General features: G+C 36.9%; 4 protein-coding genes across 7 annotated transcripts in view; 3 read left to right on the forward strand and 1 right to left on the reverse strand.

Moving 5' to 3' along the window:
• Positions 1-2,428: 2,428 nt before the first annotated feature.
• On the reverse strand, positions 2,429-9,092 carry LOC108988304 (pentatricopeptide repeat-containing protein At5g27270-like). Of its 3 annotated transcripts, none has more exons than XM_035684674.1 (8): positions 8,441-9,092; positions 6,588-7,992; positions 6,140-6,451; positions 5,094-5,210; positions 4,925-5,012; positions 4,696-4,817; positions 4,340-4,404; positions 2,429-3,771 (listed from the first exon to the last, which is right to left on the reverse strand). In XM_035684674.1, the coding sequence occupies exons 1-8, from the start codon at positions 8,969-8,971 to the stop codon at positions 3,214-3,216; spliced, it is 3,198 nt and encodes a 1,065-aa protein (XP_035540567.1). In that variant the 5' UTR covers positions 8,972-9,092; the 3' UTR covers positions 2,429-3,213. The 3 variants fall into 3 exon arrangements, with proteins under 3 accessions (XP_035540567.1, XP_035540568.1, XP_035540569.1); XM_035684675.1 differs by having other exon boundaries at positions 2,430-3,771; positions 5,094-5,198; XM_035684676.1 differs by having other exon boundaries at positions 2,431-3,771; positions 6,588-8,008.
• A 4,450-nt stretch (positions 9,093-13,542) lies between these two features.
• On the forward strand, positions 13,543-20,761 carry LOC108980577 (transcription factor-like protein DPB). Of its 2 annotated transcripts, none has more exons than XM_035684677.1 (10): positions 13,543-13,810; positions 13,995-14,255; positions 14,791-14,870; positions 15,816-15,859; positions 18,579-18,641; positions 18,756-18,902; positions 18,984-19,052; positions 19,473-19,571; positions 19,974-20,044; positions 20,140-20,761. In XM_035684677.1, the coding sequence occupies exons 2-10, from the start codon at positions 14,029-14,031 to the stop codon at positions 20,375-20,377; spliced, it is 1,038 nt and encodes a 345-aa protein (XP_035540570.1). In that variant the 5' UTR covers positions 13,543-13,810; positions 13,995-14,028; the 3' UTR covers positions 20,378-20,761. The 2 variants fall into 2 exon arrangements, with proteins under 2 accessions (XP_035540570.1, XP_035540571.1); XM_035684678.1 differs by having other exon boundaries at positions 14,794-14,870.
• Positions 20,762-47,896: 27,135 nt separating this feature from the next.
• Positions 47,897-50,524, forward strand: LOC108988354 (caffeic acid 3-O-methyltransferase-like). Its single transcript, XM_018961597.2, has 4 exons — positions 47,897-48,466; positions 48,823-49,133; positions 49,450-49,514; positions 49,964-50,524. The coding sequence occupies exons 1-4, from the start codon at positions 48,033-48,035 to the stop codon at positions 50,270-50,272; spliced, it is 1,119 nt and encodes a 372-aa protein (XP_018817142.1). The 5' UTR covers positions 47,897-48,032; the 3' UTR covers positions 50,273-50,524.
• Positions 50,525-70,669: 20,145 nt separating this feature from the next.
• LOC108988366 (F-box protein 7) overlaps positions 70,670-72,089 on the forward strand; it is a 4,477-nt gene continuing 3,057 nt past the window's right edge. Inside the window, exons 1-5 of the mRNA XM_018961613.2 lie at positions 70,670-70,840; positions 71,354-71,440; positions 71,564-71,676; positions 71,875-71,991; positions 72,083-72,089. The exon at positions 72,083-72,089 is cut by the window's right edge and continues 90 nt beyond it. Coding sequence (XP_018817158.1) covers positions 70,831-70,840; positions 71,354-71,440; positions 71,564-71,676; positions 71,875-71,991; positions 72,083-72,089 — 334 coding nt within the window. The 5' untranslated portion in view covers positions 70,670-70,830. The remainder of the gene's footprint in view (positions 70,841-71,353; positions 71,441-71,563; positions 71,677-71,874; positions 71,992-72,082) is intronic.

Consider the following 72,089-nt stretch of genomic DNA (forward strand, 5'->3'; position numbering starts at 1 on the left):
GAACGGTTGCGCCAAAACATTTTACGTTCCAACGTAAACAGACATAACGTTCGAACGTATATGTGACGTTCGAACGCATATTTCCCATACGTTCGAATGTAAAAAAATCTCATTCTATCTTTAGTGACAGTTTCCAAAAACTGTCACAGAAAATGCCTTTTAGTGACGGTCTAGGGACTGTCACAATTTCCCAACCGTCACTAAAAAGCAATTGTGTTGTAGTGTGTAAAGTGGTGATACATGAATGACTGGGATCACAATTTTCACATGCCATGGTAAAATCCTTTTTCAAATAACAAGCCATTCCAATTAATATAAAACAATAAAATCGACACCATTTGACGAGAAACTCATTATATATTACAACAAACAAGAGAACCTCTGAGACGTCCAGATCAAAGAATCCAGTTTTTTACAATTATAATGATAGGTCCCAATTCTAGAAGATACAGATAGTAAAGAAAAATACTCTCTTCGGGTGAGAATGAACCAAAGAGTTGAATAAACTTGCATAATAATCATTAATAATTCTTGGTTGCTTTAAATAGCAAATCCACGTACACTTCAATCCGAAATAAAAGGGAAACTTGCTGACTACTTAACTGACTACAACGCGTGTGAAACAGAGCATAAAACTAACGGAAAGAAAATGACGCCAAATGCGTAACTATTGAAGACCAATTCTTGCGTAAACTCCCAGAGGCCTTGACTCGGTCTTGTCTGCCTTCCTCGTTGCATGCATGCCACATGCACGAACCCTCACGTTCTTCATGTCCCGGCTTATCTCAAATATTTGGGATTTGGTTTACGGTACCTTAATGATTGACGTGGTCTATCTTATAACACTCCATAATTTTTAGCTTTAGCACATTCTCAACCGACCAACATATAACTTTGCGTACATAAATTTTAGGGGACTGGAAACGGAAATAAAAATGCACCTGCATCCATTTGGCGGTGTGGTTGCCGATTTCGCTTCTGACGAGACAAAGGTTTCTGGCTGTTGATTGAAAGTTCGACGATCTAATTAGGGTTTTGAACAGACTCGACGCCATTCCAAATTTGAGAGAGAGAGAGAACTACGAGTCGAGTAGGAGGAGGAAATGGCGGAGTTGAAAGCTAGGTGGGCTTGGCCTCACCACAGAGCCCAATAAAAACATAGGTCCAAGAGATGGACTATTATCACTCATTTGGATATAGGAATGAGATAATATAAGATGAGTCATGAATGATAGTGAGATAATTTATGAATAATAATAAAATAATTTGAGTTGAGATATTTTATAGAGTTCGGGAAAGGAGATAAAAATTGAATAAAATTATTATAAAATTAAAATATTGTTAGAATATAATTTTTTAATATAATCTTTATTTTAGAATTTGAAAAAATTTAATTATTGTTTGTGTTTGTTTGAAAGTTTATGTTTTATTTTTTATATTATTTTATTTTATTCTTATTAAACTAATTGAGTTGTTCTACTTATCATCTATATACCAAACACTTATTATGGAAAAAAAAAATGTGTGGAGTGTAATCGCGTTCGTTTGGGAAGTGAGATGAGATGGGATGATAATTTTGTGAATAGTATAAAGATAGTTTGTGAATAGTAGTGAAATAGTTTTAGTTGAGTATTTTTTAGGTTTTGGAAAATGAGAGAGATAAAGTTAAATAAAAAATATTATAAAGTTAAAAATATTGTTAGAATATAGTTTTATAATATTATTTTTATTGAAGAATTTGAAAAAATTGTAATGAGTAGTTTGAAAATTTTATATTTGAATTATGTTTGGAAAACTGATGGGATGATATAAGATGAAAATTTTGAGATAAAATCAATTTTCAAACAAGTGATCAAGTAGAATTATTCTTTGAATATTAAGATAATATGAAATAACATGAAATAGATAAGATGAGAATTTTGAGATGAAATCTATTTTCACATTTGACAAACAAATTGTTTTCATTGAACGTTTAAAAAGCTTTTTTTTTTTTTTGTCTTTTTTTTTTCTCCAATGAATTTAATTTAATTTTTTTTAAAAAAAAATATTGATAAATCTCTTTGGAGGACGCTAGGAAACCCGAGGTTTTATAAATTAAAAATTGTGGCCAAAATAAATATTTATAAATTAAAAAAGCTTACTGAAATTGTCTGACGTATTAACCTTACAAAGTTTTAAAAAAAATGATTTTTTTAATAATAAAAATGCTTAGCAATTATTTTTTAAAAAAATTACTTTAAAATTTTCTTTTGGTAAGTGTTTAAAACATAGCACTTTGTTTTTTTTTTTTTTGAGATAAAAAGGAGTGATTAAAATTTCATCTGCTTCTTCCGCTCCAACTCTTCATCACACAGTTTATGAACTCCGTCTAACCTATTAGTTCACTTCCTCACACAGATTTTCTAAGTATAACTTAGCTCCTTAATTGTTGAAAAATCACATCAAAGTTCCAATCAAAGAGCGTGATGACTATTCCCTTGTAGAATGGATTAATTGATACATTTTAGAATTAAGGAAGATTTGTGGGAAAAAAGAAGGATGCGTAGATGAGGATATATCTCAATAAATCAAGCTTTCCATTCAACTACTGTATCAGTATCAATCAGCTCTTGCTCATGCAACTGAACTCGATGATGGGCGTAAGTAAATCTGACTTCCAAAATCCTGCAAAACAAGAGGAAAAACAAAGAAAAAAGGGAAGAAACCGAAGCTTGGGGCAGCAATCAACAGGGGAGAAATCTGTATGTCATATCAATCCACCATCGCAAAACTGCCATTAGGAATCATGGCACATTTAAATACCATATCACAATATGGAGACTTCAGTAACGCAGATATAATGTGAAACTCCAATTCATTTGATGTTATCGACACAAGAAATCCCGGTGTGACGATGGCCTCCCAGCAAGATTGCCAAGTTTCCCCAGTCATTGATCATCACATTCCATTGTCAAAGGGTGTCTTCAAGCCACCACTTTTTAAGGGTCCGAACAACAGACAAGCAACAGTCGCAAAGCATGCAACCACATTACATTTGCTGCACAGACCCTTAGGTCAAAGTTGGCATCCTCTCAAATGAGTCTTGATAGACGAGGACCTCTTTGCTATTCCATTATGGCAGGGACTATTAGCAATAAACTACCTGAACCAATGGCACCATTCACGGCATTTCTTTCTAATAAGCCGCATTCCATTACCAAATAGTTAGTTGTGTTAGGAGGTTTTCAGCTTTATTCCAACTTCAAGGTCATTAAGGATCGGGATTCCTAAACTGTTCATGGAATTTAATACACCTTCAGCTTTGAGATCTCTTCCTGCAGACTTGTAAAAGAGCACAGCTGCACTCATAATAAACCTGTCAGCTTCCACAGACCCAAATATGCGTTCGAAAAACTTGATGCCTTCTTCCACATATCCATAGTTCATGTAACCTCTGAGCATGGTCCGATTGCATGCAAGGTCAGGATATAAACCAGCTGTGAGAAGCTTTTTGTAAACCCTTTCAGCTTCCACGATCAGGCCTGCTTTTGCAAGAGCAGAGAGTAAGAGGTTAAAATGTGCACAAGAAGGGGGAATGCCTCTTTTCTGCATAGAATCAATGGTTTCCTCAGCTTCTGTGTATTTCAAACCCTTAGTGTAACCCCGAACAAGGGAAAGGTAGGTAAAGGAGTCGGGTGAGCAACCATCTCTCTGCATGGCTTGAAAAAGTTCATCTACTTCACGATAAAGTCCTGCGGCAGCATATACATTGCTCATAATATTGTAGCTTACCTGCATTTTCCGGTAAAAGAAAAGAATCAAACACTTTATTGTGCACGTCTAATCTTCTCACAAATATAATGTGATGGCAACGATTTACCGTCTACAACATATTATGAACTGTAGTGCCCCATTAATCAATTAAATTGGGCAGTGCAAAACAGGAAAAGGGCATGGTACCATATGCAGACATCATTTTATACCGTCTAACAACTTATTAAAAAAAAGATTTTTAGTGTCTAACAGCATTGTATCCAACCAAAAATCATAAATGACAGCACAGGGTGTACAGTCATAGATAAATAAACTTGGATGTTGCCGTCTTTTAAATTTTAAAAAAAAATCATGCTTTCAATCAATATCAAGAAGTTTTTTTCTTTTATATAAGAATATCAAGAAGCTTTTTTGAAAAAAGTAAATTGAATTCATGGAATTAAGGGACATTATGACATCGCTCACCCTCCAAAACTATCTCCCACTAATATGCCTCTTTTTTTCCCTCTATCTACCATCAATGTGCTATTATTTCCTTCCATCGTAATCTTGTAAGTTTGGACAATATTTAAAAATGTGCGCATACCATCCCAGGTTTTATCCCTTCTTCCTGCATTTTGGTGAATAACTGGGAAGCTTCATGCCTCTTACCTACAAAATAGAATAACGCTGTGAGGTTTGGTAGACTATAACTTCATACCACCACATATAGATCAAAAAGTGGATATGGAGAAAAGAAGAGGGGGAAATAAATCTGCCATATATGATTCGAAATGAATCTGTCTCCTCTAAATTTCCTACCAAATAAACTGGAATCGCATTGCTTATTGATGTTCTTCCTCACCGAGAATGAAGCCAATATAACTATTGCAATTCAAGAGAAATTAAGTTTTCTTTTCATGCCTTCACTAATAATGACTGAGATGTTAAGTAAAACCATACCAGCCTTCCCATAATAGCTAATCAAATTCATGTATGCCTTCTCATCCAGAGTCAAACCCATGCTCTGAGCTGCATTGAACATCTCTACAGCCTTATCCAACTTCCGACCCCGGCCATACACACTATCAACACAAGTAACCAGCATGAAGAACACATCGTCACCAGGATGTGAACATGATTCTTTGAGTAACTTGACTTCAAATCGAACAGAATAACATTAAACCCTTACCTGATCATGGTGTTATATGTCTGAATTGATGGAGAAATTCCCAAGGAGAGCATGCGATCATAGATGCTGGAAGCAAAATGTAATTTACCTGCAAAAGGAAGTTTATGGGTTATTGTATGCATTAAGCATATACTAGCCTCAATAAATGGCTGAAATGCTTTATATCAACCTGCTACTAGCATTGCCTTGATAAAAGTATTGTACGCCACAGTATCAAGCTCTAAGCTGCCTTCAAAACTCTTACGGATGATATTTTCTGCCTCTTGGTGTTTGCCTGTGGACGTTACTGTTATTACCAATTGAAATTAGCACAAGAATTATTGCAGTGAGCCAAGCATGTGATGCAACTACCTCATGGGTCATAATTGTTTATTTTCAGTGTATGCCTTTGACCATAATGGTTGGAATATTTTTCATCCTTCATCTACCATTCTTTGAACCTTTGACCTTGGGGACACTAAGGTAACTTACTGCCAAATGACAAAGGTTATGATGGTGGGGATTTAATTCCAAATAAAAATGGGCAGTTTGAGAAAAAGATTATATGTCATGAAATCATATCCAGATGGGCATTCAGATGCATAACGTGATATAAGCTAATTTCTGAGGATTTTGATGTATAACATTATAAATTTCTGTAGACAACTAAAATTTTGAGGATTTTTTTTTTTTTTTCACTGGAAAAATGGCTCTTCAACTAAAGGTGCAATTTCTAAGAGCCTGATATATGCGAAGTTCTGCTTGAAGTATATTTCTTGTATATCTACATCTGCAAGCACAGGTTTTGCAAAAACAGGTATTTACAACTTGCACCTGATAGGTAAAATCATATTTATTAATGAGTAATACTAGATACAAGTCTCAAATAGACAATCCCCATACAAGCTCTTTGTAAAAAACTTAAAAAGAATAGTTTTTTTTTTTACACTTTTTTTAGGTGGGGTCTACTTTTTTACAAGGGCTTGTATGGGGCTTGTATATTTAGGGCATGTACAAATCATTTCTCTTTATTAATATACATTTTTTAGAATTAAAAAAAATTCAAAACCTATTTTATGACTTTGAACTCAAATAACATGCACAGTAGTTTCGAACCACATCATTCATAAAACAGACAAGTGCTTTGCACATTGCTTGACGCCATTACCATCTGATTACCACTGTAAATTGAGAAATGGAAAACTTTTGTTAGTCTGCTAAGTTTTCAGCTCATACCACTACTCGTCAAAGCGTTCACAACAATGCTTATGGCAACAGCATCCAGATCATGCCCTTTCTCAGCTACTTGTTTGTAAAGCGAGTACGCTTCCTCTGGTTTGCCACATTTGGCATATGCATCGATCATTGACTTGTATATTATTTTCTCATAAGTAGGGGAATCTAGAACAGCTGCAAAAACTTCCTGAGCTTTTTTCAACTTGTGTTGCTTTGCATATAAACTAATCAAAGAAGCAATTGTGGCAGCCTCCAGTCTACAGCCTAGCTTGATCAATTGACCTGTAAGAGTTTCTGCTTTAAGAGCATCACCTGTGTAGAAATCAATCTCAACCTTGGTTCATTTCAGCAGATATAGATTAAAAGTCAACAAGCTCTTACTCCTACGGACTTGCACAAAACAATTACATTTTTATCATTAAAAGAAACATTAATCAACCTTACTTGCCTTCTCTAATGAAGTTGTTAATAAGCTGGTTCACAATTGACAAGCCACCAGCAGTTGCAAGTAACAACTTCAGTATTTCTTCTGTTTTCTTGGAATTGACATCTGCCATGTACAAATTCAGTATCAGCACAAGGGCCATGGTGTCAGGATGGTCCAAGGCCAAATCTTTTTCATCAAGTTGCTCATCTACCCTGTTGTCACACACAGTCCTAAAACATGTTTGGAAAAACTGATTATCCTTGAACGATTTCTCAGTGCCCAACTTCTCTAATAGCTGTTCAGCCTCTCTTAGCATTCCCTCTTTGCAATATACTCTCATAACTGTCTTGTAAAGTTCTTCATCAAAATCTACTTTATCTTTCCTTATCTGAGCAACAAAATGCTTGGCCTTTTCCATCATGCCTAGTCTTACGTACAACTTGAGCATATCATTACAAGAGCCAGTATCAGGAAGTCCAGTTTTGGATAGAGCCTCAAAAGTGACTTCAGCAGAGTTCAAATCTTCCTTCATAGCATAACATTGCAACAAGACAATATAAGCAAACCTTGAGAACCAAATGTTTTTTGACTTCATTAGCTCAATAACTTTCAGGGCTTTCTCAACATGTCCTGAATTGAGATGGACTTGTGCCATTGTTAAATATGTTTTCTCATCACTTAGTAAGCCCAGCCGCTCAGTCTCTTCAAATGTCTTTTGGGCATCTTCATAAAGACCAAGTTTTCCGTATATTCTTATGAGCAAACCATAGATTACTTCATCAGCTACAATTTTTCTTCTTTCCATTTCCAGAAAGAGAGAAAGTGCTTTAGAATAATCCTGATTTTTGTAATACAAAGTCAGAAGTGAAGCACAAGTGTAGTTACTTGGAACTATTCTCTGAGATCTCATATCCTCGTACAATCTCAGTGCTTTATCTCGGCTACCACTTTTGGTACTCAAGCTAATAAGTAGGCTATAAGTAACCTCCTCCGGGACAAACCCAACATCCTTCATCTCAGTAAAAGTCCTAAAAGCCTCCTCATGAAGACCTTCTTTAACAAGTGAGCTTATGACTACTGTATAAGTAAAACTATTGGGTGCAACCCTTTTATCCACCATTTGCCTCCAAATTTCTACGACCTTTCCATGTAGTGATTTCTTCTGCAAGGAGGACATCATAAAATTGAAAACAGAAACGGAGAGTGTAATTCCCCTTTCTTGTACAGCAGAAAAAAATGACAACATAGCCTTATGACGTCCCCATCTGGCATACGTACAGAGCATGGTACCACAAGCAACTTCATCCGGTTCACATCCTGCTTCAAGCATCTCCAAGAAGGTCTCTTCAGCCAGCTTGATCTTTCCAACTTGCCCATATATGCGCAGGACAATTGTGTAGACAATAACACTGGGGCGATAGCTTAACTGTTCGAGCGGAAATCTATCATTACACTAAATTAATCTCCACGCTTTTGGAAGAAAAAAAAAATAATGAAACTTCGACTATCAGATATTCATGATGATAGCAAAGCACTCATTAAGAATATAAACATCATTGCTTTGGAACAAATACAAACTCGATTGATGAAATTATTAACACCAATAAAACTCGTATATAAGTTCAGCAAACGATATTAACACCAACACAGAATATGAGGACCAAAACGAAGCATATCAATAATAATTTTCCAGTACAACATACGAAAGACCCACTAACAAGAAACCCATAATAAACCCACCCATCTAGACTTTCTCCAAGAAAAAAATCGTAAATTAATTAAAAAAAAAACAGATATTTACAATTTCCAAAGACCTATATGAAATTCACCAAAATTAAAACTTCCGAAAAGACGCCAAGCAACCAAGTACCAACCTGAAGTTTCATCCAAGCAAAAAAGTCTCTGGCCTGCCTCCACCCCTTCTGTTCCTTCAACACTGCACACATTTCCCTATAACTCAGCTTCCCCACGAACGAGGCCATGACCTGCCTCATATCGTACCCACCCTCACCCTTCTCCGCCAATGCCCTCACGTGCCTTATCGCCGCCACGACGTGACTTCCGTAGAGGCGGCCGTTCCTGTCGTCCTGGAGGTACCGCACCATCTGCTCCGGGCTCCGCTTGATCCATCTGGGCGTCTGGACGCGGGGGCCCTGATTCTTGCGCAACTGGCTGAGGTACTTGGCCTTGGCCTTGATGATGCGGCGGGCGTTGTCGTCTGAGAGTGGATTCTTGGGATTCTTGGACCTGGGTTTGGGCTTGCTGGGGTCGTTTCCATCGCTGAGGGACCAGGGGTCCGGGGTGACAGAAGAGTGGATAGTGATTTTGTGTTTTGTTGAAGGTGGTTGTGGAGAAGGAAAAAGTGGGGTGATAGAGAGGAGGAAGGAGGACTTCAGAGAGTCCATTTCTTCTTCGTTGGTGCCGAGTCTGGTATATTTGCTCCGCGGGAAAGAAAATTGTCTTGCTTCGAAAGGGTTTAGCGGAGATGGTGAAGAACCAAAGAATTTACACTGCTCAGTTTTGAGCGAGCGGCGACTACCATTGGCCTGTAGATGGAGTGGATAATAAATATATATATTGCCATATTAATTTTTTTATAATATTACACATCATCTCAATTTTTATCATTATCTCATTATCTTATAATGTGACATTAGATAATGAGGGCTGCTACAGACACAAAGTGATCCCACGAACCGATGTGGCACACTCACAATGTGTCACGTCTCCCCACTTTTTTTTTCTTTTTTCCTCCCTTCGGCGTCTCCCCTCCCCTCCTCTCTCCGCTCATCTCCACCGTTCACGTCGCTGTCATAGTGGTCGGGGACCACCTCAGGGCCGACAGAAGCCGTTAGCGGTCCAAGCGGCAGCGTCTTCCACTCACGGTAGCACGTGAGCCCCTCCCCTCCTCCCATTTTCCCTCTCTGTCTCAGCCCGTCCCCACCATTCGCGTCGTCACCATGGGGGTCGGGGGCCACCTCAGGCCAGCAGAAGCTACCGGCGGTACAAGCGGCAACGTCTCCCACTCATGGCAGCGCGCGAGCCCCTCCCCTCCTCCCTCTTTCCCTCTCTGTCTCGGCCCGTCTCCACCATTCGCATCGCCTCCATGGTAGTCGGGGACCACCTCAGGGCCGACAGAAGCCACCGGAGGTCCAAGTGGCAGTGTCTCCCACTCATGGCATCACGCGAGCCCCTCCCTTCCTCCCCCTTTCCTCTTCTGTCTCGGCCCGTCTCCATTGTTCGCATTTGCCAACCCTGAGGTGGTCCCTAACCACCATGGCGGCAACGTGAACGGTGGAGACGGGCCGAGACAGAGAGGGAAAGGGGGAGGAGGGGAGGGGGCTTGCACGAGAGGAGAAAAAAAAAGCAAGGAAAAAAAAAGAAAGAAAGAGAGACGTGGCACACTGTGCCACGTCAGTATATGAGATCCTTTTGTGGGAGTCCTCTGTGTCTATAGTATTTTCTTTCTCTTTTCTTTTCCTTGCTTTTTTTTTCTCCTCTCGTGCAAGCCCCCTCCCATCCTCCCCCTTTCCCTCTCTGTCTCGGCCCGTCTCCACCGTTCACGTTGCCACCATGGTGGTTGGGGACCACCTCAGGATTGGCAAACGCGAACGATGGAGACGGCCCGAGATAGAAAAGGAAAGGGGGAGGAAGGGAGGGGCTCGCGTGCTGCCATGAGTGGGAGACGCTGCCGCTTGGACCGCCGGCCACTTCTGTCGGCCCTGAGGTGGTCCCCGACTACCATGGAGGCGACGCGAATGGTGGAGACGGGCCGAGACAGAGAGGGAAAGAGGGAGGAGGGGAGGGGCTCGCGCGCTGCCATGAGTGGGAGACGTTGCCGCTTGGACCGCCGGTAGCTTCTGTCGGCCCTGAGGTGGTCCCCGACCACTATGACAGCGACGCGAACGGTGGAGACAAGCGGAGAGAGGAGGGGAGGGGAGACGCGGAAGGGAGGAAAAAAGAAAAAAAAAAGTGGGGAGACTTGACACATTGTGAGTGTGCCACATCGGTTTGTGGGATCACTTTGTGTCTGTAGCAGCCCTCAAAAGAGAAACGTGACACACTGTGCCACGTCAGTGTGTGGGATCCTTTTGTGGGAGTCCTTTGTGTCTATAGTGTTTTCCTTAGATAATTAGATATTATTTATTATATTTTACTTGCAAATCTATAATCTAATATCACATTATGAGATGATGAAAAAATATATGATAAATAAAATTTTTCTTATTTTTTACAAATGTTATAGTTGATCACTTTGATCTTGAATTTTATTTATTTATTTATTTATTTATATTCTCAATAATTTTTAATTTAAACCACTGTAGCATTGATTCGATTGAAAAAATGAAGATATAAATAAAAAAATATTATTAGTATTCTTTTTGGGCAATTTATTCTTGAAATATCTTTATTTTTCTTTTAAGAGCGAGATCATTCATATTTTATCTTTTACTCATACATCTAAGGAGATTTCCCCCTCACTCATAAGCTTACTAGGCTCTTGGCCGAGGGTAATAGGTTTTGCCTTGATACCTAGCCTTAGGGCCCAAACTTGTCCACAAAACAACTTGCCTATAAGGAAAAGTAAGCAATGATGGATAATGGGATGGACAGACCTAATATTGCTCGGTCGCATCTCGCTCATGGGGACTCATATAGGACAGAATGAGAAAGACATAAAACCTTTAATATTCTAACAATGGAACATCAACGGACGGCCAACAGAGCTTGCAAAATAAAGCAATCAAGAAGCCACGCCGCATTAAAAGACTCTGATAAATGGAACGGTAGTGAAGATGTAGGTCCCACTGGGGCAGGCATGATCTGCCCCTCCCCCAAAACTCCTGGTATAAATAATAATCCTCAGGTACGAGAAAAACTCTCTCTAGACTTTCTCATTATTTACAAACTTTTAAAATATTCTACTGACTTTAGCATTGGAGACTCTCCAACCTCAAGGCCGCCATCTCCCAGCTTCTTTCTTTTTTGTTTTCACATGCCTAACTTTGAAGACCCGAGTTGCTAGAACTTAGTTTAATGACGTAAAAAATACGACATTAGTAGTGACACCGTCTGTGGGATCTTTGTAGATATTGAGTGTACTTCGTAAGCCCTTGCGACAGCCCGATCTAGACAACTCGAGTCTTCAAAGAACAATAGTGTTGACGAACATGGAAGCTCACCAACAAAGAAGCAAAGCTCCTAGAATTGGAGGAGGAGATGTTGCAGAAGAGAGGCAATAACATACCTTGGAAGAGGTGCCTCCAAGTGGCAGGGTGAACGCGGTATGCCTTATAGTGGATGATTGTACCTTACCATCGCCACTCGTTTGTGCCCCAGCAGAAGGCAAAATCTGAGACAAGCAGAGACTCAAAAAGATGGAACCAAACGAGTTGAAACGTACGAAACACGACATTAACAACAAGTGTTGAGATTGTAGAATTGTACAAAAAGAACAAAATTACTGTACTCCATTCTCTCTTATCGTACTCTTTTAATTTGAAATAAAATTATGTTGATTAAAGAAATTATAGTAAGAAGGGAAATAATACTCATACAACCATTTTCACAATAGGTTTTACAACTTTTTATACAACCTTATTTTAAATGAAGAGAATTTTTATAAAATAATTTATAAAACTAATATCATTATACAAAAATACTTTCAATTTAAAATATAGTTGTCTAAAAATTTTTTTGAATAAAATTGTATGTGTTTACTCTGTCAAAAATAAAATCTCTATCAAAAAGTCAATTGAGGTTAAAGTTTTCAATTTCCCTAGGATGGGTAAAATGCAAGTTTGGTTTATACCCATAATTTGTAATTGATATTGGTCAGATGAATCCCAGCTCTAACATTAATGTGCCAAAAGGTTGGGGCAGTTTTTCTCGTGGACATAATTGAAATCTAACCCTCATGTCAAACTTTGCATTATGGTGAGGGTTGTCCTTCGGTTGAAGTACAAACTTTTGGTACCATAAACCCTCTTTTTCCTTTAAGGTTTCTTGTTGCTGGGGGAAGCTTCCTCATCTAAATTCTATCTTCCATGCTTTTGTAAATCCGGGTTGTCAAAGACATCAAGAACCCAATACAGATGTGCCTCATCTCATGTCTCCAGCATTGGCATAGCAAAACCTGGCATCCTTTTGGTAACCATACACTTTCGGACAAAACATAGGAAATAACTACACTGTTTCGTGGTTTGTCTCAATAAATTAATGTTGAAAACCCAATTTGTTAACTATTCTACTTTATGGTCACTATTTTATGAATCTCTCCCAAAAGAAAAAGAGAAAGAGAGATAAAGGCAAGTATATAGGCATCTTATAACTTGACCCATAAAGTATTCTGCCAAAAAAATAAAAAAAAACTTGACCCATAAAAGGAAAAGTGAGAAGGGTTCATTTATACTCAATATTTGAGAATACGTGAAGTATTTTCATTACCTGAAGTATCCTCTCTCTCTCTCAATGTTATACTCGTTTATTAAAATATAAAGATCAAAGGGACATATATACAGAAGAGAAATGATAGTTACAGTCGCGAGTGTGCAAGCGCCATACAATTACTTAGAAAAAAGTAAATAAATATAGAACTTATATAAAAAAATAATATTTTTTTAATAGTAGATCCTATTATTTTTTAAAACGATTGCAAAGCGCTTACATATTCTACGACTGCATATAGCATTTCTCTATACCAAAATATATTCATGTGTGGATTTTCATTTATGTGAGAGAAATCTTTATATCGATTTAGAATATGTAATCTATATTAATATCCTAGACCGGAAAATCATAGATTTTGTTGTATTAATTATGTGATATTTTTGGGTTTAGTTGCCACAAAGTTTTTTTATTGAACCATTTTTTGACCAAAGTCCTAACTAATTTACTATTGTGAAAAATTTGTAACTACATGATATATCAAAACGAAACCCTCAAGCTATATTTATTTTCCCTCTTTCCCGTGCGCTTGAAGTTGAACCCTGGTGTTTTCTCTACCTCTTCTTCCGAGTTGGCTTCATCTCCTTCAACCTTTGACCTTTGTTCTTTGATAGCCACATTTACCTGCTCCCAATACCCACTACCTCCATCCTTTGCTGAATCCTTCGACGCAAAACCAAAACCCACTCAACAAACCTTCACTTTCTGTCCACACAAACACAAGGGCAGAGAGCCCCCTTTCTGTCTTTTCCTGGTGTCCATCCCTCTTACTTCTTCCAGACCCACTTCCCCTCGAGGTTGGCTCTTTTTTGGGTTTCACTCTGAACCCAACCACACTTCACAATTTCGCTGTTTTTTTCTCATTTAATCACTATATTTCTTAAATGTTGGGTTATGTGGCCAGTTTCTCATCTGGGTTTTCCTCCAAACCAATTATTTCTGCTTTTTCTGGCTAAATTAGTTTTTTTTGTTTAATTTTAGGGAGTAGGAACTATAATTACTGGAAAGAGCCGCCATGGGGACGAGGAACCAGCATTTGAGTCGAGAGGATGAGGAGGAGGATCCACCAGGTCGTGGCGCTGTCTCAATTTCGGGTCAATCGGTGTCCACCAGTCGGAGCATAGGGTCGCCATCGAGCCGGAGCGAGCAGACGATGGCTACACCTGCCAGTGACAGCACTTTGTTTAGACTAAACCATCTCGACATCCAAGGCGATGACGCAGGATCGCAAGGCGCTGTTGCGTGAGTCTAAATTATTTGACTTCAAATTTAATGACCTTTTTAGTTCTTCTGAATTTTAATGTGTGTTGGGGTTCTTTATGCTTGAGGGTCTAAGGTTTTATGTTTTTGATATGTTTGGATCCCAAATGTGTAATTTTTAAAATTCTTAACTTGTTTAGCATTCTTATTGAGAACGTCCACAAAAATCATGTTTTTCTTTAACCACAATTGTGTACATTATTAAGATGGATCATCTATTTGACATCATTTAGACTTGAACGAGCTTGATAATCTTTTAGAAAGCATAATCCAAGTACTTGGGAGGTGTACATGAGAGCCCCATTAAAGTGAGCTTGATAAAGCCAAAAATGTGGATGTGAATTTTTTCAATCTGTAGTTATAATCGATGATTAGTTGCTTGATGTTTCTTCAAAGATTTTGTTTAAATTTTTAATACTTCTTTTGATGAGTAAAAGCTTACTTTTAATTTTTTAAATAATGAAAAAAATGCAGCATCTTTTTTCAACTTTCTTACTGAGTATCAGTTTCTAAACAGTAGCAAGAAGAAAAAGAGAGGGCAACGCGCTGTTGGAGGTGATAAGAGTGGAAGAGGACTCCGCCAATTTAGCATGAAAGGTATCAGATTCATCTTCATATTTCCATTTTCATTGATCTTTTTGTCCTCGATAAATTGTTATAATCTTCTCAAGTTGTGGATTGTAGTTAGGTAAGAATTGCATAACACAGTCAAATACTTAATCTTAAGAGGCTAAATTGCACACTAATGCTTGGTATTCTGGGAGGGAGAAAGAGCGGAGGATAGGATCTGTTCTTAGGGAGATCGGCCTCGTTTGGTTACACAAACCATCTCATCTCATCTAATAATTACAACTTTTCCAAACTCTCACACAAAATACAATAAACAATTCTATTTTTTCAAATTTCAAAGCACAAATAATATTAAAAAATTATATTCTAACAATATTTTATCCAACTTTCAACTCTCATATCATCTCATGTGTGTAACCTAACAAGGCGGAAAAGATGGGGACTTCTTCTCCTGTTGTCTGGATGTTTAGAAGGGAAAGGTGATCTAAATAGTTATCTTATATTGTAGACAATGGTAAATAAAGGATATATATACATATATATATATTCGATTCTGTTCTTTTCTTTCTTTTACCTTTTTTCCCTTCTTCTGCTGTTGGTATTTTGGTGTTTGTGGAAAAATAACAGTTGGAACTTGTCCTTTTGGCCCAAATCCGCCCACTTTTAAGTGAAGAGCAAGATGGGTAAAATAATGCCTTAGGTGGTGTGGAGTTTTCCACTCTAGAAAATGCAGAGAATGAGTAGGATTGGTTCCTTTCCTGCATCCTCTCTGTTCCCTCCAAATATGCCAATCCGACAAGCTGTTAAGTTTATCGTGTGAAAGTATTCTCATTTGCTTGCTATCCCTTGGATGGGCTTTGTTTAAGATGAGTTAGGGGCAAGATTATTTTTTTAGTTCTCTTGATTAAAGAAAGAGTCACTGATGACAAAATCTGACTGATGTTGTGTGTAATTTTCATTGGTATTATTCAGTGTGTGAGAAAGTGGAAAGCAAGGGAAGGACTACTTACAATGAGGTTAGGTGATTTGTTTTAGTCGTTCTATTATTTTTTTTTCTTATCGTGTTTGGTGGAAGTTATAATCTTCATTGTATGAGTGCTTATTTGTATTAACAAACTATTTATGTATTTTATCCAAATGCTACTATGCTTGGAAGCAATTAAATGATTGAGCCGGTGATACCCCATTTTGATAAGTGATAGGTATTTAGATAAGTGGTAAGGGTAGGTAGTGTATGGGATCTCACATTGCTTGGAAATGGTTAACCCCTAGGAGTTGGCTCAAGTGGTAAAGGCCTTGGGCTTGGGGATATGCTCCTCCCAAGTCTAAGTTTCAAACCCCCTTTGGTGCATACAATCTCTAGGGGCCATCAGACTCGGGGATTTTACCCTTGAATTATCCGAGTTGCACCTGCGGGAAATTTTTTGCCGAGGGCCTGTGCACTCTTGGGATTAGTTGGAACACTATTCCCAGACACCCAATGCTGAGATTAAAAAAACTTTGCTCGGAAATGAGAAGTTCTTGCTCTTTATAAAGTTTCCATTGTGGCTCCAATTGTATCATTGATTAGTCATTTTGAAATACAAACCATATGACTTGGGCCTTCAATTGGGGTGTTATAAATGGTATTGTAGCCTATTCCAACTAGAAATGTGAGACTTGAGCAGTGTCACCTACAAAAGGTTGGCCCTACGAGGACGTCGAGAATATAAGTGAGGAGATTGTGATACCACATTGTTTGGGAATGAGAAGTTTTTGCACTTTATGATGTTCCATTGGAGCGTTACAGAGCCTGTTCATGTTGATGCACACCTGCTAAAGATGGAATTCTTTGGTAATTGGCAATCCTTTTATGTCACATCGGAAAAATAAGGAAATATCTATCCTGTGTCAGAAGACTTCATCAAGTTCTGATTGTCCCGGTTCCTGATGGAGGCTAATTTAAGCTTGGAATTATGAATTGAAATAGTCCTACTGTTCTACTGTTGTATTTGGTCCTACTGTTCTATTTGTTGTGTGGAGCTGGGAACTCTGGTTTTTGTCGGTGACTCACTTGTTAGTTCTTTCCTGCTATGTTGTATGTTTACTTTTTAAGGCAGTCTTCATTCCTTAACCTGTCAGTTGTAGTGGTAAAAGTACCATTTTGAGGGGTGTTTTAAAGCTCTCTGATTTAAACTCCGATAATCATAAGAAGCATTGTTCTGAAAAATAATGACTGCATACTATTACATGGTACTTTATTCACTGTCAGTAAATAGCCCACAATATAGGAAAGGGAAGCCATCTATAACAAGTTTAGAAATGTTGTTGCTGTTGTACCCAAAATTGTACCAGCCAGGTTATTTATGGCTGAAAGTCACTTTCTTTTTTGGCTGTGCATGGAAATGATTCAAATTCCACTTCCAAGGGTGAATAGATGAGGGAGTTTGGGTGTTTGAGTGCGTGAAAAATTTTCCTTATTCACAAAGACGTGATGGGCTAGTTGAATGTTGAAGCCTTCAGTACATCCTTGCAACTTTCTTTTTCCCCGTGATAATGCGCATAGACTTTGTAATTCCATATACTTTGATAACTATACTGTCCCAATATTAATAATGCATATGGACATCGTCTTCTTGAGGAGTAGTGTATTTCACATTTCATTTTCGCGCATTTAACTTCTATAGCATCAATGAAATCCCACAATGACTACTAAATTCTGATTGTACCTGTATAAGAATTTTGAGTGCTTGCAAGCCTTAAAATCGTGCATTTAATTTATGTGAACTTTCTGAAATTAAAATAAGATTCTCTTGCTCTCTCTCTCTCTCTCAATCTATCTCTATCGTATGCGTACACCCAGCAACTGGGGTGAACACTCCGCTGCCTTCAAATCTTCTCGCTCTTTTGTTTTGGACCTTTGGTTTGTGAAATTAGATCTTTGAAGCATACACATTGGAAATGCATTTGGCAATTCAATAATGAGGATTTTGTTTTTACTCCTTTCATTTACATTAATGTAATGCAATTGTCACTTAACCTTCTGCATAATGCTTACAATAGATCCTGAGTTAATGGCATTCAAGTTTGGGAAACAATGCTTAATGAAGCCAGATTGCTTTCTTTTTCTCACCTTCACAAACTGTCACAATTATTTTTCAGTTTAGCCTTTTAATTGGCAGGTGTCTGTGGTTGTTATTAAGAAACATTCTAAGTTGAGTAATCATTGATTTTCTAAAAGTCTTCAATTTTTCATTTTTATAAGTGAGAATATGTGAATTTGAAAATTAATTGTTTGGATGAGTTATTAACTACCAGGTTTTTATCTTGGGGTTGAGCATATTAATGTGCACCATGGCATCTTTCTTTTCACCTCTCCAGAAGGTGTCACTCTTCTATATGTCCCATGTACTTGGACTATGCCTATTATCATCAATAAAATTTTTATTTACTGATCGAAAAAAAGAAAGCTGTATTTCATTGCCAAGCAAAATTGTGGATGATCCAAATTTTTAGATCATTGGAATTTTCTTGAAATACCCATGAAGAGCATTCATTCGAAGTTTTTATACTCCCCATCTAGAAAGCCAGTTCTCCAGTCCACATTTAGTGAATTTTCATTATTACCTTCACATATATGCAATGGTTGTAATTCTCTTTACCATTTATCGACCACTAATCATGGAATCCATAAATCAGTTTTTTTTTTTTTATAAGAATCCATAAATCATTCTAAGATTGTAAAGTAATACCCAGGTAGCAGATGAACTTGTGGCAGAGTTTGCTGATCCTGGCAATAGTGTCACATCCCCAGATCAGGTTTGCTATTTTTTATCCATGCATATGTTTTCCATCTGTCCAATTGTACAAGGGTAAAAGTACAACTTAAGGATGCAACTTTTTTTTTTTGTAATTTGAACTTATATTTGACAGCAACAATATGATGAGAAAAACATTCGAAGAAGGGTGTATGATGCCCTGAATGTTCTCATGGCGATGGATATAATTTCTAAGGATAAAAAAGAGATACAATGGAAAGGTCTGCCTCGTACTAGCCTGAACGACATTGAAGAATTGAAGGTCTGACTGCAGTTTTTTTTTTCCTAATCACTATCCTAGATTCAATATGAGCTTACAACTCCTTAAATTTAATGGATGCAGACAGAGCGTCTGGGACTCAGGAACAGAATTGAAAAGAAAGCCGCATATTTGCAAGAACTGGAGGAACAAGTATGACTATCTGTTTATTCTCTATCAGTTATGCATATCATTACTTGGGCTTGAATTTGTTCATACCACATGCTTCAGTGAAAAGTTTTTTTTCTTATGGGCGGGGGCTAAAAATTTTCTTCTTTAAGTCATTGTTCTTATGGGCGGGGGCCATAGTTTGTACGGACCAAGTGTCCATGACCTTCTAGTTTCGATTGTAACCTCTAGCTAAGTGCTTCTCATGTATACTACCTGTGTATCTGGGCTTTTCCTATTTCTATGAATAAAATTTCTTGATTGGCTATAAAAAAAAAGTTTTTTTTCTTCTATCCTCTTTAGTTAACTTTGTTTAGTTCAGTAAAGTAACCAAAAAAAAGGGTAAGAACATGATAACAGCTACTTATTATGTCTGCTCGCTGGTTCTTATCTCCTTCCATCAAGTTCATAGGTCTTCAGAACCTGATACAGCGAAATGAGCAATTGTACAGCTCTGGGAATGCTCCAAGTGGAGGTGTGGCTTTACCTTTTATTCTTGTTCAGGTATACTTCTTCTCACCATTTACCTTGTACATAATTATCTCCATTCTGTGAAGTGATTAGAAAGTTGCTACTGTTTATTTATTTATTTATTTATTATTTATTTATTTATTTATTTTTAAATTTTGCTATGAATGCCTTCCCCAAATCTGTATAAGAAATCCTACTAAAGGTTTAGGAGTAGTTGGGCCAATTACTTCTTGCTCAAACCAATTACCTTCACACAGACACCTTCTCCATGCTTTTTAAGGATTTAGTTGTTATTCTTGAACAAATAGATTCGTTGCATGTATCATGAGTTGCAGTGTATTGTAAAATTGTTGACATTTATCTTTCCTGTCTTAGATATTCCAGTTACTTTCTCATGCCTTATTTATTTATTTTCCTGATATTTGAGAACTGTAGACACGACCTCATGCAACCGTCGAGGTTGAAATATCAGAGGATATGCAGCTGGTGCATTTTGACTTCAACAGGTAATGAGCCATCTGAGCATGCAATATTTCTTGCAATTTCAGCTCCCACTGACAATTAATGGTTACTAACTATTTCATTTTGTTTGGTCTTACAGCACCCCATTTGAGCTCCACGATGACAACTACGTTCTAAAGGCAATGAAATTTTGTGAAAGACCACAGGTTGATGATATGGTGCACAATTTCTCTGCAGATGGAGGCGAAGGTTCTAGCATGTCGGGTGTGCATCAAACACAGATTCCTCTTCCTTCAGCGTCAAACACTACGGTTAGGCCTCCCGCTTCGCCACCTCTTCCTGGAATACTAAAAGCACGGGTGAAGCATGAGCATTAGTCGGTAAGATCAAGTTGAACATCCTATCGTGAAAAATGCACTTTGCATGTCTATATTTTGCAAAGAAGTTCGCCAGAAGTGCATAGGCCCCTAATGAATATGCTCATCTCATTAGATTGCCAATGTTCTGGAAATATCTATTGCAAGCAGATGGGTCAACCTCTGGTCAAATCCTTTGCTTATATAATCTGTTATTGTAATTGTTTATCCTATTCTTTCGTTGCTTTTTAGCCTCCAATGTAGTAGAAATGGGAGTGTTAGACTGTAGAGGATTATCCAGCTCCATAGAAGTCATAATATCAGTTCAACAATTAGAGTTCCTGTATTTCGTATTGTATTTATGTCTTATCTTCAATGATGCTATTGCAATACCTTTATTTTCAATTGTCAACGGGGAAAGCTGAAGAGAGACGATGATCTATAGAAAGCCACCATTTCAGCTATAGCCTCCCACCTAATTAGGATGAGGGCATTAGAACATTTGTTTGTAATTGACATTTGGCTGGATGAATATATACTTATTTTACTTATAAAAAAATATATATATATATATATACCTCATGCTTGGAGTTAGGGTTGGTCAGGCATAAGCAACCTGGCGGCATGCCCCTCGAGTCAGTCTGTTGACAAGAGCTCCATAATGGTATCAGAGCCTTAATAGACTGCCGATCCTCTCACTCTCCCAGTTGGGTACGGAGGGGCTCTCCTGCGGCAGGTGCGTGCCTGTTAAATGCTAGGGCGCGTATGCTTTGGTAGGTACGGGTGTGGGCCATGACGGGGAAAGCCGTCCCTCATGCTTGGAGTTAGGGTTGGTCAGGCATAAGCAACCTGGCGGCATGCCCCTCGAGTCAGTCTGTTGACAAGAGCTCCATAATGGTATCAGAGCCATTCTGGTATCTAATTGTTGCACATTATTCTTCTTTTTTCTATCTTGTTTTGATCATCTTCTACCGGGTGCGGGAGTTTCTGCACTAGGTGGTTCAGTGTCGAGTCTAAGTTGCACCAAGCACCTTTGTAAGTCCCATTTCCAGCCGGGGTAGGCGTCCAGGGCATACTGGGTGGAACGTGTAACCAGCCAAGATAAAGTTCGCAGCCTCTTTGAGATGCAACATTCCCTGTAGATTAGGATCAAAACCTGTTAGGATGAGGAGGAGTAATTCCTCAATTAGTTCCAGGACGACTTTGCCTCCTGATATTGTGAATGAAGAAGATTGCTCTTACGGAGAAGAGCTATCTCTTGATCTAGGGTCATGGAAGATCCCAGATATTAAACCATCTTCAATTTATAAAACCACTTGGTTAAAAAATACTTTTTTACATACTTTGAATGTTCGAACAGTCGAACAAACCTATAGTATATATAAATCCCATGAAAAATGCTATCTCCTTGACAGCAAGGATATTGAAAAATACAGAAATGAGAGATTTAAATATATTCACATAGGTTCTGTGTAAATTGCTGCTAAACCTTTAACAAGGTTAGGCATCAATGCTTCTGTTCTTTTTTGTTTAAGAGATGGCAGATTCCTCGGTTTCGAGGATAGCATTTTCGGAATGGTCCAGTCTTCTCTTTCTGAAGGACCAGTCCATTTTGATTGTTTTCCAAATATTACTTTGTCTTTAAATGACAAACATATTTTAAAATGTTTGATTTTAAATGTTTTAACTTCTGGATATCACATGATTGAAGGAAGTAAACCCCTTGCTTTGATTTTCAGGATTTATTATCGTCTTTTAAAAACGAATCTAGATCCAAAAGCCATTGCAAAACCTTCTGGAAAGCATACTCTTCTGATCCAGAGTAGCTCTTCAGATGTGAATATTAAAATTCCAAAAAGGATTTATTGGGATGAGATTTCTCTTCCTAATGAATGGATTTTGGAACAAGAAATGCCTATGCCTCCAAAAAATATTGCTACGAATGCTGATGTTGACATCATCCAGCAATATGTCAATGGAGATGTTAAAATTTCCTTTGATAAATCTGAAACCTCCAGTAGTAGAAGAAGAAATTCTTTTGCTGGTTCCAGATCTAGTTTTGTTGGTCCTGTTCAGAACAATCCAAGAAAGGATATTAATCTCCAACAATTTCTTGAGGATTCTGTAAGAACAGCCCAACCTGTTGTTAAACCTGCTTTAAAAATGAAAGGAATTTCTACTTCCTCTCAAGTTACTTCTGCTTTTTATTCTGCAAAAGGAGAAACTGGTTCTTCACAAAACCAGAACATAAATGAAGAAGCAGACAAAGAAGATACGTCTTCTATGTCTCCAACTGCTTCAGATATGCAAGTTCCAGTTACACCTGTTTTCCCACCTGTTCATCACAGTTTAAATGTTTTGAGCAAACCTTTTGAAATTGATTTACCCGTTTTATTAAAAGATTTTGCTTCTTCTGAAAACAAACGAAGGCGAAAAGCCTATGTTGCAAAATTTTCAGATTTAGAAAAACGTGTCAAACGCAAATGGAAGGAAGAAATGAATAGGCTCCAGCAGCATATTTCTCTTCTAGATTTTGCAGAAAATACTTATGTTTCAAAAAACACGTTGAATGTTGTTAAAAATGAATTTGTCAAAGAAGAAGGAAGGACTGTGATCCAATCCAGTCATCCTCCTTTGGAGACTGTTGTTATTCCTTTTAAAGGATCGGAAGTAATTGCTTCACCCTTCAAACTGTCTGATACTGCTGTTTCAAAAGATCCAGAAAAAGACAAGATTCTGAAAGAAGCAAAAAAGATTATTTCCCAAAACAATTTTGCGAATCTTGCTCTTCGAAAGATCGGAGATCAGTTAGATCGGATTGAAGAAAAGGTTGAGAAACCTGTTTTTACTTCTCCTCCTGTTTTTAAAAATGATTATCCTTTGGTCTTCTCTAAAGATCAGCCAAAGAAAAAGATTGAAAAACCTTTGATTAGTTTACCCGAAGATAGGCCAAAAATCGATTTTAAAAATCCTCAGGTCAAAACTTTGGATAAAATTGATCAACTACTTGCTGATCTAAAGAAAGAACAACCTTCTACTAGTACTCTTAACAGTAATGGTGATGGACTTGTTCTTGAAGAAACTTCAGAAGAATCTTCTTGCGAAGAGTCCTCTGAAGACAAGGATATTGATTCAATTGAAAAGAATTTTCAAAACCTGGAAATTGCCAGATTCTCTTCAAAAGGACCCAAGCCAATGAGTCTGACGAAGAATTGGTACTCCAGGCCTACACCCCCTGATTTACAGTTTGAAGAAAAAGTTTTTCAAAACCAATCTTCTTACTCTGCTGACAAAGTTTACGAATGGAATATTGATGGATTCTCTGAACAAGAAATCATCAATACCATGAGTAAGATGTCAATGGTTGCTAATGCTTATATCAACAATAACATTAGACAATCAGATATTGTTATAATTTTAACACAAGGTTTTACCGGTGTTTTAAGGAATTGGTGGGATAAGTATCTTACCAATGACGCTAGGGAAGCCATCCAACATGCAGTAAAATGCAATAAGGAAGGTTTACCTATTTTTGATGAAACTATTGGGATGGCTCAGCCTGATAGTATCAACACTTTGATTTTTACTATTTTAAAACATTTTATTGAAACGCCGTCTAATATAACCAGTCGTATGAGCGACCAGTTGAATAATCTCAGATGTCATCAGATGTCAGATTATAGATGGTATCAAGATGTTTTTATTTCTCGAGTAATGCTTCGGGACGACAGTCAAAAGCCTTACTGGAAGGAGAAATTTATTGATGGATTACCTCGTCTATTTGCTTATAAAGTCAAGGAAGAACTTACTGGTGCTGATGGATTACTTAACTATGAGGATTACACTTATGGTGATATCTTCAGTATTGTTAAGAAACTTGGCATTAGTATGTGTTATGATCAAAGAATGCTTCGTGAACAGATGAGAAATAGTAAGAAGGCCAAATACGAAATGGGCACTTTTTGTGAACAATTCGGTCTTCCTAGTATTGCTTCATCTAAAAGAAAGCACAAAATTGCTAAACCTCATGGTGGTTTCAGGAGAAAACCCCGTGATGAATTTTATAAGAAAACTTATAAAAAACCATTTTCCAAACCATTTTCTAAGAAAAGGAATTTCAAAAATTCCAAAGATGATACTTCTGGAAAATGTTACTTATGTGGCAAGACTGGATATTTTGCAAATAAATGTCCCAAGAAGGCCAAAACTTTTAAAAAGAAGCTTAGCCAGATGGATATTAATCTCAATGATAAAGAAGAATTGTTTCGACTCCTAGAAACAGATTCGTCCTCATCATCGGAGATTCTTGAGTATAGCTCTAGTGATTCAGAATATCACTCTGAAGCTACAACTCCTGATCCCTCTGACTTGAAGCTAGGTTGCAATTGTAATTCTACTTGTTGTAAGCCTCCTAGTAAGACAATCAATGTCTTAACAAAGGATGAAGAAAATGAGAATCTTTTGCTAACCTTAATTTCTCAAGTTACTAACCCTGAGCTTAAGGAAGAATACCTCCTAAAGCCAAAGAAAGTAGTGGTCCGAAAGGATACAAAACCTTCTAATCAAAGGGTTAATTTTCAAGAAACCTTGGATAGATTTTCAAAGAAAAAACTCAAGGATATTTCTGTTTCTGATTTACAATTTGAAATAAATTCTGTCAAAAAAGAAATTCTAGATCTCAGATCTGAAATAAACAACCTCAAGTCTGAGAATGAAGTTTTAAGACAAGAATTTTTATTAATCAAGATTGACAAACAACTTGATCAAGATATTTCTTCTGATAATGAGCAGACCGAGGCTGGTTCTAGTCAACAGGATTTACCTGCCGACAACCAGATTTGTTTAATTCGTCATACCATTCCTCCTAAATGATTTTCCCGAGTTAATATTATTGTTGCTCATGATTTTCAATTCTCTGTTGTTGCTATGATTGATTCCGGATCAGACTTGAATTGCATTCAAGAAGGACTCATTCCTAGCAAATATTTTGAAAAATCAACTGAAAGATTATTCTCGACAAATGGTTCAAAGATGACCATTAATTATGAGCCCAATAATGCTCATGTTTGCCAGGATAATATTTGTTTTAGGATTCCCTCTGTTTTAGTCAAAAACATGTCTGACAAAGTGATTTTGGGAATCCCTTTTATCTCTTCTTTATATCCTTTCATGACTGAGAAAGACGGTATCACTACCGACCATTTTGGTCAGAAAGTAAAATTTCATTTTGCTTCTCGTTTTGAGATTGATTCGGATAAAAGCAAGAAATCTTTGTTTTTAGCAAAACAAAAACATCTGAATTTCCTCCAACAGGAAATCAAATACAAAAAGATTTCTGAACAATTATCTAATTCCATTTTGATTTCAAAAATTGATGCTTTTAACAAACGTTTAATAACAGATGTTTGTTCTGATTTACCCAATGCTTTTTGGTATAGGAAGAAATACATAGTTTCTCTCCCATACGTTAAAGGATTTAATGAAGCCAATATTCCAACAAAAGCCAATTCTATTTAGATGAATAGCAAAACGCTGAAATATTGTCAAAAGGAGATTAAAGATCTTCAGAATAAAGGCATTATCAGGAATAGCAAGTCACCCTGGTCTTGTCCAGCTTTTTATGTTCAGAAAAATGCAGAACTAGAACGTGGTACCCCTCGTCTAGTTATCAATTACAAACTATTGAACAAAGTCTTAGAATGGATTAGATACCCTATTCCCAATAAGTAAGACTTAATTCATAGGTTGAGTGATGCTGTAGTCTTTTCCAAGTTTGACCTTAAGTCCGGTTTTTGGCAAATCCAAATAGCTGAGTCAGATAGGTATAAGACTGCTTTTGTTACCCCTTTTGGTCATTTCGAGTGGAACGTCATGCCTTTCGACCTTAAAAACGCTCCCAGTGAATTCCAAAACATCATGAACGATATTTTCAATTCGTTCTCTACTTTCACCATCGTTTATATCGACGATGTTCTTGTTTTTTCCAAATCTATTGATGAACATTGGAAACATTTGCAAACGTTTCTTGACATCATTAGATTCAATGGTCTTGTTGTTTCGGCAACAAAAATTAAATTGTTTCAAACCAAGATTAGATTCCTTGGTTATGACATCTCTGAAGGCAAAATCAGGCCAATCCAAAGAGCCATTGAATTTGCTAACAAATTTCCTGATGTCATTCTTAATAAAAAACAATTGCAGAGGTTCTTAGGATCTCTCAATTATGTTGCTGATTTCTACAAGGATATGAGGAAACAATGTCGTCCTTTGTTTAAACGACTTCTTTCCAATCTTCCTCCTTGGACAGAAATCCATACAAATTTAGTAAGGAAAATTAAGGCACATGTCAAAACTCTTCCGTGCCTTGGTATCCTTACTTCTGATTCTTTCAAAATCGTGCAGACTGATGCCTCAGACATTAGTTATGGTGGCATTCTGAAACAATGTGTTTCACCAGGTTCATCCGAACAAATTGTTCGTTTCCATTCTGGAACCTGGAACCCTGCACAAGAAAAATATAGTACTATTAAAAAAGAAATTTTGGCTATAGTACTATGTATATCTAAATTTCAATCTGACCTTTTAAATCAAAAGTTTTTGGTCAGAATTGACTGCATGTCTGCAAAATTTGTTTTAGAAAAAGATGTTAAAAACATTGCATCAAAACATATTTTTGCACGATGGCAAGCTATTTTAAGTGTTTTTGATTTTGATATTGAATACATCAAAGGCACAAACAATTCAATCCCTGACTTCCTCACCCGTGAATTTTTGCAAAAACCCCACCATGGCCAGCAAAAAGAATACACGAGAGAGAGAGAAAAAGGTGAATCCACCACCACCAATGCCCAGTATAAACCTCATCAAGAGTGAGGCTGGATCTGCTACTACTAGTGCTGTTTCTATAGCACTAGATATTGCTAACAGGTTTCAGCCACTTGGCAAGCCTGTTCAACCCCAGACTTTCTCGTCTGAGGTAACTACTACTTTTGACCCATATGCGAAAGCAATTGAGTCAAAATCCATACCTATTACTCCTCAATTTTTCCTCCCCAAAGGAAAAGCTGAGTATTTGAAAAAGAATTTTGTTTCTTATCTGTTTCATATCGAGCCCAATAGCACGATATATACAGATGCTTTCAAAATCTCTTCTTCTTACTTTCCTCCTCTTTTTCACTGGATTCCTGAAGATTTCTAAAAAAATCTCCAGTTTTATTCCAGTATTTTAATTCAAACAAATTCCTTGGTCATCAAACCTATTCCTGACAAGGTTGATGCCAACAAATTGATTTACCACAGTGCCTATATCCATCAAGTCATCACTCAAGCAGAATGGGGATCTTCCCCATCTTCTACTAAACGACTTGACTTAATGGACACTGCTTTCTCTTATTTTGACTATATTGATGCTTGGAAGCGCTTCATGTTCTTCCAAACCCCTACTATGGACCACTCCTGGTTCTTTTGTTTTGATAAAAAATTCAAAGGACATCTCCCTCTTTGGTTCATTCAATGGTGGAATCAATTTGGTTTAGTCCCTGAAATTCTTCCTGATGAGCTCTTAAAAGCTTATCAACATTTTTCTACTAAGGTTGGCCCAACCCTGGACCAACATTCAAGAAAATTTCACCATACTCTGCTGTTCTGTAAGAAGTATCACGTCCCGTGGATCTTCAAATGGAACTATGAAAGAAGTGGTGATGTAATGACCCGAGTTTATTTCACAAAATGGTGGGATAAATTCGCCCATAATCAAAAAATTGTTGATTTACTGATCAAAGATTTTTCCAGTCTGCTCCAAACCTGCAGAATACTAAGGAATTTCCAAAGATCATGGCTGGACCATCCAAAGGACCTGAATATCCACTACTACTTCAGGCCCCTACTTCTCCAACAAAAACCGGGGGAGTAAAGGACAAGGACAAAGACAGTTCATCCAGCAAATCCTCTAAGTCCAAGAAGAAAACAGATTTACTCTTCAACAGACTGACTCGAGGGGCATGCCGCCAGGTTGCTTATGCCTGACCAACCCTAACTCCAAGCATGAGGGACGGCTTTCCCCGTCATGGCCCACACCCGTACCTACCAAAGCATACGCGCCCTAGCATTTAACAGGCACGCACCTGCCGCAGGAGAGCCCCTCCGTACCCAACTGGGAGAGTGAGAGGATCGGCAGTCTATTAAGGCTCTGATACCAAGACAGCGGAATGGAGAGAAGAGGGACTGAAGAAGAAGAGAAAGAAGGAGAATATGGAAGAATATAGCAAAGCAGATAAATATGCACAATTAAAGGCAGGCGGTAAAACCGACCATATGCATGGATGCGATGCAAAATAAAGAAATTAAAACAGATAGTATTAAATAAAACATATTCATAAACTTTAACAAAAATTACAAAGTTTATGGCACAAGGTAGAGCAGAATTTGCTCTTGGGTAGTAAGGGCAATAGGCAGAGAGTATTAGATAGCTTACAATATGGTTTTCGCTAAAATTGTCTCTGCCTTGAAATGAAAATGAGGTTCTCCTTTTATAGATGAAGGAGTTCCTGTTACAATAGAGATCCGTGATTAACAGCTGTCCTTTACTGTTGAAGCACGGGTAAAAGAAAAGTAAATCCGTGAGTGAACAGCGTTAGTACTGTTTTGCCACGGGTGTCATCATTGTGTCTGGCGGCTGGTGCTCCTTTCGGCACAAAACGACAAAGCTTAAAGTAGACTGATGGATCTGGTCTTCTTTGAGCTCAAGTAGTAGTTTGACAGAAGAAATCCTTCTGCCAGGTAGCAAGTAGTCAATTATTCTTCGTCTGTGTCTATTCCGATAAGTCCGGAATTTCTGAAGAAATTGCTGTATGAAGCCTCGGATGCAGTGTCTGAATTATCTTCAGATTTGCCTTGAGACTTTGATAATGATTCTTTTAAAATGTTGATTAAATCCTTTTTATTAAGTCTGTCGAAGAGTAAATCTGTTTTCTTCTTGGACTTAGAGGATTTGCTGGATGAACTGTCTTTGTCCTTGTCCTTTACTCCCCGGGTTTTTGTTGGAGAAGTAGGGGCCTGAAGTAGTAGTGGATATTCAGGTCCTTTGGATGGTCCAGCCATGATCTTTGAAAATTCCTTAGTATTCTGCAGGTTTGGAGCAGACTGGGGAAAATCTTTGATCAGTAAATCAATAATTTTTTGATTATGGGCGAATTTATCCCACCATTTTGTGAAATAAACTCGTGTCATTACATCACCACTTCTTTCATAGTTCCATTTGAAGATCCACGGGACGTGATACTTCTTACAGAACAGCAGAGTATGGTGAAATTTTCTTGAATGTTGGTCCAGGGTTGGGCCAACCTTAGTAGAAAAATGTTGATAAGCTTTTAAGAGCTCATCAGGAAGAATTTCAGGGACTAAACCAAATTGATTCCACCATTGAATGAACCAAAGAGGGAGATGTCCTTTGAATTTTTTATCAAAACAAAAGAACCAGGAGTGGTCCATAGTAGGGGTTTGGAAGAACATGAAGCGCTTCCAAGCATCAATTTAGTCAAAATAAGAGAAAGCAGTGTCTATTAAGTCAAGTCGTTTAGTAGAAGATGGGGAAGATCCCCATTCTGCTTGAGTGATGACTTGATGGATATAGGCACTGTGGTAAATCAATTTGTTGGCATCAACCTTGTCAGGAATAGGTTTGATTAAAAAAATACTTTTTTACATACTTTGAATGTTCGAACAGTCGAACAAACCTATAGTATATCTAAATCCTATGAAAAATGCTATCTCCTTGACAGCAAGGATATTGAAAAATACAGAAATGAGGGATTTAAATATATTCACATAGGTTCAACACGGATCTCTATTGTAACAGGAACTCCTTCATCTATAAAAGGAGAACCTCATTTTCATTTCAAGGCAGAGACAATTTTAGCGAAAACCATATTGTAAGCTATCTAATACTCTCTGCCTATTGCCCTTACTACCCAAGAGCAAATTCTGCTCTACCTTGTGCCATAAACTTTGTAATCTTTGTTAAAGTTTATGAATATGTTTTATTTAATACTATCTGTTTTAATTTCTTTATTTTGCATCGCATCCATGCATATGGTCGGTTTTACCGCCTGCCTTTAATTGTGCATATTTATCTGCTTTGCTATATTCTTCCATATTCTCCTTCTTTCTCTTCTTCTTCAGTCCCTCTTCTCTCCATTCCGCTGTCTTGATATCAGAGCCTTAATAGATTGCCGATCCTCTCACTCTCCCAGTTGGGTACGGAGGGGCTCTCCTGCGGCAGGTGCGTGCCTGTTAAATGCTAGGGCGCGTATGCTTTGGTAGGTACGGGTGTGGGCCATGACGGGGAAAGCCGTCCCTCATGCTTGGAGTTAGGGTTGGTCAGGCATAAGCAACCTGGCGGCATGCCCCTCGAGTCAGTCTGTTGACAAGAGCTCCATAATGCTAAATTAATATCGTTTCTTGGATTGTTCTGAACAGGGCCAACAAAACTAGATCTCATGTTGGATGGATTCCCTAGCATCACTGGTTAGATACTTATCCCACCAGTTCCTTAAAACTCCGGTAAAACCTTGAGTTAAAATAATAACGATATCTGGTTGTCTAATGTTATTGTTGATATAAGCATTAGCAACCATTGACATTTTACTCATGGTATTGATGATTTCTTGTTCAGAGAATCCATCAATATTCCACTCGTAAACTTTGTCAGCAGAGTAAGAAGATTGGTTTTGAAAAACTTTTTCTTCAAACTGTAAATCAGGAGGTGTAGGTCTGGAATACCAATTCTTCGTCAGACTCATTGGTTTGGGTCCTTTTGAAGTAAATCTGGCAATTTCCAGGTTTTGAAAATTCTTTTCAATAAGATCAATATCCTTGTCTTCAGAGGACTCTTCGCAAGAAGATTCTTCTGAGGTTTCTTCTAGAACAAATCCGTCACGATTACTGTTAAGAGTACTGGTAGAAGGATGTTCTTTCTTTAGATCAGCAAGCAGTTGATCAATTTTATCCAAAGTTTTGGCCTGGGGATTTTTAAAATCGATTTTTGGCCTATCTTCGGGTAAGCTAATCAAAGGTTTTTCAATCTTTTTCTTTAGCTGATCTTTAGAAAAGATTAAAGGATAATCATTTTTGAAAATAGGAGGAGAAGTAAAAACAGGCTTTTCAACCTTCTCTTCAATCCGATCCAATTGTTCTCCAATCGTATGAAGAGCAAGATTCGCAAAATTGTTTTGAGAAATAATCTTTTTTGCTTCTTTCAGAATCTTGTCTTTTTCTGGATCTTTCGAAACAATAGTATCAGATAGTTTAAAGGGTGAAGCAATTACTTCCGATCCTTTAAAAGGAATAACAATAGTCTCCAAAGGAGGATGACTGGATTGGATCACAGTCCTTCTTTCTTCTTTGACAAATTCATTTTTAACAACGTTCAACGTGTTTTTTGAAACATAAGTATTTTCTGCAAAATCTAGAAGAGAAATATGCTGTTGGAGCCTATCCATTTCTTCCTTCCATTTGCGTTTGACACGTTGTTTTTCTAAATCTGAAAATTTTGCAACATAGGCTTTTCGCCTTTGTTTGTTTTCAGAAGAAGCAAAATCTTTTAATAAAACGGGTAAATCAATTTCAAAAAGTTTGCTCAAAACATTTAAACTGTGATGAACAGGTGGGAAAACAGGTGCAACTGGAGCTTGCATATCTGAAGCAGTTGGAGACATAGAAGACGTATCTTCTTTGTCTGCTTCTTCATTTATGTTCTGGTTTTGTGAAGAACCAGTTTCTCCTTTTGCAGAATAAAAAGCAGAAGTAACTTGAGAGGAAGTAGAAATTCCTTTCATTTTTAAAGCAGGTTTAACAACAGGTTGGGCTGTTCTTACAGAATCCTCAAGAAATTGTTGGAGATTGATATCCTTTCTTGGATTGTTCTGAACAGGACCAACAAAACTGGATCTGGAACCAGCAAAAGAATTTCTTCTTCTACTACTGGAGGTTTCAGATTTATCAAAGGAAATTTTAACATCTCCATTGACATATTGCTGGATGATGTCAACATCAGCATTCGTAGCAATATTTCTTGGAGGCATAGGCATTTCTTGTTCCAAAATCCATTCATTAGGAAGAGAAATCTCATCCCAATAAATCATTTTTGGAATTTTAATATCCACATCTGAAGAGCTACTCTGGATCAGAAGAGTATGCTTTCCAGAAGGTTTTGCAATGGCTTTTGGATCTAGATTCGTTTTTAAAAGACGATAATAAATCGTGAAAATCAAAGCAAGGGGTTTACTTCCTTCAATCATGTGATATCCAGAAGTTAAAACATTTAAAATCAAACATTTTAAAATATGTTTGTCATTCAAAGACAAAGTAATATTTGGAAAACAATCAAAATGGACTGGTCCTTCAGAAAGAGAAGACTGGACCATTCCGAGAATGCTATCCTCGAAACCGAGGAATCTGCCATCTCTTAAACAAAAAGAACAGAAGCATTTATGCCTAACCTTGTTAAAGGTTTAGCAGCAATTTGCACAGAACCTATGTGAATATATTTAAATCCTTCATTTCTGTATTTTTCAATATCCTTGCTGTCAAGGAGATAGCATTTTTCATGGGATTTAGATATACTATAGGTTTGTTCGACTGTTCGAACATTCAAAGTATGTAAAAAAGTATTTTTTAACCAAGTGGTTTTATAAATTGAAGATGGTTTAATATCTGGGATCTTCCATGACCCTAGATCAGGAGATAGCTCTTCTCCGTAAGAGCAATCTTCTTCATTCACAATATCAGGAGGCAAAGTCGTCCTGGAACTAATTGAAGAATTACTCCTCCTCATCCTAACAGGTTTTGATCCTAATCTACAGGGAAGGTTGCATCTCAAAGAGGCTGCGAACTTTATCTTGGCTGGTTACACGTTCCACTCAGTATGCCCTGGACGCCTACCCCGGCTGGAAATGAGACTTATAAAGGTGCTTGGTGCAACTTAGACTCGACACTGAACCACCTAGTGCAGAAACTCCCGCACCCGGTAGAAGATGATCAAAACAAGATAGAAAAAAGAAGAATAATGTGCAACAATTAGATACCAGAATGGCTCTGATACCAAGACAGCGGAATGCAACTTATATATATATATATATATATATATATAAGTTGCATAAATTAAACATGCATGTTCAGGATGGTTGATTCTTGAAACCAAGAGACTCTCAACGGTGAAAGTTGCAACTTCTTGTTCATGGCCAGGTTGAAATTAGAGGGGCTATAAGATTTTAGATCCGGCCGTTACGTGGCCATTGCAATCAAATCATACTGATTAATGGTTTGTTGCCTGATCTTTACCTTATTCTTGAACCTTATGCATATTAGGGTTTCAATGGAACAAGAGCAATGAAGCTATCTAAAATATCTATCGTGAAGAAGATTATCTTGCTGTAAAAACAAAAGGGCTAGCTATAAATGTGCATTTTATCCTTTCAAATGTGATGGATTCGCAAATGCAAGCTCAGCCCTTTTCCCATGGGCAATGCTAGGCATCTCGTTGGGGGATCCAGTTCATTTTCCTGATTGCCTTTGTGTTTTTGTATTTTAGTTTTTATTTTTTTACTTAATGATTAAGAAATATTGTTTAATAATATTGTGATTTTTTTTAAATATTTAAAAGTGCTAAAAAAATTATGTGAAAAAAAAAACAAAAAATATTTAAAACTTTTTTTTTCCACATCATTTTTTTAACACTTTTAAATATTTAAAAAAAAAATCAAAATATTTACTAAGTCAAAAAAAAAAAAAAACTAAAAAAAATAAAGGATCGGAAAAATGATAGGGATCACTAGTTGCATTCTTTCAGGGAATACTACTATGAGAGTTATCTTAAATATTGCATGGCGCATGAACATGATAAAATTAAGAAACTCCTACATGTAGCTATGACTATCAACGAATTGAAATTAATCCTCTTGGATCCCCTAGCCCTGATGGTTTCCAGCATTCTTCTATCAAAATCACTGGTCAATTGTGGGGAATGTGGTAGCTGTTGTTATTGAACTACTTAATTCAAGAATTAGATTCCATGCCATAAATAAGACATTCATACCCCTCATTCCCAAGAAAAGAACCCATTTGTTAGTCGCTGATTACAGACCAATCAGCCTTTGCAATGTACTCTATAAAATCATTGCAAAGGTCATAGCAAACAAACTTAAATCCATCCTACCTCAACTGATCTCACCCACTCAAAGTGCATTTGTCTTGGGAAGAACGATTTCTGATAATATCATAGTGGTCTATGAATTACTTCTTTCCATGCAAAATAGGCTGAGAAAACAAAAGGAAGGTTTCATGGCCCTTAAACTCGACATGAGTAAGGCATATGATAGGGTTGAATGGAGTTTTCTACAGGTTGTGATGCAAAAAATGGACTTTGACAGTGAATGGATTGACCTCAATATGCAATGTATTGGCACTGTTTCTTATTCCCTACTGTTGAATGGCACAACTCAAGATACCTTTAAACTCTCAAGGGGTATAAGACAAGGAGATCCCCTCTCTCCTTGTCTCTCTATCCTTTGTTCAGAAATGCTAAGCCACTCTTTAAACCAAGCTGAGTAACAGGGGGTCATTTCTAATTTTCTTATAGCTCGAGGCACTTCGACTGTTAATAATCTATTCTTTGCAGATAATAGTCTTGTTTTTTGCAAGGCACAACCCACTAAGTGGAGCAGGCTACATAGCATCCTAAGTGCCTACGAATTAGCCTCTAGTCAGAGACTCAACCTAGAGAAGACTTCCATCTTCTTTAGAAAGAATACCAAGCAGGAAATTCAGCACTCTATCTTGGCCACAACAGGTATTTGAGCTTCAGATCTCTTTGATAAATACCTTGGTTTACCCTCCTTTGTTGGTAGGCATAGATGAAGGGTCTTTAACCCTATCCTGGACAGAATCAAATCTCAGATGGGGAGCTGGAAAACTAACTTGCTTTCACAAGCAGGCAAAGAAATCCTTCTAAAGTCTGTCATACAAGCTTTTCCCACTTATAGTATGGGGATATTCAATATTCCTAAGGGTATTCTCAGAAATATCAACAAACTCATGCAGTCTTTTTGGTGGGGGCAAAGACAACAGAAATCAAAACTGCATTGGATGAGCTGGAAGGGCCTAGGCATGTCAAACAGAAAGGGCCCCTCAGATTTAGGGACTTTGAGGACTTCAATTTAGCCTTACTTGCAAAGCAAGGGTGGAGACTTCTTCAAAACCCTTCTACCTTGGCTGCTTGAGTCTTCCAAGCCAAGTACTACCCTTGCACTGATTTCCCTAATGCAAAAGTCAAAAGTGGTGACTCATTTGTTTGACAAAGTATAACAGTTGCTAGACCTATTTGCTCGAGGGGCTTCTCTGCAAAGTATGGAATGGAGACAGGGTGAGGATCTGGTATGACAAATGGATCCCCACCCCTTTCTCATTCAGAGTGCAATCCCTCCCTAAAATACTTGCTCTTGATGCCACAGTCTCTTCTCTTATTGATCAAGATACTCTCCAATGGAATGCCAACCTGATCCATGCTATATTCAATGATTTTGAGGCTGCATAAATTACCAAACTCCCCATCAGTCCTTACAAAAGTCCTAACCAGCTGGCATGGAGATGTACTGCCAATGGTAAATTCTCAGTGAAGTCTGCATACCATCTCCTAGGGACCTTTAATGCAGACAATTTGGGGCAAGCCTCAATGCCAAAGAGTTCTCCTGTACTGTGGGACAACATTTGGAAGTTAAAGCTCCCTCATTCAGCCAAGATGTTCATGTGGTGAGCAGTAAAAGACATCCTCCCCACTAAGGTCAATTTATACAAGAGAAAGGTGCTCGAATCCTTTGAGTGTCCAATCTGTCTTTTATACCCTGAGATAGTCTCTCATGCACTCTAGTCTTGTAAGGCTGCCCAAGCTGTGTGGAGCTGCAGCTCAAGAAGGCTTCAAAAGTGTTCCATTGCTGAGGCCCATTTCAATGTGATCCTCGATCACCTTTTCTCAACTCTGTCAGTGGAGGACTTATCTGATGCAGCTTATGCAGCAATTAAAACATATATGGCGGAGGAGGAATAAGTGGGTGTTTGAGTCTCAATTCATTCCTCCCCAACAAGTCACCAATTCAGTTGTCTCGAGTATCGCAGACCTTCACTTGTTCAAGGGGACCCAGCAAAAGAAGACCCCTGCTGCTTCCATCCCACCTTAGTGGTGCAAACCTCCCCCCAACAGCTATAAAGTTAATTGGGATGCAGCCATCGACAAAGTCCACTACAGGATAGGTATTGGCGTGGTAATTAGAGATTGGCAGGGATGTGTCATGGCCACTTTGAGGGCCACCCGTGCCTTGTTTCCCGATCCATTGCTGGGTGAAGCAGCAACAGCCTTGAGAGTTGTTACCTTCTGTCTCGAGCTAGGAATGTGCTCCAATATCATCCTATAGGGAGACTCTATGCAGGTAGTTCAGGCTATCAGAAGCAGTGAAGATAGTTGGAGCTCAGTTGGCTTGCTCATTTGTGACACTAAAAAGCTATTAGCACAATTTCAATGCTGGTCTATTGTTCATGTTCCTAGGAGGCTAATGTAGTGGCTCACTGCCTGGCAACAAATGCATTTGATCTCTCTGAGGAGAGCATTCTTGTAGAGGAATATCCTCATTGTATTCACAACCTTCTATGATTGAGTTATGGATTATAAGTAATCTTTTTTTTTTTTTTTAAAAAAAAGAATTAGATTGAAAGAAAAAGAACGCTTAAAAAGGGCCCATTTAGCATTTAGTGCTGCCAAAACACCACATCGATAAAAGAAAAGGAAAAAGCAACATGCTTAACTGATGAACATGCATTGATCATAGATAGAGAAGTAGACTTGAAGCTCTCCGTTTGAAGGGTAGAAAATGAAGAGCTTCTGGAGGCCATGTTTTTTAGGATAAAATGGGTTCTACAGTAGCTGATGAAATGATAGCGATCGTAGAGGATATGTATCGCTGACAAGGTGTTTGACAGAATGTGTGAGAGAAAAGAGATCTTAAGGAAAAGACACAGTTGGTCGGTTTCATGTTCTTGTAACCTAAAACGTCATTAAAATGGCAAAAGAATGATTTTCAATAGTTGGGTTTTCCAATTTTAAATTTTGTTTAGAGTTGATGCATGTATAGAAAATCTACATGAAGAAAAACTCAAAAAACAATGTATATTTGGGAACTTAAGATGTAAATAGAGAACAATTGATCTTAATTATCCCCCGGGGTAAAATGCAAGAGAAACATCTTTTCTTTCTACTACAGGATCATGCAATGATCAGAAGCTCTGATTTTATGTGAACTTTTTCACCTTTTCGGACAAAGTTTCCTTGATGCATGTCCGGTTTTTCTCAGCTAGCTATCAAGCGAGCTACGTACCATGCAAGTCGAGTTGAAAAGAGAGACTATGACCGAAAATTCCTCAATATAGACTATAACGAACATACACGCACAATAGCTGTGCACAAACAAACTTCCTGAAAATGCAAAATGATGTAAATTAATATAAAAGAAATTGAATATGTATACATATCCGTGCCCATAGATATTTAATTAGCACACTATATATTTTGACATTTATGATATATAGATAGATATTCCTAAAAGCTGCCTCTGATCTCAAGTACTCCATATAGATAGATATTCAGGTAATTTCAATCTTGCAGATAGATATATAGGAAAAAAGAAAATTGATATAATTCTCATCAATATTGAATCGTGCAGTACTTCTCTAATATACCTATTACTATAATTTGTATAACCATTTCCCCTTACCCAAACATAAGAGAAAAAAATTAAGAAAATAAGAAATGTCATCATGTCTATTAAATTAAATGTCTCTAAAAATTAATGAGTTAAAATACTAACATGATGTATAAGCATTGTTGATTATATTTTTTCAGGGCAATATTTTGCAAACAAATCCGTTTATATAGTTTAAACCTCCATTAATATTCAACAAATTAAATGTAACTAACTTAGAGAAAATCTTAAGAACTGAGTAGTTCCAAGGGAAAATATTAGAGTTGTGTTAAATGGAAAATGAGCATATTTTTTTTAAGATCTCATTAAGAATAGAGGACTGCCAAAAGGATGTTATAGTGAACTACAACACAGGGATTGCAATACTGTGATTGAAAGTCATGACTGATAATGATGCACTATACCTAACTATATATGTCATGACGCCACCCAGAACTTTTCACCGGCCCGCTCGTCCTCTGCCAGGTTACTGGGTGTGTGTGTTGTTTTTTTTTTTTTTCAAAGAGGACTGTACTTCAATTTTATTGATAACCCTCACTTATGACAGAGAAAAATCGTGGTTACAACCAGAAGTCTGGAGTTTACAAATATTAAGGAAAGACCAAAACCCAGGCCTAAAAAATACCTAGACACCAAACCAAAAACAAGTCAAATACCTTGGGGTTACAAATATTCAAAAAGACTCAAAACCAGGTATAAAAAAACACCATAAACAAACCAAACACTATACAATATACCCAAAAACTAGAATAAGTCAACCAAGAAAACCAGATAAACATTAAAACATGTAAGGCAAACAAAGCCAGGCCCTTTAACAAACTAAATAAAACCTAAGCGGATCGAATAATAGGAAGACCTAGTCTTTATATACTCAAAGAGCCCCTACGACGAGACGGAATATCCATAGAAGACCACCATAGGCTGTTGCTTCCCTCCGCTCCCATCCTTGACAGGAAATTTGCTGAAGCATTCCCCACTCTTAAAATATGAAATACTCGGATCGGGACCCCCTTGATAATATCCATGACTTCATCCCAATAGTCCTTTAGATACCAGTTTTCACATCTCTGTTCCTTTACCCACTTGACCACCAACAAAGAATCTAACTCCACATCAAGATGCAACACCCATATTTTTAACAATTCGAAGACCATGTAACAAACCCATCGGTTCAGCATAGTTATTAGTGCCTGTGCCAATGGCAACCGAGAAAGCCATCTATAACAGTCCATTACTTGAAACTTTGTCTAGCTTAAGTACTAAAGCTTCTTTCATGCATTTCTCAAGACTGCCAGATTTCCTAGATTCTATACGATTACGTTTCTCTTCAAGCATCTTGATCTTTTTGTAAAGCTCTAAGATTTCTCCATTGAGTTTGACAGTTGCATCAACCACTTTTCTTTGTAACTTTACTACCAAAGTGAGCATGTGCGACCCTCCGCAAGCGATTGAAGGCAAATTCAACTCTGAATCCAGCAAATCTCAAGATTTCCAAGCTTCCCCACCAGTTGAGAAGCAAGTAATCGGTGATCTGTACTACATGGTGGTTTCTCATGCTATGTATGCTCTCACATAACATATTAAACAAGTAAAGTTTCACCCTTGGACTTAAGGTAGAGTCGACACAAATATCCTTGTGTTTGGACAGCAAATCCTTCAATATAGGGGCCAACTTCCGAGTAACCATATAATCTCCAACATTGACAACCTCTTCTTTAAAAGCCAACAAATAGGGAAACTTGTCATCTGAAATACTATCCTTAATCTTTTGTCTGGATAATCTACAAGAAGCCTTTTGCCACATTGATCAAGAAACCTTATGAATTTTGCATAACCCTTATCAGAAGACTCTAAAACTTCATCATTTAAAACTTCATCATAGTCATAACATAATATGTTTTGATCATCAGCACTAGGTGTTACCATTGCTCCAACCTTCAAAACATTGTACAACTCATTTCTCTCTTCTTCACTAAAAGATTTTAAAATGTCACACAAGGTTATAGCTTGTACATTTTTCTTTTGTGCCATCTCTTTTACTGTGTCAACGGTCCTGATAACCTTACCAAACCTTCCAAAACGATCCCTCAACTCTACGTCTCCATACTCTCCATTTAGTGATGCTATTACCTAGAAACCAAATAGATCAGATCAAGTCAAGATTATGAACCAATTATAAAATGGGAAATGATACGATATATGCCGCCGCCTAAGTCTCCTCCCTCACTTTGACCGTTCATCATATATGTATTTTTTTTAATGGTTAAGAAAGTGATTGGTAGTGAATTGATGTATTTTTTAAAAAATATTTAAAGATGGTTAAAAACATTTGAAAGAAAAAGGAAAAAAAATAAAAAAGTACAAATGCACTAAGCTCAATGGTACATGTTGGACAGTATAGCAGTACCACCCTTATTAAATTATGTCCTTTCAGTGCTCCTTTTTTTAATTTGGAGATTGGAATACCAAAAGGACTAGAGAATTAACTTCCTTCACTACAGAATGAAAAATGTTATATATCAAGACTACAAATAGGGATGATACTCACATGGTGTGGGTCGGGATGGACCCTTCCCCGCCCTGCACCATACTGGGTAAGGGTTTTCAACCTCACCCCCTGCTTCTGGGTGGTGGGGGCGAGGCCTCCCGCCTTGGTGCCAGGGGGTGGGACTGAAACCACACCGCACCCAAGCCACACGATCCATTATATATAAATATAAAAAGAATTTAAATTCATTAGAATTGTATTTTGTATTGCCTTGGCCTCCTAGACTAGCCTTTATATTGGAGGTCAAGGCAATATAATAGTCGTACTTAAACAATGTGAGACTTAATATTGCTTAAATATGACTATTGTACTACTTTGACCTCCTATATAAAAGTTGGCCTAGGTAGACAATACAATTTAGTAACTTGAATACAATTTTAAGTTTTCAATAAATTGTATACATCTATATACAATATATTTATTTAATAAATATTTATATAAATATTTAAAATTTAATTTTTTATATATAGGGGAGGCGGAGAGGGGGCGGGACAGGACGGGACGAGGCCCCGCTGGGGTCACCTCCACTCCCCCGGGGCCTTGCTGGGTATTCTCCTTCGAGGCGGGGGCCCTTGAGGGCATGGACGGTGTGGGATAGCCCACTCATGTAGGGGTGGGGTCGACGATAGTGAGGTAGCGGGGGTGAGCTCCGCTGCCCATCCCTACTACAAAATCATCTTGGAAATGTACTACAATATTCATTTTGCCCTTAATGTTGACTTTCGTTAATACTTTTGGTCTTAGTCAAAAAATTAATGTAACTTGAAAAAAAAGAATCCTAGCTAGTAATTTATAATTCTCTAGTAATTTATAATTCTAACATTTATTTCTTTTAAAAATAAAATTTTCATCTCAGTTAATGATACTGAAAAAATAAGAATATTCTTTATCGATCGGCATACCTCCGGCTTGACGCATTCTAAATCTGCAACAAATTGGCATTCTGTGCATTGATAATTGAGTGATAGTGGTTGATCTCTTATTTCTTCACAAGCATCACAATAAAATTCATCGTCGTTCACATCTTCATATTCAGCAAGACCATGCGTAAGGACGAGGGGATCTATATTGCATTCATGTTTAATTTTATATGGTAATGGACCGCATCTGAGATCAAAGTCAAACTCGCAATACAAGCAACTGAACCCGTATGATTCACAGCTAGACTTGCAAGCAGTGCACTTCATGAACTGATCATCATCGATATTGTCCTTGAATTGTAGGATATGACTATGGCCGTCGTATATTACGGCATTCCTTGCGAAACTGCATTCTACGTGCAAACAAAAGCGCAGTCATCACACTCGTATATGCTTCCATAGTCAAGATTTAAATGCTTGCGACACGCATTACAATCTTCAAAACGGAGACTCTGTTTGAGTGTGAGACGATGGTATGGGTGAAATGGATGGTACATCTCCAATGGAACCTGAAGGCAGGATTTGTGGATGAAAGCTTTCTTACAGAAAGATCTGTCACAAGCATAGGTAGGATCTGTGCAGGCTTCCCCACATACATTGCAATAGACTTGGCGACCTTCCGTGATCTTAAAGAGTGACAATGGATGTCCGTGGTGGACATTACAAATCTGTTCTTCACCATTTTGATCAGATTCCGTAGTGGGCAACAGAGCGCAATCGATATCCATTCGGAAATCGCAACGCTTACAGCCATAGTAGAAGGGCCCACTAACCCAGAATTTTTTACAAGCTCTGCATGTAAAAGGGTCATTTGGGTTAGTGTAAAGAGTGAGAGGACATGGGTGAAAGAAGTGTTGGATCTTTCGCTGCAACTTCAGTGCAAAACACGATGGATGGGTAAAACATTTACATTTTAAGCAACCATAGGACCTTGGATCTGAGCAGTATTTTCCACAAACGCAGCATGTAACGTGATTTTTAGGAATATTTTCAAAGCATACCAATGAATGGTGGTGGCGAAAATGTGCACCAAGTTGCTCGTCCCTTTCTTCAATGGCTGGCCTCATAAAAGCGCAATTAACATCAAGGCTAACATTGCACTCGTCGCAGTGAAAGCGGAAGCCAGTTTTGTAATTTGCACAAACATTACATCGAAATAGCTTATCTGTCTGTAGAGTAAGAGGGTGTGGGTGAAGAGAGTAATCCTCGTGTTTTCGCGGCAGCTTTGCGCAAGATTCGTGCAGCCGGAACACACACCGGATGCAACTATACGTAGGTCCGACGCAGGCTTATTCGCATGCTTGCTTGCGTACGTCGTGGTGCATTTTCTCTTCTCTTTGTCGTCAAAGTTCGGTCTGCCCACGCTTTGTGATTCCCCTTCAGTTTGGCCTTTCCTTGATGTGAAGCTGTTAGCATTTAAGTTTCCCTTAAATTGCTCTATCATGAGACAGATCCTTGTTGAAATGCGTTATTATCCCACGTTGTTCGTCCTTTTGTTTCAGGTGATTTCCATATTCTTCGTGGAATTTGAGGAGGATATCAATTTTATTTAATTTGATGTATTTTGATGCTTTGTGTTTTTTTTTTTTTTTTAATGTATTTTAAGGTAAAGGTTTTTTTTTTAAATAAATAAAAATGAAGCTGATTCGATGGATTTAATATATTGATTAGAAAAGAAGATTAAAGAAATAAATAATAAATAATATTTTATTATCATTGAGAGAAGAAATGGTGTTTATTTTGAATAGATTAACTAATATGCAAATAGTGGTATTTTTAGTAAAAGATTGTCTCAACCAAAGCTAATCCTCTAACAGGTCCAATATTAACAAAAAGTAAACTCATTCCAGTGTCTCAACGTTTATAGAGCAATTGAAATGTTTTTTTTTTTTTTTGGCCTAATACGAACTCAAAATGCTTTGGTTAGATCAAATTTTAGATATGATCAGTACATTCTGTAAGCAGTCATGCCACAACCACCAAGGGCACGAGGATGGTCACCGATAAGGCTAAAATATAGCCTTTTTATTTTTCATACATTTTTTTATACTCTTAAACTTTTTTTAAAAAATTAAAATATTTAAAAATACTTCCTTAACAATTAAATAAAAACTAAATAAAACATCAATCGATAACTTTTGTAGTACTGCTACATCGACATTTTCCTTCCATAAAATATGACCATTAAAAATATTAGTAAAAAAAAAGGATAGTTAACTTTCAGAGATATACATTTGTCTATTAGAGCATTCTCATTCAGTGCCCTAAATTTCTGTTATCTCTAAAATTTGGAGAAAAATTTTGGGGGAAGCTGAAAAACTCCCTCCCATCCCATTCTCTAAATTAGAGATTTCATTTAGGGGAGCTAATATGGGGAACCACTGTACATTCCCAATTGCCTATCCCCTTCATTTCATGTTATTGGTCCTATGTGTTCCTCTCTCTCCACTCTCGATTGCCCTCTTTCGTGGAGGCCCTCTCTCGCACCGTTTGCCACCATTGACGGTGGTTTCTCTTCATCGACGAATATATGTAAGTTATCTCTTCTCTCTCACATATTCTCTCTTCTTCTCTCCATGACTGGACTCTGGATCCTCTCTTGCACAAATCGAACACACGTAGCCTCTCTCCCATGGCTGAATCTAGTACATTTTCGAGTTTAAATATTATTATATTTGTCACTTTAGCCACTGAAATTAGAGAACCCTAGATTTAAATTAGTGCTATAGGATTTGAATATTCATGGATCTGTGACACATATTCACGGCAACTTTCATGCATGTATCTGCCATGGTTTTCATATGTGTTACCTTTTCGACTTCTTGGTTGTATGTATCTCGATCTGCTTGGCCACCGAAATTCAAGAACCATGCATTTTATTTGTGCTCTAGGGTTTGAATGGATAATGGATCTGTGTATCATTCAAGGTGCACTCAATGCATTTTATCTGCCATGGGTGAATTTGAGACATTGCTCTTATATGTTTGAGGAAATTGTTTGTTCATTGAGTAAATTTGAGCAATTTCGAGTATTTTTTGCCTGTTGGCTTTTTGTATGATTCGTGTCACACTGAAATCTGAATATGCCAAGGTTGAATGTTAGACTTTTGCTCAGTTTGGACTTATTGTATTTGGGCACTTAATACTATTGTTGTCTACGTAAATTTGGGCATCTATGTTTGGTTTTGGATAATTGGTTTTTGTTCTTCTTCTTACACCTCACTTTGATTGGCTTTGTTTGGGTTGGCTTTCTTTAGCTTCAGTTATCATCCAACTAGTTATCTTGTTCAGAAAATGGAGATATATAAGTTAATGGAACTTCTTGAGTTTAAAGAATTTTGATTAACTTGTCAAAAAAACTGGGAATGAGTTCATTTTTTCCTGTTCTTTCCTTCACCCGATTTTGTTATTAATTTAATACAGGACACACTGAAATCCAAATTTGCCATGGTTGAATGTTATAGAATTGCTAGTTTGGACTTATTGGTTGTATGTATTTGGGCACTCAAAATGGAAGCTTTGGATTAAAAATTTTGCAGCTCTAATTTGGATTTGGATAGTTGGTTTTTTTTCTTCTTCTTATACCTCACTTTAATTGGCTTTGAATGTGTTGGTTTTGTTTAGCTTCAGTTATTACTTTGGTTTACTCATCTTGTTCAGAAAATGGAAATAAATAAGTTAATGGAACAGATTGAGTTTAAAGGATTTTGATTAACTTGTCAAAAAAACATCGACTGAGTTCATTTTGAACTGTTCTTTCCTTCAACCGATTTTCATATAATTCTGAATATTCTTTCATGATTTGAATCATTAGTCTCTTTGTGTATCTTTGGACTTGTGCTCTAATGTATATGCCATGGCTGAATCTGAGACATTGCACCAATTGGTTTGTAAAATTGTTTGTTCTTTGAGCAAATTATATCTATGTTATTGTGGTATTTCGTTGGTTGTATGCATGTTTGATCTTTATATGATTCAAGGCATACTGAAATCTAAATCTGCCATTGTTGAATGTTGTAGAATTGCACAGTTTGGACTTGTTGGTTGCATGTGTTTGTTGGTTTGAGCAAATTGATATTACCTTGCTATTAATTGATTTGGTGGTATCTTTGCTATTGTTCTCATGGACTGAGCTGCTGTTGGTTTGAATAACCTAGTTTGGACTAAATGAGCTACTTTCTAATTTTTTATTTTATGTTCTTATTCATTTTGTATGTTGCTTAGTATTGGATTTTCCTTCTATAACCCATTGGTTGTGAATTGTTCTGTTCTATCGGGATCTTTGCAGTGTTTGGTACTGAAGAATAATTATTTCTCATAGGGGCTGCATGTCTACTGTTAGGCTGTGATAATGGTGTTAGTGGGGGTTAATTCATAAGTGTTAGTGGGGCCCTATCAATATGGCAGAGTAATCCTCACCAAGATGGTCATATTGTAGTTTGTGATAGTTTTCACAAAAGACGAATGGGGTTTGGGTAAGGTTTTGTAGCTATTTGATGTTGGGCTTCTGTCTCACACATGATGTAAATTCTGTTAACCATTCTGAGCTACATTTAAAACTCACAAGTGTTTAGTGAAGCGGATGTAAATGCTCTTATTTTCTATTTTGCAAATTGATTTTGTTATTGGATTTGAGATTTATATCCCCTCGGCTGTAATGATGAGAAAATCCTTGTGGGGACATTTGGCACTTTGGCACACACCTCCATGGCATGGTAACCCAGATGGCCAATAAATAGTGGGAACCAGTTGTTGCAACTATGCAAGGGAGGGTGCCAAGTGTGGTCATATATTACCATATGATTCCTAAGCCGGCTACGAAAATCACTTGCAAATATTGTTTTTAATTGTTTAACATGTGTACCACATTTATATGTCTACAACTTTTTAAAGATAGATTCATAAGAGCATAGAAATATGTTCTTCACTAGCCTCTGGACTTAACAGCCTAAAATTGACTACATTTATGGTGGTCAATGTGAACAATCTCCTATGACTTTGGATGACTCTCCACTCTCACCCCAAGTAGAGCCTCCCTCTCAAAGAAAATTAGTCAGGGGTGCAAACTTCACCCCTAAAGACAACAAGTTACTTGTCTCTGCATGGCTGAATAGTAGTATTGATGTTATCTAGGGAACGAACAAAAAACATGCCCAACTTTAGAAAACAATTAGTCAATACTTCAATGAGTATAAAGAAAGTATATCTCTCGAAATAAATTCGAGGGATATACTTGATTTTCTGCGAAATAATTGCTAAAAAGACGCTCGTGCCCTTGAATATGTTCACGCCAAATAAACTTACGTCGTTGGCGATTGCTACGATGCCTCAATAACTCTTTATCAGCTTCAGCATTAGGAACAACATCCAACTCATCTTCAGAGAACAAATATGTTTGCAATTTGCGAAAAAAGAAACAATCCATTTGATGAAGGGAGTTGGAGATGAGGGGGGAATGTTGAATTTCAGTTCTTATATCAAATGAGACTTGAGTTTATGAAAATGTGAATGCAAGTATAATGCGTATTTATAGAGGAAAAAGTTACCGCTAGGCGCTACATATAGACAAAAAATGTTACCGTTGGAGAAAAGATAAAAAAAATTACTGTTAGAGAAATAACAAAGTATGTTATAGTTGGAGAAATGACAAAAAAATTTATCATCAATATGCGGATAGGTATTACTGTTAGAGAAACTGAAAAAAGTATTACCCTTATATGAAAATGAAAAAAAATGTTACAATTAGACAAATGCAAATCAAATATTACTCAAGTATATGCGAACAAAATCATATTAAAAAATATCAGCGTGTTGGAAAATGTACATATTAAAATAAATTATTATTTTTAATACCGATGTTGGATTGAAAAATAATACTGTATTCGGGGAAAAAATCCTATAAGTATTTATAAAATTATTAAAATATGATATTTAAAAAGAAAAAGAGAATAAGATAAAAGAGTTAGTGGTTATAAATGGAAATGGAAGTGAGAGAAAAAAAAATAAAGAAAGAATAGAATAATATTATTTTAATAAAATAGAAGAATGATAAAAAATGAGATGTATATTTTTGAAGATGAATAAAATTTAAGATAAAATTATAAGGAGTATCATTTTTAATTAAAATTTAGAAAAAAATATTTAGAGAAAAATTTAGAGAAAGAATGCTCTTAGATTATAAAATTAGACCGCAGAAAAAGTAAGCGATAATTAAATACCGTTAAATTAAATAATAAAATATGACAGTTGGTTGGTAACATCTGTCTCCTAAAAGAGGTCTATAAAATTCTGACCTTTCTTCGCTGCAGAAAGCACGACACTCCAAAGTTCCAAACTCTCTCTAAAGGAACTTATCCCTCTGCTTTTCTGATTCTCGGATTCACACTCACTTCCTTTGCACAAGTCATGAGTTTATCCGAGAACAACAACGCGATCCGGATAGCCCAACAACAAGAACTTAATGAAGAAGAAGAAGCGGGCAAACTGGCCGTCCGGTTAGCGAATGGAGTGATACTTCCGATGGTTCTGAAGTCTGCCCTCGAGCTCAACCTCATCGACATAATCTCAGATGCCGGCATCGGCGTGTTCCTCTCACCTTCTGAGATCGCGGCTCGGCTACCCACCAAGAATCCGGACACGCCTGTTCTGCTGGACCGGATGCTACGGCTCTTGGCGAGCTATTCCATACTCAAGTACTCCCTCCGGACCCGAGAGGACGGAGAGATCGAGAGACTGTATGGTGTGGCACCCATTTGCAAGTTCCTTGTTAAGAATCCTCATGGGGGCTCTGTTGCTCCTCTTTTCCTGTTGCACCATGACAAGGTCTTCATGGAGAGTTGGTAATGATCGCTGAAACAATGTTTGATGATTTTTTTGTTGTTTTAATTGAGCACGTTAGAGTAATAGTTACCCCTTCAGGTATGGATTAAGCTCTTGGATAATACTAAAAATGGAAATGATTTGACTTGCTATCAGATCCTAATGGTTAGTTGTTTATTTATTCTAAAAATGGGCTTATAAAATCAATATTCAAATTGGAATGTTCACGTGTTTCGATCTGGACTCTGGATGTAGTCTTCACCAGTATACTTGACAATACTGCTCAGTGGAATAACATTGAATTTTTTAGGATTTTTAATGTCTGTTGTGTTTAATTTATTAGGCTTTTAAATTTTAAAGGACATCTTTTAATCAGGTACCACATGAATGATGCTATACTAGACGGCGGGATTCCTTTCAACAGAGCCTACGGAATGACAGCATTTGAATACCCAGGAACGGATGAAAGGTTCAATCGGGTATTCAACCAAGCAATGTCAAACCACACTAACTTGATCATGAAGAAGATACTCGATGTGTACAAAGGGTTTGAAGGCCTCAAAGTGTTGGTTGATGTTGGTGGTGGAGTTGGAGTTACCCTGAACAGAATCACTTCCAAATATCCTCAGATCAAGGGCATCAATTTTGATCTGCCTCATGTTTTAACTGATGCACCTTCTTATCCAGGTACTAATTTTAGTTCTTTCTCTGGTTTAAGAGTCTCATGACACAATTAAGATGTATATATAAATAAGCATTAAGTTCTCTGTTGATGTGTCTGGCTATCCTATGACTTTATCTGTCTTCGTAATATCATTATCTCAAATATGATGGTTATCCCATTACTCAATTTTCTGCCAAACAGCCTTGATGGCCCTTTATTTTTCACTTCTCAACCAGTTCTAAATGCAACTTCCGGTTGGATCAGATTGTTGCTGCTCACAACCAGCATTGTTGAGACAAGATTAAGTATAACTTATTCATAGAGCGTTTGATGGTGTAGGTGTGGATCATGTTGGGGGAGATATGTTTGATAGTGTTCCATGTGGAGATGCTATTTTCATGAAGGTAAGTCCCTGTGATGCTGCTAGCCCTTTTGCTTGGTTTATAGATTTTATTCTGTCACATAACCATCTCGCTAACGTTGTACAGACTAATAGTAATTTCAAAGACCAACATTACTTTAGGATAATAGGATCGATATGGATGATAAACATATGTTATATTGTACAAAACGTCTCAACCCAAACCACCTCTGGGATTCTCCCCAGATGGCTCTTTCTCGGTTGTCATATTGATGTTGTATTCTGAGGAAACATAAACACAATTATTTAGGACCTTTGGCATTATTGCATGCGCGGTAGACTGGTAACCAGGTGCAGGTTACTGTCGCCAGCCTTTGCAGTTTTTTGTCATGGTCTGCAAAGTGAGAGAGGCTAATCTATATATTATGTCATTTCTTCATTTGATTATTTAGTAGTTCTATTTATTAGTTGTCGAAACATTGAAACTTGCAGTGGATACTCCATGATTGGAGTGATGAGCATTGCTTAAGACTTCTCAAAAACTGCTGGAAAGCACTTCCCAAATCTGGAAAAGTGATCATTGTGGAATCAATTCTTCCTGTGGCTCCTGAGAGTAAGGTTTCATCAAATATTGTCTTTGAGCAAGATTTGTTTATGTTAGCTCAAAACCCTGGAGGAAAAGAGAGGACCCAAAAAGAGTTCGAGGCATTAGCTTTAAAATCTGGGTTTTCTGGCTGTGAGGTCATATGCTGTGCTTACAACAGCTGGGTTATGGAGTTCCACAAGAGAGCAGATCCTTAAGTTGCTGGAGTAACTATAATAATATCCAACATCTTTGGTTTGTATGAATAAGTTTGTGGTTTCTCTTGTCAATTGTGTTTGACTTTCCAACATCTGGGAAGTCAAGATTGTATCATAGATATATGATCCAGTTGTAAGTGATGTTGGTTTGTCACTTGTAGTTGCTGCTGTTTTAGTTGGTTGAGTTTTGCTATGTACAAGCAAGTTTGTGTACCAATCTGGGTATTAATGTTGTTGCATTCATATTCGAAATTCAAATTAGCATTGTTTTTAATAAAATCTACTTTCTGACCAATCATATTGAATGAGTGCGCGTATTAGTGCGCAAAATCGTTTACAATTAGATTTTTCCTAGTTTGGGAGCACAATTGAACTGACTCCAGGAGGTCTGTAGGTGCAATGATCTGTTGTAAAAGCAAAATCTAGCGTCACACTTCAAGATGCAAAAAATGGGTCTTAAAAAGGATCTTACATGAACATTGTCATCAGATAGGGAAAAAACTAAGGGTTTTTATTTATTATTTATTTATTTATTAATAATATAATTTTCATCTAATTTATTATCATTGACCATATAAAATATTTTTTTATTGAATTTGTTACATAATCCATATTAATAAGTTACTTAATTTAATTTAATATTTTAAATAATTTTTTTATTAATTATTTAAAAAAATAAAAAAAATAGACCGGACCGACTGGACCGGACCGGTCCGGTCCCTTTGGGTGTTCGGTCTGGTCCGGTCCGGAAAAATGATGGTCCATCGCCGGACTGGACTGGACTGGACTGTTTGCAGCCCTAGTTTTATAAATGTGACCTTCTCCTTCACTTACATTCATACCTAAATACATTGTTGTACGCAAACCTACAAAACAATCACATTGTCATTTTCATCCATATCTTTCTACGCATGCTCACTGTTGAGTTTCTCAAAGGCTTCATTCAAGAATCTCTACCAATACATACACACCCAGACATAAACATAAAGAAAACAAAGATGCTAAATAATCTCTATAGTTCATTGAAAGGTATAAAACCCATCATTGAGTACTCTCTCTCACGTATGAAAAACACATAAAGTGAGTTTTGAAACGAAAAGTTCAGTGATTGATGTCATGGAAAATATAGAAAGTTGGGCTTTGTAAAAGAAGTATAGAATGCTTAGTTTTGAAAAAAAAAATGTGGCGTAAGGTTACTTAAAGCAAGCTGTGAGGGCGATCGAGAGAGTGATATGTTATTTTCATTCTTTGGTAGCTGAACGATTTCCTTTGTTTTCCCTTTGAACAACATCGCTTTTTCTCTTGAGAAAATTTCAGAGATTTTCTGGAAAAGTTGAGGCTAAACACAATTACAATTATCCAAGAAAAACTGCGTTCTTTGTTTATGTGGAATATTGGTTCTTTTTTTTTTTCTTTTTAATCTGTGTCTGATTATCTCTCAAAATCCCTCTTTAATCCGATCTATTTACCAATTACACATGCACCATCGGTTTTCATCAACGATCTCTTGCCGAAATTGATTAAAATCCACAAACTACAAACTAAATTCTAAAAGAACAAAAACAAATTTCTGAATCCAGCAGAGCTATTGAATCTCCAAAGTAATTGTTTTTTTCACAAAGAAAGAAGTCTGAATAGTAGAAAGAAGTCCGGATGGTTCCAAAGTGGGTGCACTCAGAGACAGAGAAGTTGGTATCAATCCAAACAGAGCAGAGCAAAGACAGAGTCAGATACAAATACCAGTACACCATGCCAAAGGTTTTCAAATGTTATATTAAAATAATACAGAGTATCAAAACAGAATCATTTACACACACTGACAACAAAAGCCAGAACATTTTTCTAAATAAATGCACAATTTTCCATATTCTCAATATCGCTCCCTTTTTCAGATTTCAGAAAAACACATGATAGAATTTAGCTCATGTCTACACAATGCATGTCAGAATATATTTTCCTTTTTCACATTGATTTGATGAATAATGCAGATAAGCGACCGAGGTTGATCTTTGTTTTCACAAGTTCCCATCATATCACAAAATATGCAAGTTTTCATAAAATCAACCTTAGTCTTATTAACTTGTATAAAACCTAGCATAGGAACCTCGCTTACCTGAACAACTTAGCTTTTCAAAATTTTTCTCGAAAATATCGAGTCGAATATAAATCGTCACTTATAAAAATAATAACATAATTTTCGTAAGTTTTTAATCAATCACGGATTTTGATATTTAATCCTAAACTTCTAAAATAACCTATTTTAATATCTCAAAACTTAAAACCCTCGTAATCCCAAAATATATCATCACTTCCTAAAAATCACCAATATTCACCATGATCAACGTCAAACTCAAAACATCAATATTTAAATACGAAACAGCCAACAAATTTCATAGCATAAACCAATCTCACACAAACAACTCCATCATCCAATCCAATCGACCCCCCTTACTCCTCGGACTCAGTCCGGCACAACCAACAAATTCACAGTAAATATGAATTAGCGCAGAAATACATTTAAATCTCAAAAGTTGTTTGAAAAAAATACTTACAATGCTATCATATAATTTTTGAAATGGAGGTGCTAGAAGCGGCAACGCAGCAACAAAACAGTGCCAAATGCACTGTGGCTGTGGGTCTCAAAAACTCACTTTTGAACGGGTGCAAACGAAGACCCGAGATTGATATGGTAGGGCTTAGGGATGTCGGTGAAGCTAGTGGGTGGTGATGGTTGGCAGTGGGTGGCGGCGTAGAGGGCGGTCGAAAGCTAAAATACCCAAAACGGAAATGTTGATGGTGGGGCTTCACCGGTGACAGATCGGAGGTGGGGTTGGGTCCATTGGGTTGCTAGGAGGTCGAAGATGATGTGGTGAGAAGATGGTGGCCGGAGGTGGCGCGACGGCGGCGCAAGGAGTGCCGCGGCTTGGTGATGCGCGTGGGAGCTAACGGCAGCGCGGTTGGGGCTGAGATTACAGGGGGGTGGTCGCCGGTGGCTGGGGAGGACAGTAGGCCGGGCGGTGTCGCGCACGGCGGCGCAAGGAGGCGGGGCTAGGTGGATGAAGGAACGGACGGAGAGAGGGAGGGGGAGAGTCGTGCGTGCGAGAAGAGGCCAAGGAAGAAAAGAAGAAAGAAATAAAGGAAAAGAAGAAAAAGAAGAAAAAGAAAAGAGGAAAGAGAAAATATAGGGAAAGAAATGAGATCTAATCCCCACATCTTGGGTCACAAAAATGATCCAACAGAAACGATTTCAAAACAACAAGTAAAATAAAATAATTCAAACATAGTGATTAAAATGAAAATAAATAATTAAACCCAACAATAAGTTAATTAAATATGAAAAAACAATTTAAATGTATTAGAATAATCAATTATAAGAAAGCACTTCAAAATAATTTTCACAAAATTAAAATTATAAAAATAAACTCACTAAAAATCCAACAAATTTTAAAACAAGAGAATAAATTTTTAAATTAATAACAAATCATTTTTCAATTAAAAAATATACTAAAATACGGGGTGTTACATTTTTAACTTTCTAAAAATCGAGTTTCTTTTCTAGGTAGATTAGAACCATATGAATATCGAATCCTAAGTTCTGAGTCTTTGATGAAAGATTAACAACTGGCAAAGTAGCCCAACCCCTCTCTGTCTCAACTCAAGACTCAGTCCATCTTTCTGTCCTCAACTCAAAACCTTCAAAGTCCATCGTTCATCAACATCAACATGCTTCCTCCTCCTCTCAGACTCCGCCGCCACACGCTCTCTTCCCAGAATTCTCCCTTCCCTTCTCTCTATCTCCATACCCAACATATTTATTAATATTCTCAAGAAAAAGGAAGGAATTTTAAGAATTTCATAGAGATAGAGAATTACATGAGAATTACAAAATAGAAATTGAATGAATGAGTAAACATACCATTGAATATGTTGAAACATGATGGTGGGAGAAAAACTTCTGAGATAGGAGAAAGAGAACGTAATTTTTGGTCCCTTCATGCAAAAGAAGAAATTAATATATTATATGCTTGGTTCTTATAAGATAATGCGTTTTTTCTTGAACGTTGTGAATGGAACCGATGAGTCCTGTCATTCGATTCAAGGAAATGGTCCCTTACAAGAGAATGCGTTTTTTCTAGAATGTTGCGAATGGAACCGATGAGTCTTGTCATTCGATTCAAGGAAATGGTTCCTTATAAGAGAATGCTTTTTCTCCTAAACGTTGCGAATTGGAACCGATGAGTCCTGTCATTCGATCCAAGGAAACTATAAAATTTCAAACGATGGGTGAAAGACACGGTTTCGAAATTTGGTGTGCCACATCTCACTTTGTTTGGTAGATATCTAATACATAATCGACAAATAAGGAATGAAAGCCAACTCAAACATCCTGAACACGGCTTTTATATATTTAAATAGATAACATAGGATTACAAGTTCTTACCAAACCAAACAGCTTGGGATACATGCATTGGGACGTTATCCCACCACATTTCGATATCCTCCATATTCCAAACATAATGAGCAAGTCTATGAGCTGCCTTATTGCCTAATCTATGAACATGTGGAACTTTGCACACACTAAAAAGCTTCATTAAAGTATGTGTTTCTTTCAGCAAATCCACAAGAATTGATAGAGAACTAGCAGCTACTTGTAGCTCTTGAATCATTATCAAGCAGTCACTTTCAAGAATAATTTTTTAAATACCCCAGTGTATACAAAATTGAAGTCTCCTAAACATAGATAAGAGCTCAATTGTTTTGAGGATCATCAACTTCATTTTCAACTTTAATAGTAGCCATGATAACATCACATTTCTCATCTCTAAGTATAACACTCACCCCTGCTTTATACTAATTGAAGAACATAGTTCCATCTACATTAAGTTTGATAAAACCGTGAGGAGGTGGTTTCCAACCAATAGCAGTGAGGATTTACTTTTGAGCATGGTATAGCCTCCAGATCCTTGTGAAATTTCTGCAAAGACAAGGCATAGGCAATCACATATCTAGGTTCATGATAGATTTTTTTTTTTTTTTTTTCATGAATCAACTTATTTCTCCTAAACCAGAATCCCCAAGCAATTAAGAAAAAAGTTGCCAAATCATACATTGTCCCTTTTTCTTTCAACATCAAGGCTAAATCCAATATACTCAAGTATTCCTCACTATCTTTCAATATAGGCAGATAATTGTGTCAGAATTCTCTAATTGTAGGGCAGTAGATTAGAGCATGTGGAAGGTCCTCCAATCTACCCTTGCATAAACAACATGTAGCTTCAACTTTAACATTTTTTTGCATCAGGTTGTATTGAATGAGTAAAAAGTTTCTCTACAAGCTCTCCAAGCAATGATCTTAACTTTATGGAGAATTTTCATCTTCCACAGTACTTTCCACAAAGAATTCTATGGAATGGGACTTGAACTTTCACCTTCATTGTCCTCTAATTTTCTTTTAAAGAATATGTAGACACTCTTGACCCTAAACCTTCCATTCCTTTCTTGGGTCCATATCCATTTGTCTTCATTTCCTCCTGGACATATTATGATCTTTAGAATATCAATAGCTATATTTGGATTGAATAGAGCTCTAACTTTCTCCACATTCCACCAATGTGTATTATTGTCAATGAGAGTATCAACAGTATCATTCTAGTCCTCCTCTTCCATCAAATTCAGCTCCTGCTATAAAGCTTGATGTCTTGGAATCTTTTTATTAATTTTCCTTTTCCTACTCACCACTGACATCCTTAGAGAAGATGTTTCTTAGCTTCTCATATTCCTCGCCAAGCACAGTATGGATTAGAACCCAACTTAAAAATAAAAAATAAAAAAAGAAAAAAAACTTGAATTTGGGAGGTACTTAGATTTATAAAGTCTATGTAACAGGGTATCTTCTTCTTGCAGTATTCTCCATCCTTGTTTAGCTAAGAGGGACATGTTGAAAGTCTTCAAATCTTTTTAAACCTAACCCACCTCTGAATTTAGAGTCACACATATTTTTTCAGCTGACCCAGTGTATCTTCCTTTCATTCTCTTTCTTTCCCCACCAAAAATGTGTCATCACACTTTCTAACTCATTACAAAGGCAATTTGATAGTTTGAAACAACTCATAACATAATTTGGAATAGAAAGTGCCAAAGGTTTTAGTAGAACTTCCTTGCCTCCTTGAGATAACTACTTCTCTTTCCAAGTCTGTAGATTTTGGTACACTCTATGTTTAATCCCAAAAAAAAGCATTTGACTTAGTTTTACCAACCATTGAGAGGCCTAGGTACCAATGTTTTAAATACCGTACCGGATGGCGTACCGGTCAAGACACTGGAACGAAATATTTCGGTACCGGTACCGTTTCGTGTACCGTTTCGGAATAGTCGATATATGAATAAATTATATATATAAATATATATAACAATTATATTCTAAAATAATAGTTTATATATGAATAAATTATATATAAATACATACATACATATAAATTATAAATAGTCTAATCCAAAATTGGGGGTCAAAAAATAAACTTGTAGTTTGAAAAAACGAAAAAAAAAAAAAAAAAACACAGGCCGAAATATCGGCCGGTACCGGCCGAAATATAGGCCGGTACAGGCCGAAATTTAGGCCGAAACGGCCGGTATTTTGGCCGGTACGGTATATATCTAGTACCTGTACCGGCCGGACGGCCGAAACGAAAAATTTCGGCCGTACCGGCCGGTACGGTACGAAATTAAAAACATTGCTAGGTACTTCTCATAATGTTGGACATTGCTTCCACCCCACAAAGACATAATTTTCTCTTTAATTTAAGCTATAACATTCTTACTAATACCATAGATGTTTTTATCTCTATTAAGTTTCTGTCCCATGAAGCATATTTATACTTATCCAACAGCTCTTGTATATTCTTATTAGTAGTATCAGCCTTGCAAAAATTCAAACTATCATCCGCAATCAACAAATGATTAAGTCTAGGGGCCCCTCTACATATCTGAATTCTTGGCACAATTTGATTATTAGAAGTTATTTAAGCAGATGAAAAAGTCCCTCAGTACAAAGTAGAAAAATATAAGGAGACAGTGGATCTCATTGTCTCAATCATCTGCTTAGAGTTATAGGCTCTTTTGGTTCTCCATTGATCAGTACATAAAAGGAGACTGAGGTAACACACTTCATAATCAGATGGGTCAGTTTGGATTCAAAGCCTAAGTTATGCATAACCTACTCTAAAAAATATCATTTTACTCTATTATAGGCTTTACTCATGTCTAATTTGAGAGACATATAGCCTCTCTTTTTTTTTTTTTTCTCATTCTCTTCTGTCTTAAGTAGTGAATGAGCTCATATGCAATGAGGACATTGTCTGTTATTAGTCTACTAGGTACAAAAACACTCTAGGACAAAGGGATAATGCTAGGTAGAATCTATTTCAATCTGTTAGCAATCACTTTTGAAATAAGTTTGTAAGTGACGTTGCATAGACTTATGGGACAAAAATCAGTTACTTTCATAGGAAATTCTTTCTTAGGAATCAAAGTAATGAAAGTGTGATTTAAATCTTTAGGAAAGTCACTTGTATTCAGTGCATTAAGAACAACTGTAATAATAGATTTGCCAATGATATGCAAATATCTTTGGAAAAAGATAGGGGACATACCAACAGGTCCAGGGGCTTTAGTAGGATACATCAGTTTCAGTGCCTGTAGAACCTCCTCCTCAGTGTACCTCTTAGATAATTCCTCATTCATCTATCTAGTAACTCTTCTGCCAATATTTGTCACAATATATATCAAATCCCTTTGATTAGAAGCTGAGAATATAGTTTGGAAATACTCTATAATTAGTTGGTCTAGCTGCTCTCCTTATTTCCAAACCTCACAATCATCTTGTGGCTTCTTAATCTTGTTCTTCTTTCTTCTGTGTGAGGCTTTTGTAAGGAAATATTTAGAATTCTGATCCTTTGGTTGGAGCCACATAGCCTTTGATCTATGATGTCACATAATTTCCTCCATTTCTAACCACTTTTGGACTTCTTCTCTTGCATGAATATTGCTACCATGTCAGAGCAAGTAGGATCTACTTCTTGCAACTTTGTAAGCCTCATTCTTGCTTTGTTTATATCTTTTTAACAATCCCAAAACTCTGCTTATTCTAGCTAGTCACTTTCATGCCACATCTCGAAATCATCTTCATGACCTCCTCCATATTACTTATACTTGAGCCGCATTTTCAAACTTCTTCAATAATACGTGTACATTCTTTCTCCCCTACCTACATTGTTTCACACCTAAATGGTCTTTTCCCTTCTCTTACTTCACATACCCCATCAGTATCCACCCATAAAGGGATATGATCAGAGTAGGCAGCAATTCCATGAGTAACAGTGGTTGTAGGATAAAGTTGACACCATTGAGAGTTAGCTAAGAATCTTCCTAACCTCTCATTGATGTTGGATGTCCCTTCCCTTCTATTGCACCAAGTATATGGGTTCCAACAAACCCCAAGTCCCGTAAATCACAGTCATTGAGCACTACTCAAAACTCAATCATTTGCTTCTCTCGTCTATCTCTCCCACCCCATTTTTCATAGAGGCCCAATATTTCATTAAAGTCACCAAAAACAAGCCAAGATTTTTCATCTAAACGACACAGAGACTTAATCAAATTCCAGGTCTCAATTCTACATGCAGTATTGGGATATCCATAAACACCTGTAAGATACCACTCAATTTTATTCACATCATCATTAGCAATCAAAGCATCAATATAGGATTTTGAATAACTTAACACAGAAAAATTAATCTCATCATTCCACATCAATGGAAGTCCCACCACTTCTACCATCACAATCAATAGCCAAACAATTTGTGAAATCTAAACGATAGTTACAGGTTTCCATAGCACGAGTTTTCAACTTTATCTCTTGGATGAACAGAATGTAAAGAGCTTCCTTCTTGATGAGGTTTTGAAGGGTGCGAATTCCACATGGGTTCCCAAGCCCATGGGAATTCAAACTTAACGTTTTCATTATTTTCGGCAGGGCTGTGACGCAACCACCGCCGATATCTCAGTTTGCGCCACCACAATGTGAGCCTCATTTGAGTTATGAGCTTGTCTTTTTTGGTATCTTCCCTACTCATCTTCAACCTCTGGAGCTATTCTTTTCTTCCAAACGGTCTTCATCTGAGTACTGGTTCCCTCTTGGGCTTTCGGTTCAACCTTCCAAGTTTTCCTTTTCCAACGTATGCTCTCCAGTGGGTTTATTTGTTTATTCAGAGTGCCCAGTGAGCTATCTTTAGAGATCAACATTTCCTTTTATAGGCCTGTATAGTAATGGCCCAGGTCCGGTAAGCTATCTCCTCCCTTTGCCTTCATTAAGGAATCTTTTTCCATATTTTGAAAATACGTTGACTGATGATATTGAATTATAGAATTAGTAACAGTCAGCCCTGAATTTGTGCTTCCACTTTTCATTCGAGGGTTATCTCCAACAGATATTTCGGCGCCTATTTTCTATATTTTCCTGGGATTCACGTGCATTTCAGTATCTGTTTCACCCTTAATTTCCATTATGTCCTTATTTTTCGCCACACTTTATTCTTGGCTTTTATTGATCACCGGCATAGTGTTTCTCATCAAAATTACTTGGTCGGCTACCTTGTCTAGTGTACATTCCTCCCATCCCCGGCCTCCAACAAACCCAGCGCAAAGCCACTAGGGAAACCTTCAAATTAAAACATCTTGTTTGAAGTTTGCCATTTCTCACATTCGCGATGCTGAGTCATCCATAGCAGTAACAAAAGTCAGGGAGTCTCTTATTGGTAAACCGAACCTAACATGGCTCATTTGTTCCTATAGTGATCTTATTCTTTCTCAAAAGAGGTTTAGAGACATCAATACTTACACACACCCACATAAATTCCCCCCTATGCCATTTCACCTCTCTTCAGATCAACTTCCCCTACTTTGCCAAGAGAGCTCCCAGTCAAGTTACCAACGTATTCATTTCATGCCATTAGTGGCCGGTCATATATCCGGATACTGATAAATGGATTTGATGAACTTGCTGCCTACCATCAAGTTCCTTCACCAACACCAGTTGTTTGTCAAGAGACCAAGGGCCTTCATGTTGCACTCTATCCTTGTCCTGTATGTCTTCAAATTCAACCAGTGTTAGTACTGAACACAGATCACAAAATTTAATGGACTTCACTGGTCTCCATATCTTCTTCATGGTTTGCTTAAAGACTACCTTTTTGTAGTGTCTATCCATAAGCAACTTAATGATCAAACATTTGCTACCTTTGAAAATGGCATCTTCTAACAAACTGGTCTCCACTTGGATCTCTTCTTGTTCCTGTTCTGTGAGAGAGTTTCTCATAAAGCTTGCCCAACTCTTCTTTCATATTGTATCGAAAAACATTCCACAAGAAAAAATGTAAAGAACCCTATACAGAAACAGAAGAGGCGACCTCTACTCAGGGAACCCTAGAAAGGAAAATAGGTGCATCGTGGTGATAGTAGTAATTGGTACCTAGCTTTTACAGAATCGCCTTTTTGGTGCAGAGAATCATGTGAATGTTATTTCTTCTAGATATATAAAGCCTATATTATGGTGCAAGATTTAAATAGATTTTCTTTGTCAAGTAATAAATCAAAATTGAAGCATTTGATATCTATGCAAAAGTTATCAGACAATTATATGGATCGGATCAAATGTAAACGATTTAAGCCAAATCTGATCATATTATCTTGTATATGAAAAAAGAAGAAGCTTGAACCTTTGCTACTCTTAGATTAAACCATCAATAATGCTAAATATAATATTGTCTTGGGTTATATGTCTCATGTGCTCCCTTTGAAAAAAGCGTGGTCTACTATTAGAAAGTGAGATTTGCATACTTTTAAGATTGTGTAAATCATTCTTAGTGGCAATAAAATGATGGGTAAAGGTTGAATAACTATGTTAAAATAAGATTATTTGAGGTAGCATGAATGATTAAACATGAATGAATGTGCTGTACGTTTTGGGGGCTTTAACACTTTCCAATAGATGCTACCACCTCAGCATTCCATAAGATAATTGCATCACAGATGATAAAGACAAGTAAAAAGAGAAAGAAGTGGGTCATAATTCCTCCGTTGTTTTACACTTTGGGTATTGTGAGCCTGTAGAAGCCCTCCAGACCGCCGCATGACGTCGTCCTCTCCACCACTTACATGGTTTGGTAGCTTCATTTGGATGATAGAAGCAACTCAGCTTAGTTCAAATTTGAACCGAGTCTGCCATACAAATAAACTTTCAGCTTAGTTATCATTCGTTTCAACTCATTTTATACTGTCGATAGACGTGACACTATCGTGTGAAGCGTCTGCTCTGAAAAAAAATCAATTGAAATAAGAAAGTCCATTGTTTTGTCAGAACTTGTCATAAATATGATTACTTGGACGGTGGACTTGTAAAAATGGGTACTAACGTACTGTGAATAGCCGGATTTAGCCACGCGCAAGTTTAGAATTACTGTTGGTTGTGCAGGAGACAACTAACACGTGAACAATATATTTATGGTGGGTCCCAATTATTTCATAACTTCCTATAAATATATTTAAACTTATCTTAACATCCAAACACACATAAACTCATCTTAAGTAGACCTCACAAAACCCACTAAACCATCTCAACTCACTATTATTTATAAAGAGCTGAGTTCAGCTCAATATCCAAACGCAGCCTAAGATCTTTACCCCTAATCATTTACGTATTTCCAGCTCCTGGCATGGTAAAATCAGCAAGATTTCTATTAATATTGCATATTTCAGACACGAAACTGCTTTTTGGATGCTGAGTTGAATTGTCCATTCCATGATGTTGCAAGGCAAAAACAGTAGAATCGGAAGCTTGAAGAAGTCTCTTCTGCAGACTATGGACAAGAATAGCTCCATGATGTGTGCCTATATATATAAACTTCCAGTGGGGAATACAAGTTTTTTAGTCCACGACCTCTACATTGTACGAGTAGCTGAATTAGAGCTTTTTTTTCTTCTCTCTTAACCCATTTTTAAAAAAGATATTTTTTTGTGGACATTCAAATTTCAATTTTTTAAAAAATTAAAGATTAAAACTAAATCATTTGTTGCGGATTTATTTCTATATGAATATATAACTTACTTTTATACTAGATTTATATTATAGTGTCTAATTACACGTTATCATACTATAGTATTATATATTATTTCTAGTGTCTAATTATGTGTTAAGGCAGTGCTATGGCTTCTGATTCTGGGTCCCGACAATGGGTCTCGATAAGTGTAATTTCTTTTTTCTTCTTTCTTTTCATGTTTTTTTTTTGAAGTAATGTTAGGTAAAAGTTCAAAATAGACAAGTCTCATACAAACTATTTGTTAAAAAATGGGTCTCGCTAATAAATTATACCATTTTTTTACATTTTCTTTAAGGTGGAGTCTCTTTTTTTACAAAAGTTTGCAAGGGGCTTGTCTATTTGCGATTTGTACAAATCATTTCTTTTTTTTAATCCCCTTAAACATTTTAAAAATAAATTCACAAAATTATTAAAAAATACTTCCTTAATTATTGAGTAAAAAAAAAATTTGGGACCCATTGTCGGTGACTTTCGTATTTTCCTTGTGTTATTATACTATTATATTATACTTATTATTATGTGTTATTAACTTATTATATTATACTTATTTCTATCCTAGTGCCTAACTTATTCTATACTAGACTTATATTATAGTGTCTAATTACATGTTATTATATTATAGTCATGTGTAACTTATTTATAACTTATTTCTACACTAGATTTATTTTTAATATCTAATTACATGTTATTATGTGTTATTAACTTGTTATACTATACTTATTAGTTATTTATATACATGTATCTAATTTATTTTATATTATAGTATCTAATTACATGTTATTATATTTTAATAAATTAATATTATGTGTTATTAATTTATTATACTAGTATTGAAATAAGTCTAGTATAATAAGTTCCTTTAATACAAATAGATTAATAATAGTTTAATTTATATAAACATCATAGTATTAGAGTATAAGTATATTATTTTTATAATAATTAGCTCATAATAATATATTATTGAATTTAATTATATAAGTTCTAGTCGTATAATTATACAACTATGTAGAATGCCCCTTTTTTCCAACTCTCTCTCTCCATGATGAGTTCTCCCCCTTCCCTAGTGAGTCGAGACCATCCTGAAGAAACGCCCCAAAAATTGCTTCCCTGCAACCAGGCCAACCCACAACTCCAATCCAACAAAAAAATTTAGAAACAAACTAGCAATAACTCCTCAACCTTCCCCTAGACCAAACAAAGAAAGCATCCCATCAACATCAGCTAGCAATAATTATACTAATATCACCTAAGAATAATGCTAGAGAGAAGCCACTATAACAGTGCATACCTTGCACTCACTGCGTGGCTACTTCTAGTTGATTGTTTCCAATACTCACTTAGAGAGATGTGTGATCTAAATGATGCCACATCATATGTATAAAATGGATGCTCTCAATAGTAACTTTTAACTATATTTATTCATTACCTAAAGCAGAAACCATCATTCACATACCTACCGCAACCAAAAGCAGAAAAGCAGATACCAACTCCTCTAAAACCTACAACAACCATCTAACTCAATAGCCATGAATTCTCTGGCAGAGGCCGAAACCAACCTTCCAAAAACAAAAACACCAAACTGGAACGACCTTGCTCTCGTACCTGAAACAGACTTTGCCACGCACTTATTATAACATGTACTCATAGGCAAAGTCATCTCGTCAAAGCCATTGAACAAAAATGCACTGCATGCAACCATCAAAGCAGCACGGAGCTTTGTGATAGGGGCTTACAATTGAGGATCTTTAAGTCAACAATACGTTCCTTGTCTCCTTCCCAACTCAACAAGAAAAACTTAGAGTGCTTGAGCAAAGATCATGGAACATCAGAGCTGGTTTCCACATGCTGGTGAGAGATTGGCACCCAGGTTCAAGTTTACATGAGATTAATTTGAAAATGTCGATCTTTTGGGTGCAAATACATGAGCTTCCTCTTGAAGACATGACCAACCAAAAAGCTGAGAAAATAGAGAGTAAACTGGGTAATTTCATCCAAGTAGAAAAAGTAACGGGCCATGGAATTGTTTTTAAAAGATACATGAGGGTCCAAGTTGAAATAAATGGTGATCAACCCCTACCAAATGGATTCCCACTCACACGACCCAGGAAACCAGCCACTTGGATATGTTTCAAATACGAGCGTTTACCAGATTTCTGTTATTGTTGTGGATGTCTAGGCCACATTCAACAAAGCTGCCCCATTTTGCAAACACAGACAGAAGTCACTAACTTTGGTCTGTGGATGAGAGCTGACAACCCAGTCAGTAGAAGAATTATCCAAAGTGAATACCAAGCAAAAGTACAACCACCAAACTCCCATGCAACTCCAGAGACACGGCAGTTTTTCCAACTATGTCTAGCAAAGGAAAAGAAAGGTTGTGTTTGGATGTTGAGTTGAGTTGAGTTGAGATGATAAAATATTGTTAGAATATTATTTTTTAATATTATTATTATTTTAGGATTTGAAAAAATTGAATTGTTTATTATATTTTGTGTTGGGATTTGAAAAAGTTGTAATGATGAGTTGAGATGAGTTTGGTAACCAAACTCACTTGTTGCAGAGAATGAAGCCATCACCAGCTTTCCAACATATTGGAGAAACCAAATTCATCAAAAAACAATGGAAAATGTGGAAGACAAAGGTCAGCATGTTGACTATCCAGTGCAACTCCTCCATGAACGACACAACTGCATGAACATGGAATACAAGGATCTGATATAGGATACACGTGGAGCAATCTCAGAACAACTGACATATGGCAGAGGGATCCTTAAAGACCAACAAGACAACCAGCTCCCTCAGTCTATTCGTCAATACACATCGCAGACCCAGCACCACAAAATTGATCACCCTCTCACAATAGCCAAGATCATCCCAATTGTTCAAAACCATAATCCAAATCCAAGGGTTAACATCAAGCCACCCACAATCAATAGCAGCCCACATTCCTTAATACACATCAACTCAACAAATAGTAACCCAACTCATCAGCTTAACCCACCGAAGCCGAGCAATGCAATGGAACCGAACCTTTTCAAGCAAATCCTGGCCCAGTTTGAGCATCTCAAAAGCCCAACTGAACTCATCAGACCCGGCTATTCAATATCCCTCCTGGTAAGCCCTTCAGGTAAATCATGTCTTGTTATTCAACCCACAGACTTGATCACGCCAGCCAAAACCATTCCAAGCCCAAGCCTGAACATCTCTTCAACCCAGAATATACAATCGTCTACACCAAAGCCCCTTTGCACATCCTTCACAGAACTACACGAAGCCAAACAGCAAACTAAAAATCTCACAAGAGAGGGTTAAGACGAGTCAACCAATCCTAGAGAGAGACCAATACCCATAAGGCGCACAACCGAAGAATATGAACAACAATCAGACGAATATGAAGTTCCAATCGCGTCATTCTACCAAGCGGTGAAGAACAAGAGATCTGACATAAGCAACATGAAGGCAAAAAAGCAGAGATTCTCACCATACCAAAAAATCGACAACCCCTCTGGTAACCCAAGACAAACCTTTTTATGAAAAATGATCTGTTTGATGATGAAAATGTTGAAGTGGTAGGGCAAAAACTGCCACCAAGGCATAAATAAAAATACTCTGTTGGAATTGCAGGGGTCTTGCTCTATCCAGTGCAATCAGAAAACTAAGGTCAAACATCAGGAACTTCAAACCTGGTGTAGTCTTCCTTTCGGAGACAATTTTGACTAGTGTTAATATTAATGCCATTGTGAATAGATTAGGATTTTCCATGTATATAAATGTTCCACCTCCTACGAAATGGGGAGGAACTTTTGCTTTTGTGGAGGAATGGACTGGATATGGTACCTATTATTGTAAATAGTAATGTAATTTCTATTTTTGTGTACTTGGATCCACCACATAACCCATGGCTTTTAAAGTTTGTGTATTGCTCTACTCAACACAGTAGGAAAAATTTATTTTGGGAGAACATGAACAAAGTTGCAAATAGCTACAATGGACCCATGCTAGCTATAAGGGACTTTAATTTTTTTTTTTTTCGAGTCAAACTAAGAAATTTGGAGGTAGACTATTTGCTTGTACTTCAAAAGCAAATGGCCTGAGTGAATACATGGAAAGGCAGGGAATGGTTGATTTAGGTTTCCACGGCCCGAAATACACATGGACAAACAATAGATATGGCATAGGAAACATTAGAGAAAGATTAGACAGAGGAATTGCAAACCACCAATGGATGAAGCTTTTCCCAAATGCAACCCTTCAGCACTTGCCAATCAACTCTTTAGACCATGTTGTAATTGTCCTAAACACTTTTGGGAAAAACCAACACCATCATACTTTTAAATTTGAAGAGTTCTGGACTAGAGATCACACAAGCCACATGGTCATTAAAAAAGTCTGGAACTCCCACTTCAATGGAAATCCAAGCACTATTCTTTTAAAAAAAGCTAAAAGAAGTGGACAAAGGCTTTGAATTACTGGAATAAGAATCACTTTAGATAGATACAAACCGACATCATGAACCTAATAACAGCTCCATCACAAATCCAAACAAAAGAACCAACCACTCACTCCATGATTGAGGAATCTGCTCTTAAAGAGAGATTCAATGAACAACTCAAAAGAGAGGAAAGCTTATGGAGGCAGAAGTCAAGACTACAATGGTTGACTACCACTGATTTAAACACCAAATTTTTCCACATGTCAACCACAATGAGGAGACGCACAAATTTCATTGAAAGCATTAAAATTAGCACAAACCAATGGATTGAAGACATTGAGGTGATTCAAAACAAATTTCACAGTCATTTCCAAGAAATCTTTCAATTTTCTAACCCTGAAATAGATACTGAGATTGAGGACCTCTTTCCTGAAAAAATCTCTGATCTCCAAAACCAATTTCTTTGTGAAACTCCCTCAGATGAGGAAATAATTTCAGCCCTAAAGCAAACCCCCTCAACAAAGGCCCTTGGGCCTAATGGTTTCACTGGACTTTCTTACAAACATTATTGGGATATCATAAAAAAAGACTTCATTGCTGCCATCAGAAATTTCTTCATAACAGGAAAGATTCCAAGATAAATGAACCACATGAACATCGCCCTAATCCCCAAAACCAAAAATCCATATTTGGTTCATCAGTCCAGACCAATTAGTTTCTCAAATGTCTGTTACAAAGTTTTATAAAAAATTCTTGCAAATAGACTAAAAAAAATTCTTCCAAGCATCATATCACCTCACTAGACAGCCTTTGTTCCTGGAAGAGTTATTCAGGAAAACATCATCTTAGCCCAAGAAATCTTTCACCATCTCAAAATGTAAAAAGGAAAAATAGGTCACATGGCAATCAAAATTGACATGGAGAAAGCCTTTGATGTTATGGAATGAGATTTCTTCACTCAGATCATGGTTAGCCTAGGTTTGCAAAGCAAATGGATCAACTAGATAAAAGAATGCATCACAACAGTCACCTACTCAGTGATCGTAAATGGGAAACCTCATGGCCTCATACACCCCTCTAGAAGACTCCATCAGGGAGACCCCATCTCCCCTTTCCTTTTCATCCTAGGATCTGAGGTTCTCACAAGACTCATTACAAAAGGAGAGAATCATGGAAACATCAAAGGAATCACCATCATTAGACATGGACCCTCAATTTCACACCTTTTTGACCTCTTACTTTTTGGAAAAGCCTCAAGTCAAAATGCTCAAAAACTCATGAATTGGCTGGAAAAATATTCTCATTGGTCTGGCCAAAAGGTGCATGTTGGAAAATCCTCTGTTCAATTTAGCAGAAACACTCTCCCTGAAATGAAAAGAGAGGTGAAGGCCATCTTTGATTTTAAAAAAGCTTCCTAAAAAATAAAATACCTTGGCCTACCACTCTCTTTCAATGCCTAAAAAAAAATTCACTTTGAAGAAATCCAAGAAAACATCATTCAAAACATGGCAGGGTGGAAGGCAAAGATGCTTTATCAAGCTGGCAAAACTACTTTAATCAGAGTTGTTGCTAGTTCTATACCTTCCTATTTCATGTCCACCATCACCATTCCAAAGACCATTACAAACAGCATAGATAGAGCCATCAAGAAATTATGGTGGGGTTTCCCAAATGAAAAATCTTTTAATTTCACACCAAAATCCTGGAAATCCATTTGCAAATCCAAATCAGTAAGGGGACTTGGTCTCAGATTGACCTCAGAATTCAATAAAGCCCTCATTTCGAAAATTGGTTGGCAACTAATCAATGGCAGTAATGCCATTTGGAAAGATGTCCTTGCTGGAAAATACTTGAAAAACAATTCCATCTTTGCCACTGGTAAAAAACCCACTGATTCATGGATTTGGAAAGGCATTCTAAAGCAAATGGATTTTCTAAAAGGAAGTGTTTATTTTCAAATTAACAAGAGTCTTGGAACAAAGGTCTGGTCTAACTCTTGGCTTCCCAATCTTCCCACATTCCAACCAATCCCAAAAAATGCCTTTGTTTAGAATGATCCCTTTACTACTATTTCAGAACTAACCGTGGAAGAACCAAGAAGATGGAACATTATACTACTCTTAAGCCTTATTTCATCAAGACTCTGTTGAAGAGATAATGAAAATTCCTCTGGCTCAGACCAACTTTCATAATTTGGAAGACAAATTTATTTAGGTCCACCACAAATCTGGTAGCTTTTCTGGCAAATTTGCTTATGCAGCCATCACCATGAATCAGCAAATAAACACGCCATCTGATCAATCTAACAACTAGAAAAAAACTTTGGAAGTTAAAAATTCAAGACAGACTGAAACTTTTCTGCTGGAAAATCTTAAACAACATTATTCCCACAGCCTTGCTCAAACAATTCATCCCAATGTCTGAGGAAGAGTCTAAATGTCGCATTTGCAAAAATGAGGAGGAAACTCAGACCCACCTCTTTCTAAACTGCAACTTCACCAGAATTCTCTAAAGCTTTCACAATGGCCTCTAAATATCTCATGCTTTGCCCAAAAGGACATAGACCATTGGATGGAATGTATTCTTAGCCCCTTTAGGAACCTAAATATCCAAACCAGTGAAGAGCACCATTTTCAAATTTTTGCCATCATTGCAATGGACAGTATTTGGTTCCTTAGAAACAAAATCATCCATGAGGCCTTAACCCCCAACATTGAAAACTTTGTAAATGGCACTCTCAAAATTTACAAAGAACACTGTGAGGCATTGGGCAATGAACAAATCAATAAAAGCCACAAGGGGAAACCCATACCAAAAGATCACTACTTGTTAACATTTGATGTGGCGGTCAGAAGCTCAAGAAGCACATCAACAACTATTTGCAGATTAGAGGAAGGAACTCCAATCTTTGTGCAAGCCAAACAAATCAAAAGTCAAAATCCAAATCAAGGTGAGGCCATGGCCATGTACATAGGAGTAGAGGAAGCGAAATTCAGAAAAATCAAGAAATTGCTGGTAGCGGGGTACTCGCAAGTGACACTGCAGGCAGTAGTGGACCCAGAAACTACATCAGACTAGACAATACAACCCATAATTCAAGATACCAGAAACTTGCTTCATTCCTTTCAAAAGCTAGAATTTCATGAAAATACATCGAGAATCAAATCGATGCATGCATTCAATTGCGCAATAAGCAGTTTTAAACAACCTCTATGGAAGCATACCCCTCGTCTCGATCCCCCCATGGCTCTTAAATTTTCATAGTGAAAAAGATTCACCAATGCTGTAATTTATTTTAGACTCTTGTTTCTTACTCTCTAAAAAAATAAAAAACTATACAACTATGTTAATATATATGATAAATATATAAATAAATAAATATTTTTATGATATATATATAATATCGGAGTTAGATGACAAAGTCGAAATCGAAATATAAATCGGATTGGATCAAAGTCGAAATCGAAAGTTGCGATTTCGACTGAAAATTTTAATTTAAAAAAAATTCTTGATATTTTTGAATTTTTACTGACCCTATAAACCTGAAGTAATGCTAAGTAATTTTATTTTTAAATTTTTTAAAAATTATAAAACTATCCCATTTGGGAATTGTATTTATAAACTCTTTATTAAATAAAAAAAAATATTATTTTTAAAAAAATAATTTTATAATTTTAAAAAATTTTAAAAATAAAATTACTTAAACTTACGTTACAATCATTAAATAAAAATTATACCCAACATTACTCAACCTCTACCGACGATGGTGCCACTCTGTAGCCATATTGTGATCCCACCTTTTGACAGGTCAGCATTTTTAGTAGACGGTGCTTGTAAAATCAAGGTCGTAGAACAGGCCAGGCTTTTTGGGACATCCCCCATTCGCTTTCTCGTATTTCTTCTCAATTTTCCCGAGAGAATCGGCAGAGTCAAGCTTCCATTGTCTCAAAAGAAAAACCAATTTCTCCGTCGTCATGGCTTCAGGTATTGCAATTACTCGCCAAGTTTTTTTACTTCTCCATGCAATTACAATCCAGTTACCGTACGGTTTTGGCTGGTTAAACGTTTGAATTTATGATCTTTTGTGGAATAGCGTGAGGCTCATCTGCTAGCTCGTTGAATTTCATTCGAATTTGGAGAATTTTCATTCTGGGTATCCATTAAACATCCACATGTACTGTGACTCTCATCTGGTTTTCGAGTCTTTGATATGGATTCAAGCTGAAAATTCGTCTAGCAAGAATGCGATTTGGATGGTGCGAAAATATTAGAAGCATTTAAATTTGGAATATTCTTGTTTTATCTCCTCCGACATTCCTGAGAACTAATCACCGCCAATTCATCATAATTGACTCGAGTTGAAGTGGGCTCAATTTGAGTTTGTGTTATTTTTTCTAAACCCCAGATGATGAAATAGTGTTAAAATATATCTTTATTAGTTCGAATGGGGTTTGAATTGAAAAATACATCTATCTCAATTAGTTTAATGCCTTGCAGATTTTGCCTTATCAGTTCCTGATGAACTTGAATCAGCTTTGAGGTTGAAGGCGGTTCATTACTTTGTAACGAAAAGGCCTTGGCTTGGTAATCCAAATTTCTTTTTTTAGTTTCTTTTACACTAATTAACCTATTCTGTCTGTGGGATGCTAGTTCATACTTTGGACTATAGGTTTTCATGAGTTCTTATTTTCAGGTTTTCTGTTTCAGATCTCTATGGAGTTAATGTTAGGCCTGTTGCACCAGTTGGGAGTGTAAGCAGGAAACCATATGTTGATCCGGCACTAATACATCATTGTTTGCCTGATGAACTGCTCTTTGAGGTATTGCATGTTATGTGAAAATTTTTTATGAAGAAAACTTACTGGCTATAATAAATCTTTTTGTATAGTCTCTATTCATTATATTCTGTTCAGCACCCGAGTAATTGTATGACAAAAACTCAATCCAAATGTTTGATTTGTGTTCATAAAAATATAGAAGTACTATCTAGGAGACCTCTAATAAATATAAATACACAGGTCTTTGCAAGAATGAGTCCATATGACTTAGGAAGGGCAGCTTGTGTATGTCGGAAATGGAAGTACACAATTCGTAACCCTGTATTTTGGCGTGGTGCATGCCTGAAGGCTTGGCAGGTAAACTCAGTTTTCTATTGAGAAATACAAAGCTGTTCTAATTTTATTGTATGGAAAATCGAAGCCTAAAACTTGGACTGCTTTTGTGAAGCTTTCTG

This window comes from Juglans regia, chromosome 13, assembly GCF_001411555.2.
Source record: "Juglans regia cultivar Chandler chromosome 13, Walnut 2.0, whole genome shotgun sequence".
NCBI classification, from domain to species: domain Eukaryota; kingdom Viridiplantae; phylum Streptophyta; class Magnoliopsida; order Fagales; family Juglandaceae; genus Juglans; species Juglans regia.

Coding starts and splice junctions, on each gene's coding strand:
- LOC108988304 (XM_035684674.1), bottom strand. CDS start 8,971: ATGGACTCTCTGAAGTCCTCCTTCCTCCTCTCTATCACCCCACTTTTT. Junction 4,818..4,924: donor ACATATAACACCATGATCAG/GTAAGGGTTTAA, acceptor TTGTGTTGATAG/TGTGTATGGCCGGGGTCGGA. Junction 3,772..4,339: donor AAGGGATAAAACCTGGGATG/GTATGCGCACAT, acceptor CGGAAAATGCAG/GTAAGCTACAATATTATGAG.
- LOC108988354 (XM_018961597.2), top strand. CDS start 48,033: ATGAGTTTATCCGAGAACAACAACGCGATCCGGATAGCCCAACAACAA. Junction 49,134..49,449: donor TGATGCACCTTCTTATCCAG/GTACTAATTTTA, acceptor TTGATGGTGTAG/GTGTGGATCATGTTGGGGGA. Junction 49,515..49,963: donor GAGATGCTATTTTCATGAAG/GTAAGTCCCTGT, acceptor TGAAACTTGCAG/TGGATACTCCATGATTGGAG.
- LOC108980577 (XM_035684677.1), top strand. CDS start 14,029: ATGGGGACGAGGAACCAGCATTTGAGTCGAGAGGATGAGGAGGAGGAT. Junction 14,256..14,790: donor GGATCGCAAGGCGCTGTTGC/GTGAGTCTAAAT, acceptor GTTTCTAAACAG/TAGCAAGAAGAAAAAGAGAG. Junction 20,045..20,139: donor GTGCATTTTGACTTCAACAG/GTAATGAGCCAT, acceptor TTGGTCTTACAG/CACCCCATTTGAGCTCCACG.